This window comes from Dama dama, chromosome 6, assembly GCF_033118175.1.
Source record: "Dama dama isolate Ldn47 chromosome 6, ASM3311817v1, whole genome shotgun sequence".
NCBI classification, from domain to species: Eukaryota; Metazoa; Chordata; class Mammalia; order Artiodactyla; family Cervidae; genus Dama; species Dama dama.
The window spans coordinates 27,322,913-27,395,001 of record NC_083686.1 but is presented as its reverse complement, the minus strand read 5'-3'; the positions used below and the strand labels follow the sequence as shown (position 1 = coordinate 27,395,001).

Sequence of the window (72,089 nt, the reverse complement as noted above, 5' to 3'; positions counted from 1 at the left end):
GAGGCACTTTGACCTTGCATTGTCAAACCGAAGAGATAGACTCCCAGTCAGTAATCCACAAAATGATTTCCCACTCATTTACAGTTCCCTGTTTGAGAAATGGGTGGACCCAACGGGCACCAAAAGAGATTAGAGCTTTATATAGACCCACCCCATACAGCCACTAAACTCCATATGATCACACTTACAGCAAAAACATACTTCAAAACTTCATATGATAGATAGCCGTAATCATGTAGCTTAATCATTTATTAAACTCCACCTTATACCAGGCAGGATGCTAAGTGCTTAAGTTCTACTTAAGGCAAGAACTACATGATATATAAAGTATTAGTTCTTAAATATTTATTATAGTAAGAAGGTCTTATTTTACCTGCAAAGAGTTTTCACTCATTTTTTTAGAACAAAAAGTTAGAGAAATTTTTTGTGTGTGCACAGTGTATATAACATAAAATTTACCAATGTAACCATTTTTAAGTGTAAAGTTCAGTGGCATTAGTACATTCACACTATGGTGAAGCTATCACCTCTATCCATCTCCAGAATGCTTTTATCATCACAAACTGAAGCTTTGTATCAATCAAACAGCAACTCACCATTTCATTCAGTCCCTGGAGATGCCATTCACTTTCTGTCTCTATGAACTTGATTAATCTAGATACCTAGATTAAGTGGAATTATATTATTTTTGTCCTTTTGTGACTGCCTGATTTCACTTAGCATAGTGTCTTCAAGTTTTACCCGTGTTGTGACATGTGTCAGCATGCTACAGCACCACGGAGCATGTTTCACCACCCTAAAACATCCCCTGTATTTCACCTATTGAAACCACTCACCTTCCCCACAGAAAGCCCTGGCAAACACTGATCTTTTTACTTTGTGTTTATTTTTCCTCTTCCAGAATGTCACAAAAATAGAAATAATACAGTATTATTTCAGATTGACTTCTTTCACTTTGCAACACGGATGTAAAATTCATCCATGTCCTTGTGTGGCTCATTCTTTCTATCACTGAATAGTATTCTATCAAACGGATTCATTAGTTTATTTATGCACTTGCCTATTAAAGGTTTCTTGTTTGTTTCCATTTCTGGCAAGTATATATAAAACTGCTATAAACCTTCTTGTTCAAGTCTTTTTTTTGTAGACATAGGTTTTCAATCAGTTGAGTGAATACCTCAGAGTGTGATGGCTGGATAATATGGTAAGACGATGTTTAGCCTTGTAAGGAACTAGCAAGCTGTAATCCAAAGTGCTGTATCATTTTTTTGCATTCCCACCAGCAATGAATGAGAATTCCTCTTGTTCTGTATCTTTGCCAGTGTTTTGGGTTTTAGCCATTCTAATAGGTGTATAGTGGTATTCATTGTTGTTTTAATTTGCAATGGATGGCATCACTGACTCAATGGACATGAGTTTGAGCAGTCTCTGGGAGATGGTGAAGGACAAGGAAGCCTGGTGTGCTGCAATCCATGAGGTCACAAAGAGTTAGACATGACTTAGCGACTGAACAACAATAGTAATAACAATGATCTATCATGTGGAGCATCTTTTCTTATGGTTATTTGTCATCTTTATATCTTCTACATTAGAATGTCTGTTCAGATTTTTTTGCCCATTTTTTTAAATTGGGTTACTTGTTTTCTTATTGATGAGTTTTAAGAGCTCTTAGTGTATTTGGAATATAAGTCATAAAAGCCTCATGAAAGTCACTCAGTTGTGTCCAACTCTTTGCGACCCCAAGAACTATACACTCCATGGAATTCTCCAGTCAGAATATTGGAGTGGGTAGTTTTTCCCTTCTCCAGGGGATCATCCTAACCCAGGGATTGAACCTAGGTCTTCCATATTACAGGATGATTTTTTGCCAGCTGAACCACAAGGGAAGTCCTAAAAAGCCTCATAATTAGTCTTTAATTAATTCAAATCTAGATATAGAGGGCAACTACAATTTAAGAATTCATGGTGCAAGTTTTTTAGAATACAAAGATGAAACAGAGCTCTTTTTTCATAAGGGTCTTATACTAAAGACCACATAGGAGGAATAAGAAAAAATAGAAATAGCTCTTTAAGGGAGAATATACTACTACTACATGATAAAGTAGCCAAAAAATTATACTAGAGTTCACAGGAAAACAAGAGGGCTAAAGGGAGTTTGATATCTAGTATCAACAGGAAGAGAAGCTAAGACAGAGGAATAAAAAAACAACTATTTTGAAGGTGGCAGAAATAGGGAAAAAAATAATGGTTAAATGATCCTACTTCAGAGCTGAGAGAAGAGGAAATGTGTTGTGATCAGAGGAAAACTGGGACTTTACCATCTGAGTGGTTTCCTGTTTTTCTGTACAAATGACAAATAAATGTAATTTGGAAAGTAAAAACACACATTAATCATAAAAAAATTATGCAGTTGAGTTTAATTAAGTATAATGATACTGGTACGCCTAACAGTAGAACAGAAAGCTTACTAAGACACTAAGCAGTATAGTTGAAGTTTCAAAGCATTGAACCCAAACCGGGCTAGGTTTCCTCTAGCATAGGCACTGCGAATTTTCTATGAGCAGGATTGTTGCAATTTTAGACTGTGACTGGAAAGTACCTTTTTCCTCCCTCAAATTCCCCATCTACTCCCTTATGCCTGAGATTCTTTAGTGGGGTAGCTGCCCTTTACTCCATTAGACAACTGGATTAAAATGCCAAAAACAGTATTTCTGTCACCCAACCAGACATAAACTTTTAGAGGAAGATGTGTGTGACTGAGATAAGGCCTCTTTTTTTCAGAGGAAAAGTATTTTGATAAAAGGAACGTGTTAGAAGGAAAACGGAGAGAGCTGGAGAAGACGGTTTGAAGAGGAAGACAAAGTCGCCTCCTTACAGTTTGATCTTAAATATCCTTGGCTATAAACTTCTGTGGCCACCCACTACTTTGGTTTCATTGTAATGCTTCATATTTTTACTTAAGAACATACGGCTAGTTATCTATAGACCTATATAGTATCAGACAAAGTCATCAGAATTTCAAAAGACAAACAAACATTAATTATCCTGTGTAAAACAAGAGGTAAGCAGAATACATAGGTGTGGCTTTACATTATATTTTATACCGACTAAACTTACAGGAAATAGGTTCCTTAAGTAATGATGTCTTCCTTTAGGGTAATTCCCAGTATAGAGTTCTGGGAAATATTGCTCTTGTAGAAGTCACTTAATTTTCTCTATGATCCTAAAACAGGGGCAAATAATTGATATTCCTAAAAGTTCATTTCTGGTGCTTTTGGCTGTCTCTCTTTTCCATATATTCCATTGCTATTAAGGTAGAGAATCTTATTTTTATAGGACCTTAGAAGGAAGTGGAAACCTACTATGGAAATACCTAAACATTTTTATATACTGCTTATTCATCTGTGTTTTTAAAGAGAACTCCAAATAGTATATTTTCTTTGATGTTAAGACAATTTTGTTGCATGATCAAGATGGCAAAATGATTATGAAAAACTGAGGAAAATTGTGAGATGTGAGCCAGACAGTAGGGAAAGATCATTGTGTACCAGGATGCCAGACTTGCTATAGGAACTCCCATTTTTGTGTGTTCCTTTATTTATTTTCCACTGTACAGTTTTCTATTGTTTAAAAAAAATACAGAATTATTTTTTAAAACAGATACATGTACATCTGTACCATTCTGTGCATTCTGGTGGTAAGACCATTCATCTGATTATTCAGAAGAGTCAGTTGCATTTGCTATCTGAAAGAGACAGTAAAGATCTTTATCAGTACTCCCAGCCCCCAGTATGTCTAATCTCACATTAGGTATGGCTATGCCCCTGATGTATCTTTTGTGTTTTGAGAATGGATTGAGAATGGAGATTGTGGGGGTGGTTTTGTTTACGCTGATGGTTGCCATAACGACCAACAATAACACATAGGGTCACTTCTCTGCTGCTGAATACTTCGGTATCCTTCAGGGAATTCTCAACCTCAAAAGAAAGCAGTTTCAGGAAGAACAGAAAGGACAGAATACACTTTAGCCTACGCCAATAGAAGTTAGAAAACTCATTTTTCTACTAGAAAGAACCAGTCTCCAAAGCTTCTAAGCCATTGAATAAAGCCCACAAAGGGCTTGTTATCTACAGATGCAGTAGTGAGTTATCCTGTTTATGCAGCTTATAAATGACTGAGGCTTCCACCCCTCTCGCTGACTTTGGATTTTTTTCTCCCATTCACCTTGTATTGATTCACTCGACTTTAATTTTGGAAGAGTCTGCGATGCAGATGACCTATTCAAGGGGCATAACTCAGCATAAATTGGCTTGTCAGGTAGCCCCCAAAGCGTCCCTGAGCCATCGTCTTACATTGTGCATTATGGGTTGAAAGCCTTTAGTGATCCCCTAGGAACAGGTCAATAAAGTGGGCTAGGTTTACAGTTTGAGTCAACCTTCTAAGACGGTTCAGGCTTCCCGGGTGGCTCAGCTGGTAAAGAATCTGCCTGCAATGAGGGAGACCTGAGTTTGATCCCTGGGTTGGGAAGATCCCCTGGAGAAGGCAACGGCTACCCACTCCAGTACTCTGTCCGGGAGAATTCCATGGACTGTATAGTCCATGAGGTCGCAAAGAATTGGACATGACTGAATGACTTTTACCTTCACTTTCTAAGATGGTTCAGTTTCTAGTCTTTCCCATATCAACTGGTCCACCACTAAGTTGTGCTTTCAACTTGGTGAGGCCAAATACATGGAAACTGAGAATGTACTACTAATTTTTCAGTTTCTCTTGTCCTGTGGCTCACAGATTCCTGCCTTCCTAGCAGAAGGGATACACCTCATGACGTGAGTGAAGTGAAATGAAGTGGAGTCGCTCAGTCGTGTCCAACTCTTTGCGACCCCATGTACTGTAGCCTACTAGGCTCCTCAGTCCATGGGATTTTCCAGGCAAGAGTACTGGAGTGGGTTGCCATTTCCTACACCTCGTGAGAGGCTAAGAAAGCATCATGGAAGAAGTGACATTTAAACTGAATCTCAAGGGGTAAGTAGGAGTTTGTGATGTGAGTGTATTGATGATAGAAGGGATCAACAGTGTCATGGCAGAACATACAACATCTTCGGCTCAGTTCAGTTCATTTCAGTCACTCAGTTGTGTCTGACTCTTTGTGACCCCATGAACCGCAGCATGCCAGGCCTCCCTGTCCATCACCAACTCCCAGAGTTTACCCAAACTCATGTCCATCGAGTCGGTGATGCCATCCAGCCATCTCATCTTCTGTCATCCCCTTCTCCTCCTGCCCCCAATCCCTCCCAGCATAAGGGTCTTTTCCAATGAGTCAACTCTTCGCACAAGGTGGCCAAAGTATTGGAGTTTCAGCTTCAACATCAGTCCTTCCAATGAACACCCAGGACTGATCTCCTTTAGGATGGACTGGTTGAATCTCCTTGCAGTCCACGGGACTCTCCAGAGTTTTCTCCAACACCACAGTTCAAACATCTTAGGAACTGTTTAAAAAAAAAAAATTGCTGTGGCTAGGGTATTAGCAGGGACAGTGGAGAAAACTAAGAGAAGAAGGTTCAGATTTTGAAGGACTTTGTATGCTAAGCTATAGGTTTTCAAACTTTTTTTTTCCTGCCTCAATTAATACATGATGCTCATATGTATAGGATACACTCATGCATATAAGGAAAGCTATCTATGAGCTCTAGTACTTTGACTATACATTCTTCTTGTTCTCTTCCAGTTAAGGTAGTATTTTGTTGTTGTTCAGTCGCTAAGTTGTGTTTGACTCTGCAGCCCATGGAATGCAGCATGCCAGGCTCCCTTGTCCTTCACTATCTCCTGGAGTTTGCTCAAATTCATGTCCATTGAGTTGGTGATGCTATCTAACCATCTCATCTTCTGCTGGCCTCTTCTCCTTTTACCTTCCATCTTTCCCAGCATCAGGGTCTTCTTCAATGACTTGGCTCTTCACATCAGGTGGCCCAAGTATCACAGTTTCAGCTTCAGCATCAACCTTCCAATGAATATTCAGGATTAATTTCCTTTAGGATTGACTAGTTTGATCTCCTTGCTGTCCAAGGGACTCTCAAGAGTCTTTTCCAGCACCACTTCAAAAGCATTAGTTCTTCTGCACTCAGACTTCTTTATGGTAGTATATTAGAATGCAAATAAGGGAGTTATTTTTTTAATAAAATTATCATCTTGACATCTATTTTTTGAGATATATTTTTAATTGAAAAGTAAAAGGGCAAAAAGAGAGAAAACTAAATATTTTATCAGTATTAGATATTTTATTGGTAACAAATTACTTTGCCTCATCTCACCAATGATCACAATTGACACCTTGATCTAATGGTAGGGTAGAAAGCTGTTTAATCTTGTGGGTTTCAATACAAGGTTTTAAAAAGGAAGTAAGATGATCACATTTAGTTCTCTAATTTTAACTCGTGATGGTAGTCAGCTGTACTCAAGGGAGGAGAGGTGATTGCAAGAAAATCATGTGTAGAAAACTGTAGAAATATTTGGGGAGGGATGATAGAATCCTGAATGGCAGTGGAAGTGGAAATATGCAGGAGAGAAGATGTTAAAAGCATACGTTGGTGTCTGTTTCTTCTGAGAGGTCAATAAAAACTAAACGAGAGAGACTAAAAGGAAATGTTTTGGTTCCTTTTTAAGGCTATTGGTAATGTTAACCATAGCAATTTTAATAAAGACAGAAGTCATATTGTCATAAAATTAGGAGCAAATGAAAGAGAAATTAATAGAGAAAAAAAGCATTTATAAATCTGGTTATGAGGGAAGGAGCAAGACTGGCTGAGGACCTAAAGGAGTTGCAAAGTCAAGAGGAGTTTTGGTAAAGATGGAACTTTGAATAGATTTATGTGAGAAAACCAAGGAGTAAATAAATTGGAGAAGTAAGATAACTGATGAAGTAAAGCCCCAGAGAAATTAAAGAACAGGATTCAAGTTGATGATTACCCACATGGATGGTGTCTCAGATGCCAAAGTCCTGCTATGACAGGAAATAAAGTAAAGATAGGGGCTAGTATAGCTAGATGGAGAGATGAGGAAAGGGAAGTTAACTGTATGGTCTCTTGAGGTAAAAATGAAGATCATTTGCTGAAAATGAGAGGGAGGAGTCATGGTAGGTGGGGTGCTAAATGGTTGCTATTGCCTTTATTCACTTTCCTTCTGGTACCCAGACCTTGATTTCCTTCTAAGAAACCACTTCAACCCCCCTCCAACTCCCATTCTCAGTCCATGTACTTTATTAAAGCTGAATCTACTCTAAGCATGTGACTCAGGTCTGGTCAATCAGAATTCACGTTCTTCTGCACAGAATGATTGACTCAGGGACAGATTTGAACCTTGATGGAGTAAAAAGGGAAATTTTGCTGGGAAATACACTGGATGAAATTAGGAAGATAGAGGAACTGAAATCACCTGGCCATCAACTTGCAAGTACATGGAACCCAAGAATGGAGCCAGCACCAGGAAGGTGGAGCCAAGAAACCAGGCTTGGTGACTGACAGTGGTTGGGTCCTGGGTTCGTCTAGACTTGACACTAACTCTTAACTGAAATATTTAGTTAAACAGCAAATAAATTCCCTTTTCTCAGGAAGCTAGTTTGGTTGAATTTTCTGATACATAAAACAGATAAATTATAACTGAGTAGGAAGGCTGGAAACAGTGATTATAGAGGTGTGCAAAAGAGATGCCAAGGGGAAGAATAAAGTATTCTCAGGCGGAAATAAGGCACCCATTCATTATGCCTGATGTTATCTTTAAATTTTCCATAAAATCCCAAAGTAAAACAAACAAACAAAAATCTTAACTGCAGTTCTCAGGAAGACTTGGGTTTCTAAATCTCCTCTTAAGAAACAATGTAATCAACAAGATCAGATTTTCTGAGCTTCCCATTTCACTTTATACTTGTAAATGAAGGTGTTTCATTGTTTATTTAAACATTTAAAAAATAAATAAACATTATAGGATGCATTATGATTTTCATGTATGAGATCAACAAGCCCACAGAATTTGCTTTGGCAGTTAGTTATGGTCATACTATAAAGTGTGATGGTTCCGGCTGCAGTTCAGTTCACTTCAGTTGCTCAGTCGTGTCTGACCCTTTGCGACACCATGAATGGCAGCACGCCAGGTCTCCCTGTCCATCACCAACTCCCGTAATCTACCCAAACTCATGTCCATTGAGTCAGTGATGCCATCCAATCATCTCATCCTCTGTTGTCCCCTTCTCCTCCTGCCCTCAATCTTTCCCAGCATCAGGGCCTTTTCCAATGAGTCAACTCTTTGCATGAGGTGGCCAAAGTATTGGAGTTTCAGCTTCAGCATCAGTCCTTCCAATGAACACCCAGGACTGATCTCCTTTAGGATGGACTGGTTGGATCTCCTTGCAGTCCAAGGGACTCTCAAGAGTCTTCTCCAACACCACAGTTCAAAAGCATCAATTCTTTGGTACTCAGCTTTCTTTATAGTCCAACTCTCACATCCATCCATAACCACTGGAAAAGCCATAGCCTTGACTAGATGGACCTTTGTTGGCAAAGTAATGTCTCTGCTTTTTAATATGCTATCTAGGTTGGTCATAACTTTCCTTCCAAGGAGTAAGCATCTTTTAATTTCACAGCTGCAATCACCATCCGTAGTGATTTTGGAGCCCAAAAAACTAAAGTCTGACACTGTTTCCCCATCCATTTCCCATGAAGTGATAGGACCAGATGCCATGATCTTAGTTTTCTGAATGTTGAGCTTTAAGCCAACTTTTTCACTCTCCTCTTTCACTTTTATCAAGAGGCTTTTTAGTTCCTCTTCACTTTCTTCCATAAAGGTGGTGTCATCTGCATATCTGAGGTTATTGATATTTCTCCCTGCAATCTTGATCCCAGCTTGTGCTTCTTCCAGCCCAGCATTTCTCATGATGTACTCTGCATATAAGTTAAATAAGCAGGGTGACAATATGCAGCCTTGACATACTCCTTTTCCTATTTGGAACCAGTCTGTTTTTCCATGTCCAGTTCTAACTGTTGCTTCCTGACCTGCATACAGGTTTCTCAAGAGGCAGGTCAGGTGGTCTGGTATTCCCATCTCTTTAAGAATTTTCCACAGTTTATTGTGATCCCACAGTCAAAGGCTTTGGCATAGTCAATAAAGCAGAAATAGATGTTTTTCTGGAACTCACTTGTTTTTTCGATGATCCAGCAGATGTTGGCAATTTGATCTCTGGTTCCTCTGCCTTTTCTAAAATCAGCTTGAACATCTGGAAGTTCACAGTTCATGTATTGCTGAAGCCAAGCCAGGTTGCGACTTACCCCACTCCTAAAATCAATTCCCACATCTGTCTTCTTTTCTCCCTCCTTCCCACAAATGTGCTTTGATTGCTTATATAAGGGCTAGCCATTTGATCAAAGACAATGGATAAAATGAAATGCAAGCTGACACAGTGTTCCAAGACACTTTGGGACTTGGAACACAGTCATGAGACTTACATTTTGTCAGTCAGTAAACTAGTAATAAAGCCCCCCAAAAAAGATTGCAGCCATGAAATTAAAAGACGCTTACTCCTTGGAAGGGAAGCTATGACCAACCTAGACAGCATATTAAAAAACAGAGATATTACTTTGTCAACAAAGGTCCATCTAGTCAAGGCTATGGTTTTTCCAGTGGTCATGTATGGATGAGAGAGTTGGACTATAAAGAAAGCTGAGTGCCAAAGAATTGATGCTTTTGAACTGTGGTGTTGGAGAAGACTCTTGAGAGTCCCTTGGACTGCAAGGAGATCCAACCAGTCCATCCTAAAGGAGGTCAGTCCTGGATGTTCATTGGAAGGACTGATGTTGAAGCTGAAACTCCATTTATTTATTTTTGTTTGTTTGTTTTGAAGCTGAAACTCCAATACTTTGGCCACGTGGTGCAAAGGGCTGACTCATTTGAAAAGGCCCTGATGCTGGGAAAGATTGAGGACAGGAGGAGAAGGGGAAGACAGAGGATGAAATGATTGGATGGCATCACTGACTCAATGGACACGAGTTTGGGTAAACTCCAGGAGTTGGTGATGGACAGGGAGGCCTGGCGTGCTGTGGTTCATGGCGTTGCAAAGATTTGGACATGACTGAGCGACTGAACTGAACTGAGGCTAGTAATAACACACACAACATATTGCAACTGTTACTGTATTGTAAGGAAAATGCATCTTCTTCTGCGTGTGCACAGAAACAAAAGTTTATAAGACAATACTGATCCTTACCATGTGCAACCCACTCTGACATTTTTGTTCCCATTCTATTTCCTTTTTTAAAAAAAATGCTGATTGTAATTTTCTATGTTGACTTCATAACCTGCTACCAGGGGAGATTTGGCTTGGTGAGAAAAGTCAGAGAAGTCTCACCCAAGGAAATGATGATTGAGCTGAGGTCAACAGATGAGTAAGCGTTAGTTAGGTTAAAGAAGGGAGAAAAGAGTCATCAGAGGATTCAGCAAGTGTAAAACCAAGGGGCAAGAGGAAGTGGATGTGTACTTGGGACTGAGGAGAGCCAGTGTTTGGTTGCAGTGCCTTGTGAAAGGGGGTGGGAGGTGGGGAAGCGATGCCTTATGATGTGGAAAGACAGATGGCCAACACCAGAAAGGGTCTTTCAAGTCATGCTATGGACTGTTGCCTTCGAGAATAATATGATGGCTTTGAAGACTTATTCTTTGAAAAGATTGTATGAGCTAACTGTGCAAAAAATGGGTAGAACACTTAAGGTGAGGGAAAACCATAGCTTACATTTGAGTAGATGGCAGTTTATATGGAGGGAAGTATTTTTTTTAGCATTAAAAAGTAATTCCTAATGTAACATAAGAAGATGCTTATAGTTCTAATCCGAAAATACCTAGGGAAGTTTATTGATAATGTAGATTCCTGGGTTCTACTTGCAAAAATCTTGATTTGATGAGTTTATGTTAGGACTCTGGTATGTGTATATATTTTAAAGTCCCATGGAATTTCTGATGTGCAGTGAAGACATATTAATAGAACTATTAAGGGGGTGCCTCTCTTCTTTATTCTATACTCATTTCCATGGGTGACCCAACCCAGTTCTTTAACTGTAAATGCTATCCTGTGATAATCACTCCCAAATTTATATAATTTAAGCCAAACTTCTCTATTGAACTACATATGACCATATGCAGCTGTTCAATACTTTACATCTTTACTTGGATGATCAAACTGGAATTTCTAACCTTAGAAATATCAACATAAAACTTTAAATCCCAAGCCACTTCCCACCCAGTCTTCTCCCTGAGTTTCCCTGTCTCCGTGATGGTAACTCCATACTTCCATTTGCTCAACCTAATCTCAGAGCCATACTTAGTACATCATGTATTTCTTGCCACACAGTCAATTCACTAGCAAGTCCTGTCAGCTCTACCTTTCAAAGACACCTTTACCTAATGACTTCTCACCAGCTTCAAGGCTTCCACTACAAATTGAAACATCTTTATCTTGTGCCTGAAATGTTGTAAAATCCTGTGCACTGGTATCTTTTCATCTTTGTTTGTTCTATTTCACACTGTGCATGGTATACCCTGAAAAATTTAACTCTTCTGTTCAGGTAATTTAACTCTTCTGTTGAAGAATCTTCCAAATGGCTTTATAATTCAGCTAGAGGAAATTCAAAGTTCTCATACCCTGCAAGGCACAAACCTTTCAACCTCACCATCTCAAACTGCTTTTACTAGTAATTGCAGCCATACTGATCCTTAAATATGTCATAGAACTCCTGTGTTAGGATCTTCACACCTGATAGTTTCTCTGCCTGGAGAACTATTTCTCCTAGAACTAGCAAAATTTGTCTGTCGCTTCCTTCAGTGTTTTGCTGAAATATAGTTATGATAGAGTCCTTCTTAGATCACTCTATATAATTTGTATATGTACACACTATGTATATTGTTTGTGTATATATATAAACTTGTAACTTATGTATTATGTATATGTTAATATATTAATATATATGTATATATACATATATTTAATTTGTCAACTGTCACTCTCAATAGTGACTGTTCCTTAAGAGAGAAACTTTGGCCTATTGCTGTATCTTCAGTAATAGGAGAATTTCTTGGTAGAATCTCAATAAACATTTGAGGAATGAATGAATGGCATAGAAAAAGAAGAGATGGTGAGACAGACATGGAGAAGTGGATGGGGATTGGTTTCGAGAGCATGAAATGTTCACAGTGGCATCTCTGGCACACCTGCCTGCCATTGGAAATGGTCAACTCCCATCCTCCTTGGCAGGTAAGGTTGTGTATATGCAAACTGAACCTTAGGAGAGACAAGGAAGATTGTCAGGCAATGTTACCTGTATTGACTCTGCTGTTAGACAGTCGGATTTTGAACTCCAGTTCTACCACATTCCTGTGTGACTTTAGTCAAGTCACCCAACCTCTCCAAACTTGTAGACACTTACCCCTAAAGGAACTAAATGAATTCTTGAGGAGAGGATTAAATGAAGATAATTCATACATTGTACTGGCACAAAGAAGCTATCATCAAATATTAACTGTTGTTCATTATCATATAGTAAAAGGGTAGAATGGGACTAGTTAGTGGTGGGATAATGAAAGAAAGAGCAAAGAGGATCAGAAGATCCAAGACATTGGGCTTACTCTGCAGCAGATATTTAGATAACAAAGGTCTTCCTCATCTGTTAAAATGCTTATTTAGAGTAAGAGGTTTTGAATAGAACACCAGTTGTCACAATCTTTCTAGTATTGACCTAGTGAGAACTTTAGATTTCATGAATAGAGGTAAGGAAGGCATAATCAGGTCAAACGTCAGATGAAAAGAGGAAGGTAGTTGAGAAAAACAAAAAAACTGATTTAGCAGAGGATTTAGTGCGTCATGTTACACCACATCCTGTTATTTTTGTAGGCTGTTAACCAGTATCATGTATCCCAGCAGCACAAGGATAGTTAAGACTAATTTAACTCGACATCAGCAACCATTGCCAGGGACAAACACCTTCTGCTTTAGCCAATATGGCCATCAAAAGAACTATAAAAATACAAGCAAGGAATCTCTTTATAACCAACTTTCAGAGAAATGATAGATAAATTATAGCATCATGTAGATATAGAACTTTATTTCTACATTCAATCACAATAATAAAAAGATAAAAATAATAGGAGTTTTGCATGTTCAGTCTCTCAGACTCTTTGCGACCCCATGGAGTGTAACCTGTCAGGTTCCTCCATTCATATAATTTTCAAGGCAAGAACACTGGAGTGGGTTGCCATTTCCTACTCCAAATCAGGAGTTTTACAAATCTATTAAAGGTGCATAGTATATTGGGGAAACGAGAAAAGATAGACATAGCAGAGTTAGTATATAAAAACATCTTACAAAATTCTGAATGGAGGAACCTGACAGGTTACACTCCATGGGGTCACAAAGAGTCTGAGAGAATGAACATGCAAAACTCCTATTAGCTCATATCCAGTGGTATCATTTAAGGTTTCCATGATTCAAAAGAATGCTTGAATAGATTTGGAGTCAATTCACAATTTTAATATGTACCAAAACATTAAATGCTAAAATATATATCACAGGTATCAATATGATCAAGGCAATCAGACTGGTGAAAACTCTCTCAGAAATGACTGATCAGAGACACAGAAATGTGCAATTGGGCATTCGTGTTGTTTTTAATTGGGGCTCTATGATTTGGCACTGCAACATCTCAGACTACAAAGTCAACAGACAGGTCATTCTTAAGTGTCAGGGGTTTTCTACAAACCCCAATACTGGATATGTTGATGAGTAACAAACAAATGAATGCTTAAGTCAGACACTGAAGCCAAAAATACTCATCGTTGGACATGAAACAATTTTTTCATTGTAAAATTCAACATTTAAATCACATCAGCTATGGGACTCCAGGGAAATGTCTCCCCTCTGAAGATGGCTGGAATGAAGTTCATGGAAAGTCTCCTTCTAAGCGTGTCCATCATAGAGGAAGAGGGCTTTTACAACCCCTCTTGAGATGGGCCACTGTAGTTTACGGGAAAGAGCCATCAACCAACAGGCGCTGGGCCAGGATGAAGTCTGGTACCAGCCTTAGAGCTAAGTGGACCAGCACCTCAGGAAGGTCTTTCTGAGATAAGAAGGGACAAAGAAAGAAGTGAATGAGGCTGTCTTAATGATAAATAAGGAGGAAATCTTCTGGTGCCTTTTGACTCCTTGCCCAAGGCAAACTGTTGGCCTAGACATTGAGGAAAACCAAGACAAAAGGTGAGCATGAACCACACTGCCACCACACATTATCTTTATACAGTGCTGTTCTGAGTCCTTTTAAATCAAATAGAGCCAGGGTAGCTTCTCAACCACCTGGAGACAAACACACCTGAAAATGGTTTAGGGGTGAAGGATGATGTAAATTCATCAGTCATTTCTAGGGAATAGCAGATTTTGTAACTTAATAGCAACTAACACACCAAATGTCTACGTAACTTATTATAGCCTTGATGCTTATGTTTAGGGTTTTCAACATTGTGTATTACAGGGGCCCACATGATGTCTCAGGCATAAGAGAGGAGTTGCTTTTCCCCATCTCAGATATTACTATGTTGGTAGCATTAGTGGGAGCATCCTTCCGATGGCTGCCACACCGTGACATAAGAGGTTCTATGAACTGAGAGAAGCAAAAAGGTCATATAGACCCATCCTGTATCTGCTGGTCTTGACCGTACCACCTAGAGATGATGGGGCAGCTCTTAAACCGCCTTTCTTCCTGCATCAGAGCCCTTAGAGGAATATATATATATTTGATTTTTTTTTTTTTATTAGTTGGAGGCTAATTACTTCACAACATTTCAGTGGGTTTTGTCATACATTGATATGAATCAGCCATAGATTTACACGTATTCCCCATCCCGATCCCCCCTCCCACCTCCCTCTCCACCCGATTCCTCTGGGTCTTCCCAGTGCACCAGGCCCGAGCACTTGTCTCATGCATCCCACCTGGGCTGGTGATCTGTTTCACCATAGATAGTATACATGCTGTTCTTTTGAAACATCCCACCCTCACCTTCTCCCACAGAGTTCTGTATTTCTGTGTCTCTTTTTCTGTTTTGCATATAGGGTTATCATTACCATCTTTCTAAATTCCATATATATGTGTTAGTATGCTGTAATGTCCTTTATCTTTCTGGCTTACTTCACTCTGTATAAGGGGCCCCAGTTTCATCCATCTCATTAGGACTGGTTCAAATGAATTCTTTTTAACGGCTGAGTAATATTCCATGGTGTATATGTACCACAGCTTCCTTATCCATTCATCTGCTGATGGGCATCTAGGTTGCTTCCATGTCCTGGCTATTATAAACAGTGCTGCGATGAACATTGGGGTGCACGTGTCTCTTTCAGATCTGGTTTCCTCAGTGTGTATGCCCAGAAGTGGGATTGCTGGATCATATGGCAGTTCTATTTCCAGTTTTTTAAGAAATCTCCACACTGTTTTCCATAGCGGTTGTACTAGTTTGCATTCCCACCAACAGTGTAAGAGGGTTCCCTTTTCTCCACACCCTCTCCAGCATTTATTGCTTGTAGACTTTTGGATAGCAGCCATCCTGACTGGCGTGTAATGGTACCTCATTGTGATTTTGATTTGCATTTCTCTAATAATGAGTGATGTTGAGCATCTTTTCATGTGTTTGTTAGCCATCTGTATGTCTTCTGTGGAGAAATGTCTGTTTAGTTCTTTGGCCCATTTTTTGATTGGGTCATTTATTTTTTTGGAATTGAGCTGTAGGAGTTGCTTGTATATTTTTGAGATTAATCCTTTGTCTGTTGCTTCATTTGGTATTATTTTCTCCCAATCTGAGGGCTGTCTTTTCACCTTACTTATAGTTTCCTTTGTTGTGCAAAAGCTTTTAAGTTTCATTAGGTCCCATTTGTTTAGTTTTGCTTTTATTTCCGATATTCTGGGAGGTGGATCATAGAGGATCTTGCTGTGATTTATGTCGGAGAGTGTTTTGCCTATGTTCTCCTCTAGGAGTTTTATAGTTTCTGGTCTCACATTTAGATCTTTAATCCATTTTGAGTTTATTTTTGTGTATGGTGTTAGACAGTGTTCTAGTTTCATTCTTTTACAAGTGGTTGACCAGTTTTCCCAGCACCACTTGTTAAAGAGGTTGTCTTTTTTCCATTGTATATCCTTGCCTCCTTTGTCAAAGATAAGGTGTCCATAGGTTCGTGGATTTATCTCTGGGCTTTCTATTCTGTTCCATTGATCTATATTTCTGTCTTTGTGCCAGTACCATACTGTCTTGATGACTGTGGCTTTGTAGTAGAGTCTGAAGTCAGGCAGGTTGATTCCTCCAGTTCCATTCTTCTTTCTCAAGATTACTTTGGCTATTTGAGGTTTTTTGAGAGAAGACTAGGCTTTGTGGGAACTGTCCAACATGTCAGAGGAGGCAGATCCCTAGGCTAACCTATAAGTCAGGACCAGTGATCACCAAATCTTAAAAACAAACACAAAAGAGGAAATTTTTCTCTAGCTAGAAGCCTCAGTTTTTCTTAGCTTTTAGGTAGGCTTCTATGAAGTTTGGGCCATAGTTCAGGCTCGGTGATTCGATAATTCTTAACATTCATGGCAGAATTGCTGAAGTATAAAAAATGGTGCTTGTAGTTACAGAATTATATCTTTGTGGTAGGGGCTCAATCTTCCCTGGTAGCTTAGATGGTAAAGCGTCTGATTGTAATGTGGGAGACCTGCGGTCGATCCCTGGGTCGGGAAGATCCCCTGGAGAAGGAAATGGCAATCCACTCCAGTACTCTTGCCTGGAAAATTCCATGCATGGAGAAGCCTGGTAGGCTACAGACAGTGGGGTCGCAAAGAGTCAGACAAAGAGTCAGACATGACTGAGCAACTTCACTGGTTCAGTCATCCTAGAGAAATACAGGCAGACTAATAAAACAAGAAGGATACTGATGCAAATCTGTTGAAAATGCCCTCCTATAGAAGTTGTTCAGTGACTGAAGATTTTCTGGCGTGCTGCTGTCCATGGGGTTGCAAAGAGTCCGACATGACTGAGTGACTGAACTGACAGAAGTTTTTCAGTGATCAAAGATTATCTCTGAGACTCTGGCCTGTGTATTAAAGATTAATGAATGGATATTTAGAATTTGGAGAAGAGAAGGAAAGAAAATGGAAGGGAAAGAAAGTGAACAAAAGAAGGGATATGGATATTTAATTCTTAAAGTACCCACCGAATGGCAGGGAGAAATAGAAACCTCTTAGGAGTGGATGTTGAAAAAGCTATTTCTGAGGATAGTGGAGAGAGGAGCAACAAAGAAGATTCTGGTAGATAAAGTTCACTAAGAAAATATGAGATCAGATGTTAGCAGCAGCTAAGTGCTTCTGTGGAGACATACATGAATTGAGAATGTGAGTGACCATCCCATCACTCTGTTCTTCGGTCGGAGTAATTAGAATTTGGGAGAAGCAAGAGAGGGAAGTAGTAATAGACCCTTAAAATAGGGACTAAAGAAGACCACGAAGTCAGTCCTGGATCTCAGCTCATATCTTGGTTATAGGTTCTGCGGTCATGACAGCATGTTGAAGGCATGCCTTCCACATTAAAAGCTTTGAGGGTTGTGGGTAGCCAGGGTTCCTTCCCCAAGTGGAGTCTACATATACTCAGTCCTTGAAAGACCAAAATCCAGCGGCATACCTGTGTCTCTGCTAACTCCACAAAGCAACTTAGTTATCTATCTAAGGAACCACTGTTTAGCCCTAAGAACATGGCCTCTCAGAAACAGTTAGAAAGATGCCATAGGGATAGAAAAGGTTTAGTCTCCTAATGACAAACTAGACTCTTAACTACTAAAGTCTTTTCTCTAACTGATATGCCTCTTATCACTGAAAAAACAAAACAGAGGCTAGAAGGACCTTTCCTGATTTTGCCCCTCCTATCATTAAAATTATGAGGGAACAGTCTTACTTCTCATACAAAGATAGCAATCAAAATGTTTGTATAATAAATGTATTAATAAATTAGCAACAATAGACCTTTGTGGTTTGAGTTCTGGTGTTTTTCAATGGAGGTTACATTATAGAGAGACTGTAATTCTTTGAAGAAATTGTAAAATTGTAACATCAAAGGAAGAGATGGCCATGGGTACCTCATTGCAAGGGCATTCAACCTGAACTGTAATGACATTGACAAGACTATTTTTATCTTCTCTAAGGTCCTGATACCATATTACCAGAGTAGTCTAAGGAAAAATTAATCACATTGGCTGCTAGAAGTTAGAGGTGAGGAGAAGGGAAAAGTATTAATAACTCCATTTTATTTTGAGTATCTTTATAGAAGGCCCCTCAAATTGAGTCTAAACAGTTTTTAATTAAGGAAGCTTCATTACCTGTGGATAGTAGGGTATATTGAAGGGAAATTCACGACAAAGGTTACTGTACTTTCAGGACATGAAATGAATGTTGGCTATTCACAAGGCAAATAAGACATCAAAATGTTAAATGACTCATGGAAGTGTTAATAGAAATCTTGGATAGCTGCTTAGTTAGAGATGAATGATTTAAAACATCTGGTAAAAAGTTGCTGGCTAACAGTTGCCTGGCTGCCGTGGCTATTGAGTTTCTAAGTCGTGTCTGACTCTTTGCGACCCTATGGACTGTAGCCCATCAGGCAGCTAGAAGAGTTATGAGATCCCACGATCCCAATGCCTCACTAACTGAAAAAGAAGTCTGGAAAAAGGCACATGGATGTCTGTTGAGTATGATCCTCTTCTTAAAAATGTTTATTTATTTAACTGCCCCTGGCCTTAGTTGTGACACAGGTGATCTTCAATCTTTGTTGTGGGTATGTGGGTGTGTGCATGCTCAGTTGCTTCCATCGCGCCTGACTCTTTGCAACCCTATGGACTGTAACCCACCAGGCTCCTCTGTCCATGGGATTCTCCAGGCAAGAATACTGGAGTGGGTTTCCATGCCCTCTTCCAGGGGATCTTCCCAACCCAGGGATCAAACTCAAACTCGTGTATCTTATGTCTCTTGCATTGGCAGGCAGTTTCTTTGCCACTAGCACCACCTGGGAAGCTCATGGCATGTAGGATTTTTTTTTTTCAGGTGTTCTGTGGGAACTGTTAGTTGTGGCATGTGGGACCTAGTTCCCTGAGTAGATTTCAAACATGGGCCCCCTACATTGGGAGAGTGGAGGCTTAGCCATTGGACCACTAGGGAAGTTTGAGTCTGACTCTCTTAAATGTCTATCTAAGGCTGAGTAGAAAGCTGTCCCCCATGTCAAGCAAGACAAGTTTTTTGGCTTGCTACAAAATTAATGTTCATACTAATACTATTACCATGCATGTACCAACAGGTGATAAGAAACAGGGGAAACCCACTTTGTCTTCTCAATGGAATTTCTTTGGCATTTAAATAGATGCTTCAGGAAATGTTATCAGAAGTCCTCAGTAGGTTTCAGCACCTCATGAACTAGGTGCTTTGTGGTGAAATCCAGCTAGAGGAGTCACTGTAACCCAAGTAACACGTAGGGGCAGTGAAAGCAGACATATCTTGCTTTAGTTGCAGCAGTTTTCATAAAAGCATCCACTGCTCAGCATGGCAAGTGGGTGGCAGCGATAAAACCTATGGTATCTGTGACCAGAGAGGAAGCTTGGGTTGCCTTCATCAGCCCCAAGCTGCTGTGTGTTTGACATATTCTTCTTGATGAACATCTTCTGATCCTGCTAGAAATTTTGTTACCTCCCAGTATCTTTTTAACACATTTATTTTTTGCTTATATGTGATTTATTCTTTGTAACTAATGACATTATTATCTTCAGCAATAGTTAGGATCACTCTGGGATTTTTTTTTTTTTTTTGCCTTCTATGCATACAGAGAATAGTAGCATTTGTTTTGCAGGATATTATAAAAATTACTTTAAAAGTGATATGAACTAATGTGCCAGATCCCAGAGAAGATGAGAAAGGTTGGGTAATGCAGAAAGAAGGAAACGACTTAAACATGAGGATAAGGGAATTCCCTGGTGGTCCAGCATTTAGGACACCATGCTTTCACTGCCAAGGGGCCCAGGTTCGATCCCTGGTCAGGGGACTAAAAATCCTACAAACCAGGTGGTGCAGCCAAAAATAAATAAATAAAAAGTGTTTAAAGTTAAAAAACAAAACAAAAAACATGAAGATAAATCCAGTACTTTGACACCAGAGACCACTGTATATTGGGGCCCTCAAGGCACTGTTCTAGTCCATGATTTCTTTCCACATCTCTCACCAGATAGATTCCATATGTAGTTCTCTCTGCTGATGTCTCCCACACAATAGATACAGCACAGACAGCTTCCCCAAGTTCCACACTGATATACAGCTACCTCCTTGACAATTCTACTTGGATATTTCACAGGTATTTCAATTTTTTTCTGCTTAAGAGAGAATTCTTAATTCTACTACCATCTAAACATGTTCCTTCCCCAGTCTTTTCATATCAACAAATGGCATACACTCAATTATTTTCATTAAACAACTAGGAATAATTCTTGAATTTTTGTTTGTTCATTCACTAAGTCATGTTTAACTCTTTGTGACCCCATGGACTGCAGAATGCCAGGCTTCCCTGTCCTTCACTATCTCCCTGAGTTTGCTCAAACTCATGTTCATTGACTCAGTGGTGCCACTCAACTGTCTCATCTTCTCTTGCCCTCTTCTCCTTTCCCAGCATCAGGGGCTTTTCCAATGAGTCATCTCTTTGCATCAGGTGGCCACAGTATTGGAGCTTCAGCTTCAACATCAGTCCTTCCAATGAACACCCAGGACTGATCTCCTTTGGGATGGATTGGTTGGATCTCCTTGCAGTCCAAGGGACCCTCAAGAGTCTTTTCCATTGCCACAATTTATAAGCATCGATTCTTCAGCCCTCAGCCATCTTTATGACCCAATTCTCACATTCATACATGAGTTGTGGAAAAACCATAGCTTCGACTAAGACCTTTGTAGGCAAAGTGATGTCTCTGTTTTTTAATACACTGTCTAGGTTTGTCATAGCTGTTCTTCCAAGGAGCAAGCATCTTTTAATTTCATGACTGAAGTCACGATCTGCATTGATTTTAAAGCCCAAGAGAATAAAGTCTAATTCTGTTTTCACGTTTTCCCCATCTATTTGCCATGAAGTGATAGGACCAGATGCTATGATCTTCGTTTTTTGAATGTTGAGTTTTAAAACAGTTTTTTCACTCTCCTCTTTCACCTTTATCAAGAGGTTCTTTAGTTCTTCTTCACTTTAGTTGGCTGTATCCAATTCATGAAGTATATACATGAGGCATATATTCATTGTCTTCTGATGTGTCTACATCTCCACTGATAACGTCCTAGTCTACCCATCAAGATTGCTCACCTAGACCAGGCATTGACAAACTTTTTCTATAAAGCACAAAGTAGTACATATTTTTGCTTTGCAGGTTATAATTATTCAAATATTGCCATTGTAGTTGAAAAATGGATGTAGATAATATGCAAAAAGTCACTGTTGACTGTGTTTCAACAAAACTTTATTTAAAAAAATAGGAGACAGGCCCATGGATGATAATTTGCCTACCTTTTACATAAACTGTTATAATTGCCTTCAAACTGTGTTCTGTGTCCAAATTTTAGGCTACTATGGTTCCATGCAGGAACCAAAAGTTTGTAAAAACATAAAGCAGATCATATCTTCTTGCCACATAAAATCCTTCAGAGCAAGTAAAATAAAATATAAACTCTTTACCTTGGCCTAGAAATTCCTGCATGACCTGACTCTTGTTTATCTATCTGACCTCACTCATAGTGATCTTCCCCTTTATAACTAAACTCCAGCCATCACCAACCTTTTTTAAAATTTTTATTTACTTATTTTAATTGGAGGATAATTACTTTATAGTATTGTGATGGTTTTTGCCATACATCAACATGAGTCGGCCATAGACATACATGCGTCTCCTTTTTTTAAAAAAGAAAGCAAGGTCTTTCTTACCTCTGACCTTATTGCTCTTTCTGCTTGGAGTCCTCTTCTCTTGATTGGTTGCAGGACTGTGTCACTCTTATGCTTTTGGTGTCAGCTTGAATGTTAACACTTTGACGCCCACTATTCTAATGGACGTATTCCCAGTCCATACTCTTTTTATCAAGTTATGAAATTTACTCTACCTTCTTCACAGCATCTATCACAAACTCTATCTTGTTTCTTTGCCTGTTTTATTTTAACCTCTCCTACTAGATTATAAACTGACCAGCCCTATTCATCACTATATGTTAAATTCCTAGTACAGTGAAGGTTTGCAACAAATACAAATTCAGTATATGGATGGATGAATTGGAAGTAAACAAAGTCAGCTACAAATGTAAGTATCTGAAAGCAGGGAGCTCTGAATTGAGAAAATTTCTACCAGGGAGAAAAAGAAAGAACACTCAAAGAGACCAAACCAAGGAAATTTCAAACTATTGGTGAAGGGAGCAGGAGAAAGAACTGACCAAAAATAAATAAATAAATAAACAAATAAAAGCTTTTACTGGCATTTAGTCATTTAGTCAGCAGAAAGAACTTGGAGAATGTGGGGTGCTGCCATCTGAATGGCTATATGATTTTTTAAATCTGCATAGCACATATGGTGTGCGTGTGTGCTTAGTCAGTCGTGTCCAACTCTTTGTGACCCTTTGCACTGTAGCTCACCACGCTCCTCTGTCCATGGAATTCTCCAGGCAAGAAAACTGGAGTGGGTTGCCATTTCCTCCTCTGGGGGATCTTCTTGAGAATTGAACCTTTGTCTGCTACGTCTCCTGCACTGCAGACGATTCTTTACCCACTGAGCCGTCAAGAAAACCATCAGCACGTATAGTAGCCATTACTTATTATTCTTGACTGATACTTTATTATTACGAAACTCTATGAAGAGCTCTATTCTCTGCATCCTTGGTGAAAGAAGCCAGAAAGACCATTCCAAACACGAGTCAGCTAGAGTCTCTTTTTTGTTATCTGGTATTTTAAAAAAGTACTTTTTAAACAGTGTGCAGAGAAATCTTCTGGAGAGTTTGTTAAATACAGATTTGTAGCAACTCCTTCTCCCATCACGTGCCCCATTTTGATTTAATAGTTCTAGGGCAGGGCCCGAGAATTTTTTTGCTTAATATTTCATTGGGATATACTTCAGAAAATTCTTGTGCTATAAAATTCATCCATTTAAAGTGTACATTTTGATGGTTTTTAATATGTTCACAAAGTTGTGCAACCATCATCACTAATTCCAAAATATTTTCATTACCTCCGAAAGAAACTCCATCCACACTTGCAGTCACTCTTTCTTTCTCCCTTTGCCTAGTCCCTGGAAACCACTAGTATTTCTGTCTTTTGGATTTGCCTATTCTGGATTTAGAAAAGGCAGAGGAACCAGAGATCAAATTGCCAACATCTGTTGTATTATAGAAAAAGCAAGAGAATTCCAGAAAAACATCTACTTCTGCTTCATTGACTATGCCAAAGGATTTGACTGTGTGGATCGCAACAAACTGTTGAAAATTCTTAAAGAGATGGGAATATCAGACCACCTGACCTGCCTCCTGAGAAATCTATACGCAGGTCAAGAAGCAGCAGTTAGAACTGTACATAGAACAACAGACTGGTTCCAGATTGGGGAAGGAGTATGTCAAGGCTATATCTTGCCACCCTGCTTATTTAACTTCTATGCAGAGTACATCATGAAAAATGCTGGACTGGATGAAGCACAAGCTGGAATCAAGATTGCCGGGAGAAAGATCAACAACCTCAGATATGCAGATGACACCATTCTTATGGCAGAAAGTGAAGAGGAAATGAAGAGCCTCTTGATGAAAGTGAGAGAGCAGAGTGAAAAAGCTGGCTTAAAACTCAACATTCAAAAAACGAAGACCATGGCATCTGGTCCTGTCACTTCATGGCAAATAGATGAGGAAAGAATAGAAAGAGTGAGAGACTTTATTTTTCGGGGTTCCAAAATCACTGCAGATGATGACAGCAGCCAAGAAATTAAAAGACGCTTGCTCCTTGGAAGGAAAGTTATGACCAATCTAGACAGCATATTAAAAAGCAGGGACTTTACTTTGCCGATAAACATCTGTCTAGTCAAGGCTATGGTTTTTCCAGTAGTCATGTATGGATGTGAGAGTTGGACCATAAAGAAAGCTGAGTGCTGAAGAATTGATGCTTTTGAACTGTGATATTGGAGAAGACTCTTGAGAGTCCCTTGGACTGCAAGGAGACCAAACCAGTCAGTCCTAAAGGAAATCAGTCCTGAATATTCATTGGAAAGGCTGATGCTGAAGTTGAAGGTCCTTTACTTTAGCACACGATGTGAAGAACTGACTCATTTGAAAAGACCCTGATGCTGGGAAAGATTGAAGGCAGAAGAAGGGGGCGAGAGGATGAGATGGTTGGATGGCATCACCGACTTAATGGACTTGAGTTTGAGCAAACTCCAGGAGTTGGTGATGGACAGGGAAGCCTAGAATGCCACAGTCCATGGGGTCACAAAAATTCAGACCAGACTGAGCAACTGAACTGACTGATTGTAGTTTTTAGTTTGCATTTTCTTAAAGCAATAATAATGTTGAACATTTTTTCATGTGCTTATTGGCCATTTGTATATCTTCTTTAAAGAAATGTGTTTTTGAATACTTTGTCCATTTTTAAATGGATTGTCTCTTTATCATTAAGTTGTAAGAGCTATTTGAATATTCTGTATACTAGATGCTTATCATATATACAATTTGCAAATATTTTCTCCCATTATGTAGATAGTCTTTTCATTTTATTTATTAATATATCCCTTGAAACACAAAAGGCTTTCATTTTAATGAAGTCCAGTTTGTCTACTTTCTTTGGCTAGTTAGTCCTTTTGGTGTCTTATCTAAGGAGCCATTGCCTAATCCAAAAACATAAAGACTAACACCTTGGGAATCTCAGTTTTCTTCTAGAATTATACAGTTTTAGCACTTATCTTTAGGTCCTTAGTTTATTCAGTCCTGTATTATTGTTGTTCTGCTTGAATCCAATTTTTCTATCAGTTCACAAAATCCTTACCCAGTTCAGCTTTATGATCTTAAAGTTATCAGGGAGACTGTACTTGTCAAAGTTAACATTATATTAAGACATATCAGATTCTCCAGGAATTTTACATAATTTCTGGAGCACTTATAAACCCATACAAGACATCAGAATGCTTAGTATGACTTCTTATTTGACAATACTTCTCAGGTAATTTCTTGAATCAGTCTAATTGGTTTAATATCTCCATTTGTATAAGGAAAAATTGATTATAGGAATTTTGTCAAAAATATCAAGACATCTGGTCATATAGGATCATAAGTCACTGTACAAATAACACCTTGTCATTCATTTAACCAAAATGACAATGAAGACTTTGTATGCAAATATGGACACTTACATAATTGTAAGACCTAGCCTGTTTAAGTAATCAAAGACTTAAATATGAAACATAGGAAATTAGGCCGCTCACCTTCTGAGATGACCAGTATCTGTCTGTGTTTTTCCCAGGGCCATTCTCACCTTTTGAAATGGACCACACTCTGCGTATAAAATGGATGTCTCTCTAAAGGAATCCATTTCTTACCTTTAAAAAAATAAACACAGAAAATTATTTTGACAAGGCACAAAATCTTTGTTTTCTAGGCAAATTACTTGAAGGGTTAAAAAAAAAAACAACTTTGTTTACAATGTTTTATTAAAAGTGGATTAATATTCTAAGGTTTGAGTCAATAGAGAATTCTATAGTACATTTGTTTAGATTCAAATATGCTATATCAAAGTTTTATATCCCAAACAGCTTCTGTGATTATTTATGAGGCTAGCATAACAAATACTCAGAGATGCAATACAGAAGAAAAAGTTAACAACTTGGCCCTGAATTCTTTTCCATAGGATACTCTTCCACAAAGAAGACTTTTGTTTTTATGTATAAACCTGCCCTATAACTAGTCTTGGATCACAGAGAGTGTTAAGGACAGCTTAAGAAATCTAGACATTTTTTATTCTATTATCACCATAGACCAAAAAATCACTCTCCAAGTGGATGTTCAGGTTAGATGGAGATGTCTTTGAAAAATTTTACTGATAATCAAACTTTTAAATCACTGAATTCTCAAATTTTTATTACTGCTTTTTCACTTAGAGATTGCCTTTAAACTTAGAGATTATCTCTTTCCAACTTCCTTTCAGAAATGTATTTTTATCCTTTTCTTGTAACTGTCTGCTTTTCTACATCCCCACATTTACAAGGCGATCCACTGTGGTTTTGTTTCTTAAGACCTACAGATGGTTCCAACAGAATCCACCACTGTTACAAAATGAACAGCAATTTTTCTTTCCTCAGTAAAACTCAATATTTGTACCCTGGACAGTTATAGAGTTCAGGGCATAAAAGAGCTGACTATGGGAAAACTTCACCCTTAGTCATGACATGGTGTGGCATATTATCAATATACAATGTGCAAGGAGAAAAAAATGAAATGAGCATAATTATACATATAATGAAAATCTCTTGCCACTGACAGAAGTAAAGTTAACAAGTTTTAAGTTAAGGAAATGAGACAGTCCTCCTAGAATCTGGCAAACAGATTTGAGAGATAAAAAGGCTGAAAGGTACAGAGAGAAAAAAATAGTTAATAGGTACACTCCCAGATGAATGAACATATTAACTTTCTGAACCCATGAAGTTACCCTGGAAGACTCTTCCTTAAATATTATTTTATGTAACTTTACTAACACAAAGTAATCTTAGAGATAATAGTTTACACTACTTAGCTCTTTATAAAAAGCTTTCCAGGTTTTCCTTTCCTAGCCATGATGGAGTGACTCTTCTGCCAAAAACAGTTAAAAACGAAACACAATTTATTATATTTAAAATATCCAGGGAACTCATACAACTTAATAGCAAAAAAATAAATAATTTGATGTTAAAATGGGCAGGGAACTTGAATAAATATTTTTTTTTTTCCAAAGAAGAGATACAAATGGCCAAAATATGCATGAAAAGATGGTCAACAACACTTATCATCAAGGAAATGCAAATCAGAACCACAAGGAGCTATCACTTCACACCTGCTATAATGGTTATTACAAAAAGACAAAAGATAACAGGTATTAGTGAGGATCTGGGAAAATGGAACTCTTTTGTACTATTAGTGGGAATGTAAATTGATGCAGCCACTATGTAAAACTGTTTGGAGCCTCCTCAAAAAGTTAAAAATACAACTACCATATGATCCAGCTACCCTAGTTCTGCCAAAGGAGGTGGAATCACTATCTCAAAGAAATATCTGCATAACCCCTGTATATTGCAACATTATTCATAATAACCAAGATACAGAAACAGCCTAAGTTTGTGTTCACTGACAGAAGAATGGATAAAAAATGTGATATATAATGTGATACATATGTACATATACACAGACACTGCAGTATTATTCAGCCATAAGAAAGGAAGGAAATTCTGCCATTTGTGACGTAGAAGGACTTGAGAACATTATGCTAAGTGGAATAAGTCAGCCAAAAAAAGGCAAATACTGTATGATATCACTTATCCTACGGAATCTACAAAAAGCCAAACTCACAGAAACGGAGAGAAGAATGGTGGTTGTCATGGTTTCAGTGGGTGGGTGGAGGAAGTGGGGAGATGTTGGTAAAGGGTACAAATTTCCAGTTACAAGATAAATATGAGAGACCTAATATACAGAAAAAAGAAAAGAAAAAAGAGAAATAGAAAACTACAAAATTTACCAGAACTAATGAGTGAATTCAGTAAGATTTCAGGATACAAAGTCAATGTATTTAAATATATTTTTCTGTATTCCAGTAGCAAATAATTATAAATTTAAAATTTAAATATCATTTATAATAAAATATTTAATAAATTTACCAATATATATATGTAAGAATTCTGTAATGTAAATTATAAAACATAGAAGAAAAGATCTAAAAAGTGAAAAGATGTCAATATTATGTTCACAGATTTGGAGACTAAATGTTGTGGACATAAAAATTATCCCAAAATTGACACATATATTCAATGTAATATCAAACAAGAATTTTGACAAGCTCTTTATTGAAAAAATGACATATCCTTTATAATATTTATGTAGGTAAGTAAAGGAATTTTAACTATCCATACAATTATGAAAAAGAAGAACAGAGTTGAAGGAATCACACTATTTGATTTCAAGACTTACACAGGTACATTAATGAGGGCACTTGGATTGGTATAAGGAAAGAAGAGTAGGTCCATGAAATCAAATAAATACAAAAATAAACACAAATACATACCATTAACTGAATTTTTAAAAAGGTTCCTGGGAAATTCAAGGGGAAAAAAATTCAAAAACTTTTGCTGAAATAACTGGATATCTACATGGGAGCAAAACTGAAGCAATAATTTCAACCACTACTATGAACAGTTCATAAAAATTTAATTTGACTTGGTCTATATACATAAACATAAAAACTCACAAGAAAGAATGAGAAAATGCCATTTTCAGCAACATGGATGGGCCATGAGATGGTCGTACTGAGTGAAGTAAATCAGACAGAAAAGGACAAATATCTTATGATATCATTTACAGGTGGAATTAAAAGACACTTACTCCTTGGAAGGAAAGTTATGACCAACTTAGACAGCATGTTAAAAAGCATAGACATTACTTTATCAACAAAGGTCCTTCTAGTCAAAGCTACGGTTTTTCTAGTAGTCATGTGTGGATGTCAGAGTTGGACTATAAAGAAAGCTGAGTGCTGAAGAATTGATGCTTTTGAACTGTGGTGTTGGAGAAGACTCTTGAGAGTCCCTTGGACTGCAAGGAGATCCAATCAGTCCATCCTAAAGGAGATCAGTCCTGGGTGTTCATTGGAAGGACTGATGCTGAAGCTGAAACTCCAATACTTTGGCCACCTGATACGAAGAGCTGACTCATTTGAAAAGACCCTGATGCTGGGAAAGATTGAGGGCAGGAGGAGAAGGGGATGACAGAGGATGAGATGGTTGGATGACATCATTGACTCAATGGACATGAGTTTGGGTGGACTCCGGGAGCTGGTGATGGACAGGGAGGCCTGGCGTGCTGTGGTTCATGATGTCACAAAAAGTCAGACACGGCTGAGCAACTGAACTGAACTGATAGGTGGAATGTTTAAAAAATAGTACAATGAACTGATTTACAAAATAGAAATAGAGTAACAGATGTAGGAAACAATCTTATGGTTACCAAGATGGAAAGGAGGGAGGGAAAACTGGGAGATTGGGATTGACATATACACATGAATATATATAGAATAGATAACTAATAAGGACCTATTGTATAGCATAGGGAACTCTACTCAATACTCTGTAATTACCTATACTGGAAAAGAATCTTAAGAAAGAGTGGATATATGCATATGCATAATTGATTCACTTTGTACAGCAGAAAATAACACAACGTTATAAATCAGTTATACTCAAAAAAATGCTAAAAGGGTAAAGCTTCCAGAAGAAAACACAGGAGAATATATTTCAACCTTGGAGTGACAATGATTTCTTAGAGAAGTCATACAAAGAATTATTAATCATTGAAGAAAAATGGTGGCGCAGTGGTAAAGAATCCACCTGCAACTGAGAGGCAGGAAACATGGGTTCAATTACTGGGTGGGGAAAATCCCCTGGGGAAGGGCATGGCAACCCACTCCAGTTCTTTGGCCTGGAAAATCCATGGACAGAGGACCCTGGTGGGCTACAGTCATGGGGTCACAAAGAATCAGACATGACTGAGCAGGCAAACACAAAGAAAAATGTGGTTAAATTGAATTTCATCAGAATTTAAAATTTCTGTCCTTCAAAGACATTCTTAAGAAAATAAAAACTTAAACTGTAGACTGGGTGAAATTGTCAGATTATATTGATCTATCAATCAAAGGACTTGTACTAGAATATATAATTCATTTTACAAGTCAATAATAAAAAGACACACTAATTTAAAACAAAATAGTCAAAATATTTGAAAATATATTGCACAAATGAAAAGTTACAAGCAGCAAGGCACCTGGAAAAGTGTTTGCCATCACTAATAATCATGAAATAGTAATTAACAGTACAATGATTTTCCATTAAATGTCTCTCCCAGGAAATTCCCTGGCAGTCCAGTGGTTGGGATTTCGTGCTTTCACTTTCAAGGGCACAGGTTTAATCCCTGATCGGGAAATTAGGATCTTACAAGCCTTGTGGCACCGTCAAAATACTTTTTCACTAAAAATAAAAATCAATTAATTAATGTCTCCACCAGAAGCTAAAATTTAAAAAAATATATATGGATGTGGAATAACCAGAACACTCTTACTTTACTGGTGGGAATATAAAAACAATTTAGAAGTTTTTTATGAAGCTGACTGCATACATATCTAGAGACTTAGCAATCCACTCCTAGATACTAATCCAAAAAATAAAAATATTTATTTTATTCATCTGTTCCTGTGTTTAAAAAAAAAAAAATCTCAAAATCTAATGACTTCAAACAATAACTGCTTTTTGTCTCAGGATTATCTGAGCTGATTGAACTCATTCAGGTGGTTCTTTGCTCCATATGGCTGGATTTGCAGTCTTTTGAAACTTGATTGTGCTGAAATGCACAAGATAATCATGTACATGGATGTCAACTGGTGCTTGTTTTAGCTGGAAACTCAACTGGGGACATCAGCTGGAGCGCCTAGATTCTTTTCCCTGTGGTCTCTGCACATAGTTTGAGCCTCTCACAGCAGGGTGGTTGTGCTCCTAGAGGGAACATTCCAGAAGACGATGGTGGACACAGCAGATAAACACTCACAAGTTACACAGCAGCACTTCTGCCAAATTATATTGATCCAAAGCATTCACAGAAACAGTTCAGATTCAAGGGCATGAAAAATAGGTGCCATATTAAAATGAGAGAAGCAGCAATAATTTATGGCCATCTTTATTCTGAGAACACACAAAAATATTTATACAATGCTTATGGACACTTTACTCATAAAGCCAAATTGTTAACTCCAAGCTGAAAATGACCCAGGTGTCCATTCACAGATGAATGTGTGAACAAATTTTGGTATATTTGTACACCTTAATCTCATTTGAATTATTTAAGGAATATTCAACTGAATGAAAAGGAATAAACTACTAATATTGACAATAACACAGATGTATATCACAAACATTAAGTTGAGCAAAAGAAACAAGGCACAAAAGAATACATACTGAGTGATTTTATTCATGTGATTTTATTCATGTGAAATTCAAGTACAGCCAAACTAAAAATAAGAGTAATGGTTTCCTCTGGAGAAGAGAGACTGAATGGAAAAGAGCACAGATTTTCTGAGGTGATGAAATGTTCTATATCTTGATTACTTGTCTGCATATTTCAAAACTCACTGAACTGCACACTTAAGATGTATGCATTTCACATGTAAATTTTATCTCAATTTGCAACATAAAAAATAAAAAGTTCATAGCTATCCTCTTTCTTCTTCTCAACAGTCATATGAAGAAGAAGATGGTCTTGGTATTTTCACTTAAAGAAGTAATAAGTTAAGATGTCACAGAAAGTTAGTGGCATTAATATATAAGTAGAATCTAGATAGGGCAACAATCATGGTTAAAAAACACTTTTTTTCTGTTCAAAATTTTTTTCTAATTAAAAAAAAGCTTATTTTTTTAATAGTTTCAGGTTCACAGAAAACTGAGAGAAAAATATAGAAATTTCCCCTTCTACACAACATAGCTTTCCCCATTAACAAATTCTCCCACCAGAGTGGTGCATTTTTTACAATTGATGAACCTACATTGGCACATCATTATCACTCAGAATCCTTGGTCTACAATAAAATTCACTCTTGGTATTATACATTTTATGGTACAGACTAATGCATAATGGCAAGTATCCATCACTACAATGTCAAGCAGAGTATTGCCCTGAAAATCCTCTATGCTATACCTGTTTATCCCTACCCAGCCCCTCAACCTCTGCCAACCACTGGTCTTTTTACTGTCTCCATAGTTATGTCTTTTCCAGAATGTAATATTGTTGTTGTTCAGTTGCTAAGTCATGTCTGATTCTTTGCAACCCCATGGACTGCAGCATGCCAGGCTTCCCTGTCCATTACCATCTCCCAGAGTTTTCTCAAACCCACATCCATTGAGTTGGTGATGCCATCTGACCATCTCATCTTCTGTTGCCCCTGCTCTTCCTGCCCTCAATCTTTCCAAGCATCAGGGTCTTTTCCAATGAACTGGCTCTTCGCATCAGGTGGCCAAAGTAATGGAGTTTCAGATTCAGCATCAATCTTTCCAATGAACATTCAGGGTTAATTTTCTTTAGGTTTGACTGGTTGATCTCCTTGCAGTCCAAGGGACTCTCAAGAGTCTTCTCCAGCACTACAATTTGAAAGCATCAGTTCTTCAGCCTCAGCCTTCTTTATGGTCCAGCTCTCACAGCCATACGTGACTACTGGAAAAACAATAGTTTTGACTATTATGGACCTTTGCTGGTAAAGTGATGTCTCTGATTTTTAATATGCTGTCTAGGTTTGTCATACCTTTCCTTCCAAGGAGCAAATATCTTTCAATTTCATTGCTGCAGTCACCATTCACAGTGATTTAAAAGCTGCAGAGCCCAAGAAAATAAAATCTGTCACTATTTCCACTTCCCCCATCAATTTACCATGAAAATATTGTGGAAAATTCTTAGAGATGGGAATACTAGACCATCTTACCTGCCTCCTGCAAACCTGTATGCAAGTCAAGAAGCAACAGTTAGAACCGGATATGGAACAATAGACTGGTTCCAAACTGGGAAAGGAATACATCAAGACTGTGTGTTGTCACCCTGCTTATTTAACTTATATGCAGAGTAGATCATGAGAAACGCTGGGCTGGATGAATCACAAGCTGAAATCAAGATTGCCAGGAGAAATATCAATAACCTCAGATATGCAGATGACACCACCCTTATGACAAGGCAAAGATCCTCTTGATGAAGGTGAAAGTGGAGAGTGAAAAAGCTGGCTTAAAACTCAACATCCAAAAAATGAAGATCTGGCATCCAGTCCCAACACTTCATGGCAAATAAATGGGGAAACAATGGAAATAGTGATAGACTTAATTTTCTTTGGCTCCAAAATCACTGCAGATGGTGACTGCAGCCATGAAATTAAAAGATGCTTGCTTCTTGGAAGAACAGCTATGACAAACCTAGACAACATATTAAAAAGCAGAGACATTAATAAAAAGCATTGCCAACAAAGGTCCATATAGTCAAAGCTGTGGTTTCTCCAGTAGTCATGTATGGATATGAGATCTGGACAACAGAAAAGACTGAGTGCTGAAGAATCAACGCCTTTGAACTGTGGTGCTGGAGAAGACTCTTGAGAGTTCCTTGGACTGCAAGGAGATCAAACAAGTCAATCCTCAAGGAAATCAACCCCTTGGAGGGGATGATGCTGAAGCTGAAGCTCCACTACTTTGGCCACCTGATGCAAAGAGCCAACTCATTGGAAAAGACCCTTACACTAAGAAAGATTGAGGAAAGGAGGAGAAGGGGGTGAAAGAAGATGAGATGGTTGGGTGGCACCACCAACTTAATGGACATGAGTTTGAGCAAATTCTGGGAGATGGTGAAGGACAGGGAAGCCTGGTGTGCTTCAGTCCATGGGGTCACAAAGAGTCAGACACAACTGAGCAACTGAACAACAATAGCAATTTGCCATGAAGTGATGGTTTGCCTTCTCCAGTGAGAACGTCTTATAGTTGGAATATACAGTATGTATGGTTTTTCAGATTAGCTTCTTTCACGTAATAGGCATTTAAGTTTCCTTATTTTTGTAGGTTGATAGATCATTTCCTTTAAGCACTGAATAATATTCCATTTTCTTTATATATCATACTTTATATATCCATTTGCCTATTGAAGGACATCTTGGTTGGCTCCAAGTTTTGGCAATCACAAATAAAGCCGCTGTATATACATGTGTGCAAGTTTTTGTGTAGACATAGTTTTTGACTTCTTTAGGTAATGGAAAATGATTGAGAGATTGTAAACAGAAGATTTGTTTTGTCAGAACCTGCCAAATTATCTTCCAAGCCAGTTATGCCATTTTGCATTCCCAAGCCCAATGAGCAGGTATTCGTATTACTTAACATCCTCTCCAGCATTTGGTGGTGTCAGTGTCTGGATCTTGACCATTTTAATAGATGTGCAGTGGTATTTCACTGTTGTTGTCTTAATTTGTATTTCCTTGATGATATATAATACAGAATATCTTTTAATAATATTTAGTATCATATTATTTGCTATCTGTATCTCTTCTTTGGTAAAGTTTTTCTAAAATCTTTTTTTCCTATTTTTCAATCATGCTATTTGTGTTCTTATTTTTGAGTTTCAAGAATTCTTTGGGTATTTTTGACAATTGTCTTTAATCAGATAGGCTTTTCATAAATATTTTCTCCTAGTCTGTGGTCTGACTTTTCATTCTCTTGGTAGTGTCTTTTGCAGAAAGAAAGTTTTCATTTTAATGAAGTCCAGATTGTCAATTCTTCCCTTCATTAACTGTATTTCCTCAATCTAAATTATGATTTTATTTTCAAACCATCATGGAAAGCTAACTGAATATACTTCATATAAAACTTTCAAAACTTTCATTTATTATTTAAAAGAATTACTTGTGCATAATCATATTGTGAGCAAAACTAGCTTTAGTCTATTTCTAGTATCTTAGCCACTATTATTTTTTCTTTTCTATGACATAGTCCTTGGTCATAACATTCACCAGTTTAGTTCTCAAATTTAAACTAGGGAAAAATGAAAGTTGTTCCCAAGGAACATTCTGTTCCAAAGAAAATTACTTCTGTCTGATTTACTAAAACTGAAAAATTTTTTTTAAACCAAAATGATTCAAAGCAAAACATTTTATTAATGGTCTGGTCAGTTTACTCTCCAGAGGAAGCCATGCTTTAAAATCCCAACAGGTTAGTAAGCTACTCATAATCCATCATTAGCCAGAATTTCTAGGATTTTGTGACTTTTGGCTTGGCATTGCAACACCTCTTATGTCACTGGGCTCAATTTCTCAATTCCCAATTTTTATGAAAATAATATTTCAAAAATGCATAAAAGTGGTTATTCATAATTAGGTTTGTGGAAAATTTTGTGGGAAACATCACTATAAATTCCATTCCTATTTTTCTGTTTTGAATTTTGTTTTGTTGGTGTTGCTACTGTTTGTTTTAGTCCCTTTGGCCTGTTATAACAAAGTCCCATAGAGCAGGTAGCTCATAAACAACAGAAATTTATTGCTTACAGCTATGGACATTGGGAAGTCAGGATCCAGGTCCTGAAAGATTTAGCGTCTGGTGAGATCTTGCTTTCTGGTTCATAGATGGTGCCTTCTCATTGTGTTATCTCACGATGAAAAGGAGTAAGGAAGTTGTGTGGAGCCTCTCTTATAATCCCATTCATGATAGATCAGCCCTCCTCACCTTCCAAAGGCCTGACTTCCTAATACCATCATATTCAGGATTAGGATTTCAATGTATGAATTTTGGAGGAGACACAAACCTTCAGATCATAGCCTTGTTGTCTTTGGCAGTGGTGGTGGTGTTCGTGTGTTTGATTTTTAAGTTTATGAACATTGTCATCAGTTCAGTTCAGTTCAGCTGCTCAGTCATGTCCAACTCTTTGGGACCCCATGGACTGCAGCACGCCCAGGCTTCCCTGTCCATCACCAACTCCTGGAGCTTACTCAAACTCATGTCCTTTGAGTCAGTGATGCCATCCAACCACCTCATCCTCTGTAATCTTCTTCTCCTCCTGCCTTCAATCTTGCCCAGCTTCAGGGTCTTTTCAAATGAGTCAGTTCTTCTCATCAGGTGGCCAAAGTATTACTTGTCAAATGTTGAGTCTTTCACTATTTGTTCAAGTAGTGACAAGGGAGGCCAAGAGAGAGTTGTGATTCTCTAGGAAGTACATAAATTACACACACATTAAGTGCATCACAATTATTCTTATTAAAACAGCAATCAATTATGTTCTAATATATATTAAATAAGAATGAATGATATTGTAAGTTCATGCAGAAGTGGATATTCTCCTTAAAAATGTTATAAAGATAATGGTGGTCAAAAACAGTATAGTAAATGACCATTATTAAGTGCAATCTTAGAAGTCTAACTTCTACAAAGGATCTCTTGTAGTATGAGAAAAATGAAATTATTTAAACTAGCTGATCCCCTCTAAGATTTTCTTTTCTTGCTGAGCCCAGACCAAGTTTCTGAAAACTTCCCATTTCTGAGAAGCCCAAAGCTTTTGACAACATTTACAGTTTTAATGCTTATCTTTTCTTTATTTTCTGTGTAGTCATCTCTTGTCAAAAAAATTTCTGGCAGGCCAGGATTGCAAGGCTGAACAAAAGTAACTAGCTACCTCATATGCCCAGGAGGTGGCAAGAAAAAGCCTACCTATAGTTATTTGGAGCCTTACTTAGTCTAGACTCAATCAAAATTCAGTTCTAATTTACTCCTTTCTCAAGCAGATTTAATTGTAAATGGGTAGCAGGAAAATTATATAATGAACGAAAGTGGGGGAAACATTCTTGACATATAGTAATTCTGGGGCAACTTTGAAGCCAAGTTAATCCCTAAATGATGCTCCTTTTTCACTGGTCTGTCAAGCCCAATGTGGAAGGAGACAAACTGCATTGATGTTGCCAAGTTAACCCCAAAGTCACTGGCCTTTTCCTTTTCTTCTGTTACTTGCATGCAAACAAGTAACTCTATTTTCCACTTCAGCTCTTACTGATTGATAAACTGATATCTTTGATGTGCTTAACTTGATAATGATATGTCTACATCTTTTCTTACTGTAATATATACCATTTCTTAAAGGTAATATAAAGAGTAGTAGATGTTAAAAAACAGAAATTTAGAAAAATATGTGAAACGGCCTGTCACAAACTAAATGGCCTAAGTCATATGCTAAATCATTAAAGGCCTCTCTGATTTGTTGGAAGAGATCAATTTAGAATAACATTCCCACACTGTTAACATTCAACACAGTATAACCTAGTCAGAATCTTCCCTGATCACTTATCTCCAACAATCACTAAGTTACATAAAATATTTTGTTACATAAAGTTACATAAAGTATTTCAGTCAATACTTTCATTGAGTATATTTTTCCTTTTAATATCAAATATCCTGCTGATTTCTGAACATTCTTTTGAATAGTTCAGAGTCCAAAAACTGAAAATATCATCTGGACAGTCCCTAAGCAGAAACACTTTCCAACATTGAGAAAAGCCAATTCAAAATAGATAAGTTCAAATGATTAATGACAGTAAATTACCCTATTCTTTCCTCATTAACTTTAAGATCTATTTGTAACTTAACACTATAAAATTTAAAAGTTATCAATATGTGCTATCAAACGTTCATAGAACGCTTGCTACTGAACTTGAAACTTATGGGAGGTCATGGGAGAAATGTAAAACATCAGGGCTGATTTTAAAGTTTATGGTTAACTTGGGAGAGACAAGAGAAAAATTATAGAATAATTAATAATTAACTCTGTCTCAGGAGATAGGTTTACAAGTACATTAATTGTTCAAAGATCAAAAGTGGAAGGAATACATTTCCATTGGCTTTGTCATATAAACCTTCTCTGAGAAGCTAAGACTTTGAACTGGTCATGAAGAAAGAAAAAGACTTAGAAAGCAGGCGGCAGTTTTTGACTGGTTGGCCTGAAAGCCTCTTGGATGTTTGACATCATTGTGACCTCAGGAGTAGATAAACTGGATTTCAACAGTTTAAAATATGATTATTGGGCAATAAAGAGGTTAACCAGATGTGGAGAGCCACAGAGTGTTTGCCAGTACTATGAAGAAAGTGCTTCGTAATCTGGAAACTATTAAAGTGTTCGTGAGGTGGATTCTCTAGTACTTGACTTCCAATCTTAAATTTTCTACTTCTTAACTCTGGCCTTTCTATCCCAAATTGAAAAATGATGGGAAAATATTTCTTACCTGCCTCTGAGAAGCAATATGAGGCTCGAAAGAGTATGAACATGTTTTGAGAGCTGCAAACCATCAAGAATGTTTTAATTCCTCTTACATTTCTCTGTGGTATTATGACTAAAGGTTGCTCTTGGCAAGCAGTCAACCTCTCAGGCTATCAGGATGTCATTCTGTGGATCGTTTTGTTATACCTTGAGAGAAAAGTACCACAGTGTCTTTCTCTACTACCTGCATGCGGGTACAGGCAGGCCAAAATGGCTTCCCTTTAGACTTGCAATAAAGAAGCAATTACTTTTGAAGAGCTCCATCTCCTGTGGTACTGGATGTCATTGTCAACTGTATGGAGTCTTCAGACCAGCCACATTCCTATCTGTCTTTGCACAAGGTCTACATTGGAAATGCCTAGACAGGAGCCAGAATGGGAAATGCACCTGAATGATTTCAGTGAGAACTTAGATTAAGTTACAAGCTGTTTCTTGGCAACCCAACAGCCAATTTCTAGTAAGGACTTCCTATTACCTGCCTTCTAGCTATAGAAATATTTGTTTTTACCTTATATTCTGTAAGCAACCCAAGGTAAGTTGATTCAGGGTGCAAACCAGGTGAAGCATACAATCTGTAAGAGTGTTCAGAGGAAATGGAAATTATATCTCATGACCCTCCTATGATCTTACCATTTGATGCCAAAACTAATTCATATGTTCCTTTATACCTAAAACAGCTTATTTGGATCTGAAACACACACACACACACACACACACACACACACACACACACACACAAGCACATTTATAAAAACTCAATAACCTATTTGAGTCATTAAACAATTTCCTCCCACAAAATCTTATACCATCTGTGTTTTTCTCCCCCTGTGGTTAAGTTGAATTTAATTGCCCACGATTTTTATTTACATTTTTGAAGTTTAATCTGATCCACATCAGTGAAGCTTTTGTCTTTAGATACAGTCTAATGTCTAAAAAGGGCTTCCCCGGTAGCTCAGATGGTAAAGAAACTGCCCATGATGCAGGAGACCAGGTTCAATCCCTGAGTGGGGAAGATCCCCTGGAGAAGGGAATGACAACCCACTCCAGTATTCTTGCCTGGAGAATTCCATGGACAGAGGAGCCTGGCAGGCTACAGTCCATGAGGTCACAAGGAATCGGACAAAACAGTGACTAACGCGCGCACACACACACACACACACACACACACACAATATCTAAAAAGGTCTAAAAAGGCAGTATAATAAGTCTGAAGCTATTTTCCCAGATCACCACTCCCTAGAAGGATGAAGGATTGCATTAGTTGAGTCAGGTATGATACTGATGGGATCAGGAAGCTACGCAGGATAGAGAACTTCTCATTTAATTTCCCACAAAATGAGGTCAAACCTCTCAGCCCTCCTTAACTAGGGAATTTCCTAGGTTTTCTTCTAGACTAAAAATTCTACAGGTCTGTGACACCTCCTCCCTACTCACCGATGGAAGTGATAGCCTACCAAGGAAGATGTGTGGAGGTGTTAAGAAAATTTTCCAGGGTCATGGCAGACAAGGAAAAGACTTGTCTTGTCCCATGACTGGTTTCTGATTGTCATCATGCTCACTGATTGGCTTGTGAGGACACAAGTCTTGAGAACAATCCAGAATAGGATCTAGTGAGATTTTCATGAAAGAAAGCCTACACGCCATTCCAATATCGTTGCCATGCCTGCCATGAAACTGGACATGTGAAAGACCCAGTCGTTAAAACTCTGGACTTCCCTGGCAGTCTAGTGGTTAAGACCACACTTTCAATGCAGTGGATGTGAATTTAATCCCTGGTCAGGGAACTAAGATCCCACATGCCACATGGTGCGGCCAAAACCAAAAACAAGCAAAAAAGCTAGCTGCTTCCACAGAGGAGATAAAAAGCTACCTCACCCACAGCTTCAGGGAGCAGCTGTAGGCTCACTGGGACTAGAGCAGGATTGTGGAAACAGGCTTGGTTACACCACTGATTATGAAGCTGGATGGTTCCAGAAGCCTGTGGTGTGAGTCATCCTCCCATCCCGTGAAGTTGGTTGAATGAAGTGAGTGGGGTGCCTTCTTGCTGCCAAACTGATTCAGATCCCTAGAACCAAACTTCCAGATGAGCCCCTTAAACTCATCAGACTCCAGGGCTTCTCCAAACTGGGTCAATTACACATCTGGAGCCATCCCAAGAGGATGGGCTCTGGGGCATTGCTGTAGTCTGCACTCATCCCACCCTCAACCAAGACCATAGTCTTCCAATTCCATAGTGTACTGAACTGTTGAAAGCAAGGCATTTTTTCCCAGGGCAATTCGGTGGGTGATTTTTTGATGATTTTTGTTAAACCACCTTGACACGCATGTTTGCAAAACGATGAATAGAATTCCCAGAAAGTGGACTTGCTTTTTGCAGCCTGTTCCTTCCACTGACTTCAAGTGGGAGTACAGATACTTTCATCATCTTATCTTGGCTTCTAACTGCTGGCTGAAGTTCAGAGAATTATATACTAATCTGAGGAAGCTAGAATGGTTTGCCGGCAAGCAGGAGTGAAAAGTTTTTCAGTTTGGTGTAGTTGGAGTCACAGCTTACATTTACTGAATAGTAATAATTGTTACAGTTATAATAATAATTAGAAAAGAGTTCAGAAAAGTTTCTAAAATCTAACCTCCCAGCTAGGGACTTCCCTGCAGGCTCAGTGGTTAAGACTCTATGCTCCCAATGCAGGGTTGCGATTGGATCCCTGGTCGGGGAACAGAGATACCACATGTCCGTCCCCCCACCCTCCTGGCCCGGGACAGAGCCAAATTAATAAAAAAAAAAGAAAGAAACAAAGAAAGAAAAACAAAACAAAACAAAAACAACCCCTCTCTCTCCCCACCAAAGAACCCTTCCAGCGGCTTACTTTGCGCCTAGTCTTTCTATCAAGATGAAGACGAGGGGCATCTCTGAAAAGACACCTGTCACCCAGGAGAAGCTGGCTTTCGCTAGCCCTGGCTGGCCCGGGTGGACAAAATCTCCGCAGGATTGATTCCTACTTCCAGCGAAAGCAGCATCCACTCAGGCCAGCGCTGGGCGACCTCACAGATCCACGGCGAGCTGCTCCTCCCAACCAGCCTCCTCAAACCCCGCTCCTCCAGCCCCCCTCCACCCGGCCCCCTCTCCCCGCCCCCCCTTAGATCAGGGAATTTCCCAAGCATCCTAAAGATTGAGTTTCCTGCCTGGGGGAAGGGGCCAGGGCAGATAAAAGGGATGCTGAAGACCCGAGGCAGTCACCAGCGCTCTGGAGCTTCGAATCCCGCGCCTTCTGCCTCCGTCGGAACCCTCTGCAGGCCTCCCTTCGCCGCTATGAGACTGCTCTCCAGCCGCGCCGCCCGCCTTCCCGGCCCGTCGGGCGCCTTGTGCGCGCTGCTCGCGCTGCTGCTGCTGACGCCGCCCGGGCCCCTCGCCAGCGGTGAGAGCGCCAGACCAGCCGAGCGCGCCCGGCGGGTGGAGCGGAGCGGCGTCCCGGGCGGGCGGGCTGGGGAAGCGCTCCCCCAGCAACCTGCCCTATAACGGTGTCTCTTCTACCCCAGCCGGTCCTGTCGCGGCCGTTGTGAGAGAGCTGCGTTGTGTGTGTTTAACCACCACACCGGGAATTCATCCCAAAATGGTCAGTGATCTGCAGGTGATGGCCGCGGGACCGCAGTGCTCCAAGGTGGAAGTGGTGTAAGTCCTGGGGCGCGGCGCTGTCCACCCTGGCCTTGGCAAGAGGGAAGGTTTCCCCCCACCCCACCCCCCGCCTTAGTCTTCAGCCCCCACGTTCATGGGCGCATCCTCGTTTTCTCTCTGCAGAGCCACCTTGAAGAATGGAAGGGAAGTCTGTCTGGACCCAGAAGCTCCTTTGATTAAGAAGATCGTCCAGAAAATATTGGACAGGTATCTGTCACTTTGCTCTTTCTGGTTTCTTAATCTCTTGGAGTGTGGATTTCTCAAAGTCCTTATACTCTTCTGAGATTTGGCGACCACATTCCAGACCATGTTTAAAGTAAAAAGGATGTTCCGGAGAAGAAGGGAAAGTTGTTCTCAAAAGTCCTGCGAAAACTCTTATCATGCATCTCAACATGAATTGCCTAGGAGGTTGCACAGAACTCATTACTGAGATGGATTTTGTTTGTTAAGGACTCTACCCTCTGCTTTTTTATTGATCCTAAACCCTGTTTTGAAAACAAGTTGGGGTAGACAGGTGTGTGGAAATTTGGTTAAACTGATATAATTCTTTTTTCAACAGTGGAAAGAACAATTAAAAGAACCATGCATTGGAAAAATCGCCCAGTTCTTCAGCAGAATATTCTGGGGACCTCTGAACCTACTGAAGAAGACAAGGAGCAAGGGCTCATTTTCTCCAATGAGTTAGGTTTCTGTACAAATTCCCCACTGTGAAAGAGAGGAAGGAAGAGGGAATCTATGCTTGTCCTTGCAACTTTCTGCTCAGTTTATGTCCTGTTTAGCATAGTATTTCCTGCTCCTTTTTGCTGTTATTTTAACTGCTATGCTATTGAAATCTTTAAGAGTGACTAAATTGTGAATCAAGGAATCACTGATTGTTAATCCTTTCAAGGTGACAACTGTTATTTCTAGACTGTAGTTCTTATACTTCCATGGGAAAAGCTGTGTGAGAGTGAATGGAATTTCATTGGAATGCTGTGTATGGAGATAAACTGTTATCCTCACTCTCTTATGAAATAGGAACTACTTTAGTATTGTTTTTTGGGGAATATGTTAGAGAATTTTCTTACTCTTGACCCTTGGAAGATATTTAAGTTATACTGCATTAGAAATCTGAGTGTTATACAGTTATCTGTGTAGAATATATTTCCTTATTTAGAATTTCTAAATATATGAGTTCTATAAGGATTAATATATTCTTTTTCTATAAATTTAGACATTTGATGTCTTCCTAGTATGGCATAATGTCATGACTGACTCATTAAACCTTTGATTTTATATGGTATTTATTAGCTATTTTTTTAGGAGTATTATATTTCTAGCCACTAAGTATGTATTTTGGATTAATAAAGAAGCTAGGAACTAGGTAAATTCCTTATTTCTAGTTTTTATAGAAATACATCCCTTTAGTTTTTTAAGAGTAAAGGCAATCTTAACAATGATCTATACATTGAAAGTTCTGAAAGCATATTCAAGATCTTTGAATATAAACTCATTATGTAGTTTTTAAAAAATGCACAGTCTTGCTAAAATTTGCAGACACATATACTGTATCTTTTTAAGTGTTTGACTATTTTGTTACAGAGAATTACATATGCATCACAATTACTATGTTAAAATTGTACTTTTTAAATGTATCTCAATGGTTTATAGTGCTTCTTTTGTTCTTTGGAAAAAAAATAAAAGATTTATAAAATTTACTGAAGTTCATAGTTTATTGTACTGTTACAAAAATGTCATTTCTCCTTAATCTACATTGCATATGTGCTTGCTAAGTCACTTCAGTCATGTCTGACTTTTTGAGACCCTTTGGACTATAGCCTGCCAGGCTCCTCTGTCCATGGGATTCTCCAGGCAAGAATATTGGAGTGGTTGCCATGCTCTCCTCCAAGGGTTGTCCCAACCCAGGGATCAAACCTGCATCTCCTGTGTCTCCTGCCTTGCAGGTGGATTCTTTACCTGCTAAGCCACTGGGGAAGTTCCCAGTTCTACATTACCAAATTGTAAAAATTAACTATGCTCCTCTCTAACTAGCAGACAGGATCCTCATTTCCCAATGTCCTTGGGTTAGTTCAACCTATCTCCAAGCTCACTTCCCTTCCAGTTCCTTCTTCATAGCACCAACAACTTTTGGGCTCTTTAGAAAACACAAATATGTAAGACTTCCTTACCTTAAATCCATTACTGACTCCCTATTTCCTAAACATGAAATACAAGTTCAAAGCATGACAAATCAGGTTCTGTCTTATGACTCCTGATTACTACTTCAAAGTCATTTTTCCATAGCATAATTGCAGTCAAGAATTTAGTTTAGTTTCCCTATTGGGCATGTTCCTTCCAGGTCTATGACTTTGGTAGGACCTCTATCTGGAAAGGCCTTCATATTTCTCTGTCTATGGAAGGAAGCTTATTCACCCTTCAAAGCTCTATTCAAACAATACTTCCTTCATGAAGTTTTCCTTGGTACTACCAGCAGAATTTATGGTTTCCATTTTGATGTTCCCATAGTGTCTTCTAAGTATTTGAATTCACGGGAATAGTCAATATTGCATTGCTTTTAGTAGCTTAAAAGGATTTTTACCCTACTCTACTAGAGTTCTCCCAGAGCATCTGCCACATTTCATTCATCTCTATATCTTCAATACCTGATACAGATTGACTTAATTAAGTTATCTTGAAACTCAGGTTGTAGATAGTATTCTAAAATCAATCACCTGGCTCATTGTAAATGCTGAATAAATTATAATTCCTTTACCCTTTTTCCTTTCTTGTCTACATATAATCCAACAAGAGATTTGGTAAGCATAGTCCCTGCAACCTATAACACAGAACCCTCCCTTTCACCTGACGAACTCCCATCCTTCTTCCAAACGCAGTTTACCTGTCACTTATAGCCTCTCTGACCCTTCTCTCTCACTAGATTATATCCTGTCATATGACTGTTCTTTTCCTTCATAACATTTTGCCACCAACATGACTGTAGAGCCTATGGAGACTATGCACATGTGGTCATTTATTTAGTGTCTATTCCAACTTCACTGTAAACTTCATAAGGGGAGGACTATATTTATCGTATTCGCTTCTGTTCTTAAGACAGTGATTAACACATAGTAACACATAGGGCTTAAACAGGTTAGTGACCTAAGCAAATCCCACTGTCTCGCTGGTATTGAAATAGCAATTTAACGTAAATAGCTCATTCTGGGGAAAAGCAAGAAAACAAAAGGAGAGCAACTGATCCAATTAGTATACATACACACAAACTCCAATTGGATTAATTTGTCATATATGCTTACATTAATATGTATGTACATTTAATAGTGTATACTAATATATTATTAACATACCCATATTTCACCTAAGTAATTCTATATCTTTTCATCTCTTTCCACATATATACAATATCAATTAGATTAACAGATGTTCTATGATTACATATGAATGTATCTATATAATAGAGTGTCTGTAAGAGACACGCAGAGATACAAAGATATGATAGCACCTAGAGTAGATTCAAAGAAATGAGTTTGCTGACATTTTTTTTCAGCAATATAAAAAAGTACAAGATACCTCAAATAAAAAAAAAATTAAACTTCTGTAGTATTTTATTGCTCTCTCAAATAGCATTTTTTTCCTTTGAACCCATGAATTATATTGTTATCCTAAGGAAAGGCTAAAAACTCAAACCAAGTTACTATAAAAGTTTGAATTATAAATTTCAGCGTTTTAAACAATCCCTCATTTATTATATCAGCTCCAAAATACTCATTAGGTGCTTGATAATGGCCAATGAAAGTGTTTTAAATGCCTTTTGAATGGATAAAACACAAGCTATGTGAAGAAATAAACATTACTAATTACTTCTTTATCACAATTCAAGATCTTTTTTCCCCAGAAGCAAGATTTAAAAGTTTAGTTTGCTTTATAGATCATAGACTAACACCTCATTGCAATATTCTTAAAGGTGTATTTGTTATGGGCATGCCATAACTGGCCGTTCTACAAATAAAATTGATCACAGTGTATTACCAAAGTATAATCTACACAAGAACCTCAGTGACAGCTGCTACTCATCAAACCTGCTGCTACTATTGATCCTGCCACCAGCAAAATCAAAGACTAAGACAATCAAAGACACTAACAAAATCAAAAACAACATGTGCACATGCTAAGTCGCTTAGTCGCGTCCGACTCTTTGCAATCCTGTGGACTAGAGCCCTCCAGGCTCCTCTGTCCATTGGATTCTCCAGGCAAGAATACTGGAACAGATCCAGGGGAAATTAATCTCATATATGTCTTCCAAGGATATACCTTATATTTTCCTCCAAGTCTCTACATAGTGTGTTCACTCTGTTATCCCTCTGAAATTCACTTTCATATATGAAATCACTGGGAATTGAACAAATGCTCAGCTAAAATGTACTGTATGTTACTCCCCCAATCCAGACAATTTTCAGTGTACCATCAATGCTCTTCATTCTACCAGATTTTCTTGTTTGCCTCTGGGTGTGTCACATTCACATAATCCTTCAATTCCTGAAGATATGACAAGATCTATGATAAAATATGACTAGTAGTTTAGTTTTTCTATCATAGTTTTAATTCTTGCATAAGGAAAAGAGTTGTTGTGGTTAATTCTCATGTTGTTCATAACTTCTAACTCTTTCCTGGATGTTACAAACTGAGAAATTTACCAGGCAGCAGAAACATCTGGGGATTTCAACTTGCTTCACTGACTAAGTCACGGAAGACAAGCAGCACTCATGTGATTCTGATTTTGACTGATGGTCCTTCGTGGCTTTTAGTCAGCAAAATTAATAATATATCCCTGAGAAGGATTGCTCATACTTCAAATATGTAGAGTGAAATAATGACACATAAAAAGAGTTTAGTTTCAAAACTTTGCTTCTACAAAGCCTATAGATTCCAATTTCTTAAATATTGAGAAACTGGAAGAACATCCCCCACCCTCTGAAAAATCCATTTTCTTAGTGGATGTGTTTCCACTACCACAGAAATGTATGATGATTATTTCTGACCCACTTCTCAGGTTTGACAAAGAGAAAAATAATTGATTTGATTCACTCCCAGTAAAAGAGACCAGTGATATTTCTTTGTAGTTTGTGATGAAGAGCAAAGTCAAAACAATTACATCTCAAGTCTAGTTTGTATTTTTAGCTATGTGACTTTGGCAATTTATTTAACCTCTGCATCCCTCAGTCTTCTCACCTGTAAAATCAGTACAATAATATCTATCTCTCAGGCAATAAAGACTAACCTGGAACAAAGTAGTTTTTTTGATAAATGTTAGTTCCTTTCTCAAGTCTCCTAATTCAAATTCCTCTTTAAATGAGAAAACTGAAAGCTCAATTTTTAATTTTTTTTCATATTTATTGCTATTCTTTCTACCTGTGTGTGAATTATTAATTTTTAGTGCTTCTAAGAATTTTTTTTCCCCACCAGTCTTTCTCAGAAAGCCTCTGAAAACAATGCTACATATTTTCTGTCAATGATGTGACAACATTAAAAAAATGTATGATGTATTTCCCTTCTATAAGCATTCATCCATAGTGAATGTTTATCCATGTTTATCATTGATAAATCAATGAAACATCAGTATTGACATTTATTTATAATCTTGTTTCATACCAGACCTTGTACGGGATCCTTATGATACCAGGATTACGAAGATGAGAAACTCTCAAACTTAGTTAAAGTCCTTTGGCAGCAAAAATCCTCAGTTTTCTCTGACAAAGCTTCTCTTGAAAGTTGCATGAAAAGGAACTAGATTTTTTTAAAGAGAAAAGTAGCATCTTAGATGGCATTGCCTAGAATCAAACTCGGAGGGGAGATCTGCCTGCAGGAAATGTATTGAGGACTGCTCTAAAAATTAACATATCTCAGGAAGTAAGGAAGCAGCAGTGGGTAGATGGAGAACTGCTGCTGTAACAGAAGATTCAGGGGGGGGCTTACGAGAAGTTCTGGAGCTGGGATGGCCTTGTAGAGTTATTCTGAATTGTGGCAGGAAGACAGACTGCTGAATCCCCCCATTGGCCAGGCATTTGGTGTGGGCTACCTGCGGGGAGTGGGCATAGCTTTAGGCAAGACAATGCACTCAGGTGGTGAGATGAACCCGGAGACGATGTTTGTTCAGTGCTATCTGGAGCCACCACAGATATGGAAAAAAGTCATGGTGCACCATTCAGAGGATCCTGAAAAGGCATGCTGGAGGTACTTTATGAGGAAGGAGCAGGAGGAGGAGGAGAAAGGAGAGGGAATGTGAAGGGGAGAAGAGTGGAAGGCTCTTGTCCTTTTTCTTTGTTTTTTTGGCTGTGATGGGTCTTCCCTGAGGTGCATTGGCTTCTCTTGTTGAAACACACGGGCTCAGTAGTTCCAGCATGTGGGCTTAGTTATCCCTTGGCATTTGGGCTCCTAACTCCTCCATCAGGAATTGAACTCAAGTTCCCTGCATTGGAAGGTGGATTCCTAATCACTGCACCACCAAGGAAGTTGCATTCTTGTCTTTTATTTCCTTGTCCCTCCTTCGTCTCCCTTTCCTACTCTTCTCTTCCCTCCTTTCTCTCTCCTGCCCCCTTCCCTCCTTCTTCCTTCATTTCTTCCTGAGAAATATCATGATGCTACTTATAGGAGGAGGAACAGGAAGACCCAGGTGCCGAAGCAGAAATGTCAGTCAGTCGCCAGGACAAATCACCTCCCAGGTGAATGAGGCCATTTTGGACTTTTCAGCCCTTCCGGTTGCTCTCTGACCACCCCCACTCAAGTGTACTCAGGCAAGATGAAAGCAGAAGTACTTCTCATTGTTGTTGTTCAGTCCCTAGGTCATGTCAGACTCTGGATCCCATGGACTGAAGCGTTCCAGGTTTTGCTGTCCTCCACTAATCTCCTGGACTTCGCTCAAGTTCACGTCCATCGAGTTGGTGTAGCATGCATGCATGCGCCATCGTGTCAGGCTCTGCAATGCTATGGACTGTAGCTTGCCAGGTTCCTCTGTCCATTGGATTTTTCAGGTAAAAATACTGGATTGGGTTGCCATCTTCCTCCAGGGGATCTTCCCAACCAAGGGACTGAACCCACATCTCTGTGTCTCCTGCACTGAGCAGGCAGAGTCTTTACCAACTGCACCACCTGGGAAGCCATTGAGTTAGTGATGCTATCTAACCATCTTATCCTCTACCACCCCCTTCTTCTTTTGTCTTTCCCAGCATCTTTTGTCTTTCTCTCTTTCTTCCACAGTCGTTTCCAGCAGCAAGTTCTTTTCCAATGAGTTAGCTCTTTGACCTCTCATTAGCACACAGCATTATCAGAAATGCCCGACTTGTGGTAAGCCACTAAGTTTGCGAATGGCTGGTTATGCAGCATAAGAGGATTGGAAAATGATCATCATGCATCTAATGTTCAATAAATGGCAGCAATCAACATCATTAAAAATCCACATGCCCCCAGAACTTTGCAATGTTCTTGTGTAATAGCACCCAGGAAGATATTCTGCCCCCAACTTCTTCACCCTCCCCTCCTACCCCATGCCTCACCACCTCTGGGTAGGATATAGCCTCAATTAAACTAGTGCCAGAATATTTGAAGTCAAGGCTTCCCTGGTGGTTCAGTGGTAAAAAAAAAATCCACCTGCCAGTGTAGGAGATGTGGGTTTGATCCCTAGGCTAGGAAGATCCCCTGGAGAAGGAAATGGCAACCCACTGTAGTATTCTTGCCTGGAAAATCCCATGGACAGAGGAGCCGTTAAGCTATAGTCCATGCGGTTGCAAAAGAGTTGGACCTAACTTAGTTGACTAAAACAACGACATTTGAAGTCTGGATCACTTTTGTCCACTTAAAGTTATACAGAAAACATATTAGATTTCAGCACTTATAGGAAATATTTTGTTGGCTAGTATTTCAACTTATTGATTAAAGTGCTTTAACAGACTGACTCTCCATTTTATCATTTCTAGGATCTTCTGTATCAATTGTTTGATTACTAATTTGTAGGCGATAGCTTATTCCCTTCATACTTGGGAGATGTCAGTTTAAAACAGTCTACATAAAGCAGAATTGACATACATCTTAATTTTAAAGGCTAATGTTCCTCCAGTGTCTTTAGATACTTTCTTTTAAAATAGCTAACAGATAAGTTCTGTTTTGAGTCCTAGAAAGCTTGCTAATTTCCTGAATGACACTGCTATTTATAATGCAATGACTTAAAGGAAAAAGAGATAAAGTAAGTTTACCACACACACACACACAAAAAAAAAAAAACCAGGGTGACAATGTAAGTTTCATAAAAAGCTGTCAAGTTATTTTTAAACACAAGAACCTCTGACACTAATTTTCTGGCATTCTTTTAAATTGCAACTTTGTATAAGCTAATTTCTTTTGCTTAAACAACTGATTTAAAATATTTTTTTACCCATTTCTGTACAGTCCACTTATTAGTGTCAGTATTATGTTTCTCTTCATGGAAATCAAAAAAGTTATGCACATGACAGTAAGGACAGTTAGCAATAATAGCAGTAGGAGTGTATAGTAGTAGTAGTAAATTAGTATTTACATCCCATTGCTTTGCACAAATATTTGAGATCTCATTTTTTGCCTGGCACATAGCAGATACTTAATATTTACTGAGTAAATGAAAACTAGCAAAGAGCATTTTACCTCAAACACTGACTAATACCCTTGTGAAATATTAGTGACTCAAGAAATATGTTCATCCTGCCTCACAAACCTTGCTGACGATGTGTCTTTTGTGACAAAATACACTTGTTGATTACAACAATGAGTTGATGATCCTCTGCTACGTGCTACCTCTTTCCTGGTGTCAACTAACTTAAGCCGCATTGTTAGCTCAGAAGACATTCCATATAGTTTCCCCCAAAGGATTAGGAACTTGTGACTAATCGAAGTGAACCAGGAAGGAAATGTGGTTAGTATCTGTAAGAGGGGGAAAAGAAAAAAAGAAAATGAAGTCGCTCAGTTGTGTCTGACTCTTTGCGACCCCAGGAACCATAGCCCACCAGGCTCCTCCATCCATGGGATTCTCCAGGCAAGAATACTGGAGTGAGTTGCCATTTCCTCCTCTAGGGGATCTTCCCTACCCAGGGATCAAATCCAGATATCCCGTACTTCAGGCAGACTCTACCCTCTGAGCCAACAGGGAAACACTAAAGCTAATAAGAAGAGTAAACAGCATGTGTTGTAGAGGGAAGAGGTGAGAAGGACAGAAAAAGAAAGAGATTATGAATAATGCCAAAACCTTTTATGTCTTACTCTGGAAATGGTTTTGAATTTACATTTGAATACAGATAGATCTGATTTGTGAGTCAGTGCAGACACATTGATGCATGCGCCTCTCTTGACTGTACTATAGAAATACATTGTTAAGTAATTCATTGAAAACATACTTCCTTGCTGGTGCTTTAACAGTTTAGATCGGATAATGAATCCTCTTAGAAGCATTATACTCTGTGTTCTCTGTTGCTTTGTGTTTATTTTTAATTCACAGTATTTGTGGATATTGCAACATTTTAATCACAATAATGGGGAAAGGTTATACAGTCATCACTCAGGAAGAATTAGAAGGAAATTCATTCCCCTGGTCCTGTTTCCTGTTGAAACTCTCTGTAATTCCTTCACATGGTCTCTCTTAGAAGAATACTCATTTTCAGTTTAAGATTTTCCTTGAGTTTACCTGCTAGACTATGAATTTTGGGGTTGGAAGAGGGGGGAAATCATGTTAATTTAATATGTTCTACTGCTAGACTGCAAGTTATAAGAAGAAAACTATTAGGGTGGAGAAAAATAAGGAATACATTGTAAAGCAGGAACTAAGAACTTTAAGTAGACATAGTCAGGAACTGATAAACAGGAAAAAATGACTTAAAATTTTTTTAAAGTTGGAAAAATTATTTACACAGTCATTCTTATGATAAAAGGTAATTTTATACACTTAACATTTTAAGAGTTTCTTCTAGAATTTTGAAAGTATAAATAAATAAGCAAAAAGGAAAATAGGAAGCTTGAATATTGTGTAAGATTTCTACAAAGCTGTAAGAGGAAGATGACCTGTGTCTGGGGGCCCATCCTTTCTTCCCAGCCTCCCAAATCACTTTTTTATACCACTTGCACTTTGGGTTCATGTGAAGTCTAGTTTGAGAATTGTGAATGATTAGAAAGGAAAGAGAAACTTTCCTTTAATGAGAATAGTTGATTTATTCACTACCGCTGTTTAGCTATGACCTACTGTACATTGCATTATCCTACACACTACAGGCAGGATACATGAGGCATTCAAAGAAATCTTCCACATGCCTCTGCATTCAAAAGTGGATAGAGAAGTGTCAGCCAGTGCTCACGAGTCACACACATTCAGATTATGTAATCACTGTTCTACTTGTGCGTTTTAGTTAATGCTGCTGTGAATTAAAAAATAAGTAAGCCCTAATGCCCAAAGCATATTAAAAGCAGAGGTAGTAAAATAACCCCTTAACTGATACCTTTTCCTTAGTTTCTAGGAAGGACTGTGTTTTCTGGGAGTGAAAGTGAAAGCCACTCAGTCATGTCTGACTCTTTGTAACCCCATGGACTATACAGTCCATGGAATTCTCCAGGTCAGAATACAGAAGTGGATAGCCATGCCCTTCTCCAGGGGATCTTCCTGACCCAGGAATTGAACCAGGGTCTCCTGCACTGCAGGCAAATTCTTTACCAGCTGAGTTACCAGGGAAGCCCAAGTTTTCTGGGAGTGTCTCTGTTAATCACCTCTTGGAGCTAGATGTAGTGCTGTCCCCCAGAATGCTGGAGGAGGGGTAAGAGAAAAGGTGAAGGGAAGGGCTCCTGGCTAACGTTTCCGTATCTTGAAGACAGTTTTAGGTTGTAACCGTAGATTTATATGTTCATTTTTGTAAAGTACCTATGTTTATTGTGGACAAGGTTCATTATTTTGCAACAACTAAGATTTTTAGATGTCCTGAGGTGACAGTGTATGATAAAAAGTAGAGCTAATGAATTAACCAATTTGTAAATATCTTTGTTTCTTGCCTGTAGAATTACCATGGACAGAGGAGCCTGGTGGGCTGCAGTCCATGTGGTCACAGAGTCAGACACAACTCAGCGACTAAACAACAAAATATATATGTATATATATTTATATATATTAAATATATAATGTATATTATATATAATGTATAATTATATATATAATGTATATTATATATACATATATATAGGCTTCCCTGGTAGCTCAGCTGGTAAAGAATCACCTGCAATGCAGAAGACCTGGGTTTGATCCCAAGGTGGGAAAGATCCCCTGAAGGAGGGAATGGCTTCCCACCCCAGTATTCTGGCCTGGAGAATTTCATGGACTGTATAGTTCATGGGATCACAAAGAATCAGACATGACTGAGTGACTTTCACTTTCACATATATATATATTTATGTGTGTATATATATATATACACACACACATGTTAAGTTGCTTTAGTCATGTCCGACTCTGTTGGACCCCCATAGACTGTAGCCTGCCAGGCTCCACTGCCTATGGTGAATCTCCAGGAAAGAATACTGGAGTGGGTTGCCATGCTCTCCTCCAGGGGATCTTCCTGACCCAGGGATTGAACCCCTGTCTGTTACACCTCCTGCATTGGCAGGCAGATTCTTTACCACTAGCGCCACCCGGGAAGCCCACATATATATACATATATATACATATAAATATAAATATAAATATATATATATTTGGGATGCCATGAGGCATGCAAGATCTTCCTTGACCAGGGATTGAACCCTTGGCCCCTATGTTTGGAGAACAGAATCTTAACCTCTGGGCCACCAGGGAAGTCCAAATACTGTTGCTATAATTGATAGAAATAAATCATCTTGGATATGGAATGGTTAAACCATCTCTGAGAAATATACGTCAGGACTTGTTCATTAGGTTGGCAGCAGATGAGCATTAGGAAGTATAAAAGGAGGGATGTATATGGGTGTGTCATACTTGTATTTAGATGATAACCACTGATGCATGTACATATCTAGGCTGTATCACAGGAACATTTTGTTAAGAAATTCAATGGAAACATACTTCCTCGCTAATACTTTAATAGTTTAGCTTGGATAATGAATCCTCTTAGAAGCATTATACTTCGTGTACTCTGTTGCTCTACATCCCATTTTTAATCGAGCACTAAGGTAATGTAGTGTTTTAATCATAATGCTACCAATATCTTTATCTAGAGAGCTGTTGCCATTTTTGTCTCTTATGAAATATTTGTTGCCAAGGCAGGATTACATTATTTTTTCTTGCATTGAGCTGGTATAGTATATTCTTGGCTATCAAAATACTCATAGCTGTGGGATAGTGAAAGTGGGTAAGTATTCATGATGTGTGAGAAAGGATGATACATAACTGCATGATCTTATTTACATAAAAATGGATACTTAGTATCAAATGGTAAACTGCTTGTGATTATGGCTTGTGTTTTTCAGTTTCCTCTTATGCACCTGTTAACTTTTAAGAAATGTGTGGATCTAACAGAAGCAGAAGATATTAAGAAGAGGTGGCAAGAATACACAGAAGAACTATACAAAATAATCTTCATGACCCAGATAACCATGATGGAGTGATCACTCATCTAGAGCCAGGCATCCTGGAATGCAAAGTCAAGTGGGCCTCAGGAAGCATCACTATGAACAAAGCTAGTGGAGGTGATGGAATTCCAGTTGAGCTATTTTGAATCCTAAAAGACGATGCTGTGAAAGTGGTGCACTCAATGTGCCAGCAAATTTGGAAAACTCAGCAGTGGCCACAGGACTGGAAAAGGTCAGTTTTCATTCCAATCCCTAAGAAAGGCAATGCCAAAGAATGCTCAAACTACCACACAACTGCACTCATCTCACAGACTAGCAAAGTAATATTCAAAATTCTCCAAGCCAGGCTTCAGCAGTACGGGAACTGTGAACTTCCAGGTGTTCAAGCTGGATTTAGAAAAGGCAGAGGAAAAAGATCAAATTGCCAACATCTGTTGGATCATCAAAAAAGCAAGAGAGTTCCAGAAAAACATTTACTTCTGCTTCATTGACTACGCTAAAGACTTTGACTGTGTGGATCACAACAACCTGTAGAAAATTCTTAAAGAGATGGGAATACCAGACCACCTGACCTGCCTCCTGAGAAATCTATATGAAAGTCAAAAAGCAACAGTTAGAACTGTACATGGAACAACAGACTAGTTCCAAAACAGGAAAGGAGTACATCAAGACTGTATATTGTCACCCTGCTTATTTAACTTATATGCAGAGTACATCATGAGAAATGCTGGGCTGGATGAAGCCCAAGCTGGAGTCAAGATCAGCGGAAGAAATATCAATAACCTCAGATATGCAGATGACACCACCCTTATAGCAGAAAGTGAAGAAGAACTAAAGAGACTCTTAATGAAAGTAAAAGAGGAGAGTAAAAAAGCTGGCTTAAAACTCAACATTCAAAAAATGAAAATCACAGCATCCAGTCCCATCACTTCATAGCAAATAGATGGGGAAAGAATGGAAACAGTGAGAAACTTTATTTTCTTGGGCTCCAAAATCACTGCAGATAGTGCCTGCAGCAATGAAATTAAAAGACGCTTGCTCCTTGAAAGAAAAGCCATGACCAAATTAGACAGCATATTAAAAAGCAGAGACATTACTTTGCCGACGAAGGTCTGTCTAGTCAAAGCTGTGGTTTTTCCAGTAGTCATGTATGGATGTGAGAGTTGGGCCATAAAGAAAGCTCAGAGCCAAATAATTGAAGTTTTTTAACTGTGGTGTTGGAGAAGACTCCTGAGAGTCCCTTGGACAGCAAGGAGATCCAACCAGTCCATCCTAAAGGAAATCAGTCCTGAATATTCACTGGAAGGACTGATGCTGAAGCTGAAGCTGAAGCTCCAATACTTTGGCTATCTGATGGGAGGAACTGACTCTTTGGAAAAGACCCTGATGCTGGGAAAGATTGAAGGTGGGAGGAGAAGGGGACAACAGAGGATGAGATGGTTGGATGGCATCACCGATTGAATGGACATGAGTTTGAGTAAACTCCAGGAGTTGGTGATGGACAGGGAGGCCTTGCGTGCTACAATCTATGGGGTCGAAAAGAGTCAGGCACAACTGAGGGACTGAACTGAACTGAACTTTTAAGAAATGTCATTTTTTAAAATCTTGGAAAAAAAAAAAAACCCAAAACCAAAAGCCAGTATGTGATATGGGGGCCTCCCTCTGTACATCTGCCAGGCTTTGTCCATATCACGTGGGGTTTGAAATCAAGACCCTTAATTAGAGTTTGAGACTTTAATAAAGATCTTAGTGCAATCCATAAGTGCAAAACTGGAACACCTACAAGGTTGCCAGTAGGACAAGTTTGGATGACAATTGCCTATCTATAGGATATTATGCAGACATTGAAAAGAATGGAGAAAAATGACATTGAAGTAACATGAAAGGATGCTGAAGACATAGTTTTAAAGAAAAAAAGCTGTATAATAAGTCCACTTGTATAAAAAATGATCTATGTCTATCTCTCTTTATATATGTATATCTTTATGTATTATATATGTGGTTCTATGGATATGTGTATATATAAATGTAGATAGAATAGAAAACTAATGCCAAATTTTTACCAATCATTACCATTGGAGACCCAGAATGTGGAGCAATGATGAAGAGGAACTTGCATGTTTTATCTGCAGTTTATAAATCTTTTACAGTGAATTGTTTCATACATTTCTCTGTTAGATTAATAATAAAAGGAAAAATAAAACTATTGGGTCTTATTTTCTAAAGTGGACTCAGATGACAGAAAAAAGTAAAAAGTAGTTCATTTTATAATACAGAGGAGGATGAGTTTGCTTCTAGTTTCTGGATGAAATTGTAAAAGATAATACATTTGGAAGACAGAAAGGAGTCCATAAACTAATACATGAAGTTAAGTTTTGATGATAATTGGCTCCTATTTTATTCACATACTCCAAACGAATCCCAGCACTTATCAACAACCAAGATAGGAACATCTGCTTTCCTTGGCAACTGGAAAGGGAAGATAACTCTCTCTTCCAAGGGCCACACATTTATGCTTTCAGATACAGCTAAAATGTCTATAAGGCCTCTAAATTGCATTATAGGAAAGGCAGGGCATATTACATAATTATTCAAAGAAAATATATGTAATATTTCAGTCTAGTTCTTGCCTAAACATGTGAAAGGCAGATGGATATTGAGAAAGGGGGAGCGAGCATGTGCAGGGATGAAGCAAATGAAATTTAGCAGGAATTTGACTTGCCTTGCATTTATCTGGGTTGGGCACAAGTTGACCACTCTTACACTTGTGTTACCACACACCCTCACTTCCCCCATCCCTATCCTTCTTCTCCTTACTGGCCTTGAGGCAGGGTGTATAAAAGACAGCAGGCGACTGTGAAAACCACTTAGCTGTAGACTCCTGAGCAGCAGTTCACCCTCCTGGGAGCAGCTCTAACTCAAGTCTTTTCCACCATGAGCTTCAGACCTGACGCCACCTCCTCATATACCGCGCCCAGCCCACTTCCTGTCCTACAGGTGTTGCTACTGATGTCACTGCTTCTGACGATGCTGGTTCCCTCCACCACTGGAAAACGTAAGAGAAACTTTAGGGAGAGGTGAATAGTAGACTCTCTGCTTCTCCTAACCTGAGGCTGCTTCTGCTGCAGCTGTGTCTGGGGGAGAGACTGCCTTGGTGCCCCTGGGACTAGAGAAGGGCACTGTATGAATAATTACAAATGGAGACGCTGTACTTTGTGGGCACTTGACCTGTGCCAGGAATTCTGCTAGGTGCTTTAGTAAAGGGTGACAGGTCGATCGTATTCACAAATGGCCTTGTGAGGGAGGTACTCATCAATAGATAAGATCTAGGAGATAATCATGATCGCTAATAGAATCATATCTTCTGCCTTAGTTAGCGGTAGGGAGAGATTGCTACATATTGAACTTCGCTGCTTGTGTATGAAGACCACCTCTGGCATTCATCCCAGTAACATCCAAAGTTTGGAGGTCAACAGGGCAGGACCCCACTGCGCCAAAGTCGAAGTAATGTAAGTCTCTGCTTCTCTAGTATTGCCTCCCTAAGGAAGCCCTCCATCTCCATCCCTACCACCACTGCTGGATCCCTTCTGATGATGTGCCAGGATGCTCACAGATAATTCTACTCTCTCTTGCAGAGCCACGCTGAAGAATGGGAAGAAAACCTGCCTGGATCCGGAAGCCCCCAGAATCAAGAAAATAGTCCAGAAAATATTGGAAGATGGTGGGTCAGCTGCTTAATCTTTTTCATTTTCTGTCAAACCTTTTTATCTCCCAAGAAGAACAGAAGTTGAAATCTTGGCTTTCTAGAGTTCTTATTTATCCAGGATACCTAGTCATACTGTATTAAACTTTGGATATGTTTTCCATTCTGTCTCAAAAAGTCACAATTTGCTCTGAGATGGCTGGTTAATAGATGACAGGGAGAAGATAAAAGTAAGCATGGCTGTAAGACAGTCTCAAGGATGTATTGTATAACAGGAGGAATATAACCAATATTTTGTAATAACTGTAAATGGAAAGTAACCTTTTAAAATAGTGTAAACATTTTAAAAATTAATAAAAAAAAAAGAAAGTAACCAAGGCTTGTTTCAAAATACAATATATGATTTACTCCCTTACTCTTGGCTAAATGTGGTAATGTGTTTAGCATTTCTTTCTTTAAAAGTTTCTTTCCAAATACATTTGTCTTAACTTATTGTGCTCCACTATACTGATAGACTAGACATGACCACGAGGATTCCATAATGGTCAGTGATATCAGAAACCATACAGAGCCCAGCATGGAGCACTTGCTCAATAAATGTTTATTAATACATTTAGGGACTTAATAGATTTTTCACTGTGTTAGTCCTAGGATGTCTTGTTTCAAAACATCACCTGAAAGATTTTTCCTGTGTTTACTTTAGCCTTCAACCCTAATAATAATAAAATTGTAGGATGTGAGTCTTGTGAGCAGTGGTTATTTACTTTAAAGTAATTTAATACCATTTAATTTAAATACATTTAATACCAGTAGAGCAAACAATATGTGATGGCATATGGTATCATATATATCTTCAATGATACAGTATTTTTAATAATAACAACAGATTCTCCTTGGTGTTGAAGATTTTACCCTGACATGTTTGTACATTTTTGCTTACTTAATATCTACATGGTTACATTTTCTGTATTAGAATCAGCCTTGCAAATAAGGTCGAAAGAGAATTTAAACTTTACCAGACTACTAATTATTATTTTATAGTCAACAGAATTTCTTTCACTCTAATCCCTTAAAATATACCCATACTATTCTTACAGAAGTATTAACATAAAATCAAACTTATTATTGCTTTGTTGTCATATATTATTACTTTTAACAGAATTATTAGGGGAAAAGCCTTAATTATCTTTTTATTTCTTAGAAACTTTGGTATTTAACAATATGGACAACAAAATTCACTAGTTGATGATTTGTACTATTTTTAATGTACTATAGTAATAGCTAAACTTTATTAATAACTATTGATATTATTATGTTAATAACAATATTAATATACCAGAGAAAATGATTGTTCTGCATGCATTATAATTAAATAGTTGTAAAGAATTAAATTCTTACAAGATAGCTATGATGTGGTTAAGAGCACATCCTCTAAAGAGAGAATAAATGGGTAACTTAGTCCACCACTTACTAGCAGTGTAACTTTGGTCGGGTTGCATAAACTGTGCCTTATTTCTTCATTTCTAAAATGGCATAATAATATTGCTTATCTTATGGAGTTGATGTGAAAATTAAGAGCTAATAGATTCAAAGTGCTGAAAATAATCCATGTCACACAATAATCCGTAGGCCAATGTTAGTATTTATTATTATTATAATTAGCATCCCCAGTGCTACAAGGAGAAGGCAATGGCAACCCACTCTGGTACTCTTGCCTGGAAAATCCCATGGACGGAGGAGCCTGGTGGGCTGCAGGCCATGGGGTTGCTAAGAGTTGGACATGACTGAGCGACTTCACTTTCGTTTTTCACTTTCATGCATTGGAGAAGGAAATGGCAACCCACTCCAGTGTTCTTGCCTGGAGAATCCCAGGGACGGGGGAGCCTGGTGGGCTGCCGTCTGTGGGGTTGCACAGAGTCAGACACGACTGAAGTGACTTAGCAGCAGCAGCAACAGCAGTGCTACAGAGAAGAAAATCGAAGTTCAAAGAAATTAGGAAATTTGCCTCAGAATCAAATAACTAAGTAGGTGACAGAGGGACGATTTGAAACTGTGCTAGTAACCACAACATCTTATCACTTTGCTTGATTTTTCTTTCTCTAATGAAGAGATTATATTATGTTTCACATAATGTTATTGATACAGAAAATAAGACTTGATACATAAATAGCATACTAAACATCCTATGATGATTATAGAAGACATCAGTTCATCTACCCCAACCTGCACACAGTTTAAGGAGCACTCATGTATGACGCATTTAGTTCACAATCTATGCATTATTAGGTTTCTTTTTATTATGTTCTCATCATTATAGATTTAATGCCTTAAATGTTTTGTGTACAAAATAAACACATTTATTAAGTAATAAGTAATTAGTAATAAGTAAGTAACTTATTAAGTAATAGTTAACAAATAATACACATAAATAAACATTAATAAATAAAGCACTCAGGGTCATCAGTTTTTCACCAATAATTTAAAATAGCTCAGCATCTCATTCATCTCATTCATTTCTCTAGGATCTCCTACTGAAATCCAGGAAGGCCACCTCCTAAGACATGACATAGTTTTTACACTATGCTAATACCTCCTTCATTATGCATATGTCTTTTATTTTTGTGTGCACATATTAAATTATTCTATTTAGATGCAGAGAGAGAATGAATTAACTGCCACTACTCCAGGGGTGTCTTTACACTGCAAATATTGAAACCTGGGGGTCAGATTGTACAAATCCAGTATGTTGCCCACCCATACGCTAAACCACTCTTCTATCCATTCCCTCTGTGCTAACTCAAATGGGATCTCAAGTTGCAGTTCCATAAATACATGTGACTTACACCACACGCTGTACTGGCCATTGTCAAGATGCTGGGTAGTCAAAGACTATAAGTCATGGAGAATTGCCTTTGAAGAGATAACTGTCTGGTGGGAGATGCAGACAGGCTGACAAATAATTACAACCACATGTGAGTATAGAGGTATGCTCCTACTGCACAAAGAAACAGGCACTTGAACATGTCAAAGCCTCATCATTATCATTTTCAACATTCATCATCTTCACTAATGTAGTGCTTTATATTGAGTCCCTACCAGGGAGCTGGAGAAGCCAATGGCAACCCACTCTAGTATGCTTGCCTGGAGAATCCCATGGACAGAGGAGCCTGGTGGGCTACAGTCCAGGGGGTCTCAAAGAGTTTGACATGATTGAGCGACTAACACTTTACTTTTCCTTTGAGCAGGAAATTAGAATAGTGAGAGACAATACTATCTCACAGCTCATGGAGCTTTTCATTTAGAAAGAAAAACCATTTTAAATACATTAAAATATATATGCATGTCTTGTGTGAGTATCATGTGCGTGTGTTTATATGAGCTGTGGCAAACAGGAGAAGCAGTGGGTCTACATGACAACAAAAGGGAACATGAGTTGCTTTAGCTCTCAGGGAAGATGCCTAGGGGGAGGTAAGATTTCAGCTGACACCAGAAATATGAGTGGAACTTAGCTAGATGAAAGGACAGGTGGTGAGAGAGTAAGAAAGCACATTCCAGGTCTAGGAATTCAACCACACATCCCTGCAGAGGTCAGGTCCTGCCGAGCCTCAAGAGGTCAGCTTGGTCCATGCAGTGGGCTTCCAAGGCCCTTCACCACAGTTAATCAGTATGACAGAGAGCCTCTGGCTTTGAGATGAGGGTGTATTTTTCCCTAATCAAAGCCAAAGTCATTCTTTCTAAGGGAAGCGAAGATGGTCTTGAGGCAGGAGATAGAAGGGCCCCAGAGCAAAGAACTAGAGTCTGTTTTCTATGGCCTGATACCCCAAGACAGAAATAGCAAGAACACTGAAGGGAGGAGACTGGGCCCTGCCCACATAGAAGATGAGAGGCCACATATTTCTCATTCTCTAAGTCAGGAGCACTCTCTGAACTCAGTTCAGTTCAGTCGCTCAGTCATGTCTTTGCAGCCCCATGGACTGCAGCACACCAGGCTTCCCTGTCCATCACCAACTTCTGGAGCTTGCTTAAACTCACTGAGTCGGTGATGCCATCCAACCATCTCATCCTCTCTCGTCTCCTTCTCCTCTTGCCTTCAATCTTTCCCAGCATCAGGGTTTTTTCCAAAGAGTCAGTTCTTTGCATCAGGTGGCCAAAGTATTGGAGCTTCAGCTTCAGCCTCAGTCCTTCCAATGAATATTCATGACTGATTTCCTTTAGGATTAACTGGTTTGATCTCCTTGCTGTCAAATGGATTCTCAAGAGTCTTCTCCAACACCACAATTCAAAAGTATCAATTCTTTGGTGCTCAGCTTTCTTTATGGTCCAACTCTCACATCCATACATGACTACTGGAAAAACCATAGCTTTGACTAGACAGACCTTTGTTGGCAAAGTAATGTCTCTGCTTTTTAATATGCTGTCTAAGTTGGTCATAGCTTTTCTTCCAAGGAGCAAGCGTCTTTTAATTTCATGGCTGCAGGCACTATCTGCAGTGATTTTGGAGCCCAAGAAAATAAAGTCTCTCACTGTTTCCATTTTTTTCCCCATCTATTTGCCATGAAGTGATGGGACTGGATGCCATGATTTTCATTTTTTGAATGTTGAGTTTTAAGCCAGCTTTTTTACTCTCCTCTTTTATTTTCATCAAAAGGCCCTTTAGTTCCACTCCTCTTTCTGTCATAAGGGTAGTGTCATATGCATGTCTGAGATTATTGATATTTCTCCCGGCAATCTTGATCCCAGCTTGTGTTTCATCTAGTCTGGCATTTTGCATGATGTACTCTGCATATAAGTTAAATAAGCAGTGTGACAATATACAGCTTTGACGAACTCCTTCCCCAATTTGGAACCAGTCTGTTGTTCTATGTCCAGTTCTAACCATTGCTTCTTGACCTGTATATAGATGTCCCAAGCAGCAAGAAAGGTGGTCTGATATTCCCATCTCTTGAAGAATTTTCCACAGTTCGTTGTGATCCACACAGTCAAAGTCTTTAGCGTAGTCAATGAAGTAGAAATAGGTGTTTTTCTGGAATTCTCTTGCTTTTTCTATGATCCAATGGATATTGGCAATTTGATCTCTGGTTCCTCTGCCTTTTCTAAATCCAGCTTGTACATCTGGGAGTTTTCAGTTCTCATACTGTTGAAACCTCACTTGGAGAATTTTGAGCATTACTTTGCTAGCATGTGAAATGAGCTCAATTGTGCTGTAGTCTGAACATTCTTTGGGATTGCCTTGCTTTGGGATTGGAAAGAAAACTGACCTCTTCCAGTCCTGTGGCCCCTGCTGAGTTTTCCAAATTTCCTGGTGTACTGAGTACAGCAATCTCACAACATCATCTTCTAGGATTTGAAATAGCTCAACTGGAATTCCATCACCTCCACTAGCTTTGTTCGTATTGATGCTTCCTAAGGCCCACTTGACTTCACATTCCAGGATGTCTAGCTCTAGGTGAGTGGTCACAGCATCATGGCTCTCTGGGTCATGAAGATCTTATTTTGTATAATTCTATGTATTCTTGCTACCTCTTCTTAATATCTTCTGCTTTTGTTAGGTCCATACCGTTTCTGTCCTTTATTGTATCCATCTTTGCATGAAATGTCCCCTTGGTATCTCTAATTTTCATGAAAAGATCTCTAATCTTTCCCATTCTATTGTTTTCCTCTATCTCTTTGCGTTGTTCACTTAGGAAGTTTTTCTTATCTCTCCTTGCTGTTCTTTGGAACTCTGCATTCAGATGGATATATCTTTCCTTTTCTCTTTTGCCTTTCACTTCTCTTCTTTTCTCAGCTATTTGTAAGTCCTCCTCAAACAACTATTTTGCCTTTTTGCATTTCTCTTTCTTGAGGATGATTTTGATCACCGCCTCCTGGACAATGTTATGAACCTCCATCCATAGTTCTTCAGACACTGTGTCTAATCCCTTGAATCTATTTGTTACTTCCATTGTATAATCATAAGGGATTTGATTTAGGTCATACCTGAATGGTCTGGTGGTTTTCCCTACTTTCTTCAATTTCAGTCTGAATTTTGCAAGAAGGAGTTCATGATCTGAGCCACAGTCATATACAGAAAGGCTCCTTGGAAGTCAAAAAGGGAGGAGGTGCCCTTCCATATTAAGTGATGCTAACTACCCATAGACATCTTCAGCAGAATCCATCTTGGTTAAGTGATGCATGCATACACTTGGGAGGATTCTGAGATATACCAAATACAGACTCTGAACCAGGAAAATAAAAATGATTGGCCAAAAGAAAACTGGAAGAAATGCCCTGTGTAAGTGATTTAAACTACCATGAGAGCAAGACTCTCTCATTGAGTCCATCTGTGTGTCTATCCACACATTCTCTACTCTTTTTTTTCCTCCTAAAAAACACTTCACTTGTTTCACTACTTTTCTTCTTTGTGGAAATTTTTTTGTGCAAAGCTGAAAAGCCAGTGCCTTGTCACTGACTACCAGCCTAGTGGCTAATATTTGGTGCTCTCCCCACCACCACCAGACCTTAATCTCTGGCCGGGAACTGAAACCCTACTTCTGAGGCCAGCAGAGATCAGTCCACATTGATCCCTGAACGTTTTTGTGCAGGATTCTGGTGCATCTTTTCCACAGTCAGCTCCCAGATGTTCTGTGTCCTCCTGAGATCACCACTGTTCCCGCCAACGGTGCAGCCCACCTCACCCTGTCCCCTGGTAGCAGCAGGGGCTGGAAGACCTGATCGCTCTCCTTGGTCTCTCTTCCAGGGTGAGCAAAATGAAGAAATACCTGGGCAGTAAAGTTCTTACAGAAAGAATGCATCCAAATACTCATGTTACAATTCTTCTTAGAATGAGAGGACTTATGAGGACAACAGATTTTGCTTCCTAGGATGTGTTGGTTGATGGTTGATAGAGCTGGGGAGATCCCATTCAAGAGACTGAGGAAGCTTTCCGCATTCACCTAACTTCTGGAACCAAGTCCTCACCTAGAGACCCAAGTCAACTTTTTAGCAGCAGAACAAAACACACATCTTGAAGACACACAGCTGCCAGTTTCAACTCAATGGTCATCCACAAGAAACAGAAGTGAAGGAGCAGTTCTTGAGGCAGTGAGGAGGCAGTTGGGAGAAGGAAACAGAAACTCCTGCTCACAAATTGTGAAACAGTGACTGCAGAGTGAGTCTACTATTGCACATAACAAAGACAACAGACACTTTTAGGGACTTCCCTGGTGATCCAGCGGTTAAGAATCCACCTGCCAATGCAGGGGGCCACAGGTTCGACCCATGATCCAGGAAGATTCCACATGCTGCAGGGCAACTACGCACAATGCACTGCAACTACTCAAGCCCCTGTGTCTAGGGCTGGTGCTTTCCAACAAGAGAAGCCACTGAAATGAGAGGTTCCCCCAGCCCTGCAAAGAAGAGTAGCCCCTGCTTGCAATTGGCGAAAGCCCCTACATAGCAAGGGAAGATCTAGCACAGCCAATAAATAAATGAATAATAAAGACATTGTTATAATGTTGAAGTACTGTTTCTAACTGTACCAATGGATGTGAATTCAAGGTGGGGGTTGGATCCTGCCACCAGCTCCCACTCTGGGTTTTTTTCTTTTTTTCTCCCCTAATCTTGTCTGCCCAGAGCCCAGTTCTGCAGAAGTGTCCGTTTCCGCACCGCGGTTCCCCATCCTCCACCCCAAGCTTCCGAAGAAGCGGACAGACGCGGGGATAAAATGGGTCTGGAGAGGGTGGGGAACCACGAGTCTGCGGAGCCCCAGTCCTGCTGCCCGCGCGCTGGCTCTCGGCTCCGGCGGGCACTCCTGAGCGCGATGAACCCGGCAGTCGGACCCCGCGCCTCCCGCCCGCGGTCCAGCCCGGGGCTGCTTCTCCTGGGGCTGCTGCTCCTGCCGGCCATCGCCCTCGCCCAAGGTGAGCGCTGACGGAAGCAGGGCGGGGAGAGGTCGGGGCTGCAGAGAGGCCGGGAAGTCCCGGGAACGGAGTCCGTAATCTCCGGATCCCAGCTAGGATTTCCCGAGCGCTACGTGTGAAGGCGCGGTGCCACCTGCTGCCGGCTGCGCTTGATCACCTAGCCGGCAATGCTCTTTCAGAGGGATGTGGTTTGTGGATGAGGAAATGAAGGTCCAAGGCAGTGAGAAGATCCCCGAGGTCTCTCTGACTATTCACAGAGTCGTCATTCCCTGCCACCTTTGTCCCGCCCCTAGTGGACTCTGAAGGTGGAGAGGAGGATCTGCAATGCGTGTGCCTGAAGACCACTTCGGGGATTCACCCCAGGCACATCTCCAGCCTGGAAGTGATCGGGGCCGGGCTTCACTGCCCCAGCCCCCAACTGATGTGAGTCCTGGAATTTGCTGCTTTCGTGCCCACCCTCTGCTCCCCCCTTGCCCACCATCCTTCTAAGCCCCGCCGCCTCCCCGCCAGCCTAATTCTAAATCCAAACCCCGAGGACTGAAACGCACCCCTCTTCTTTCTCTGGCAGAGCTACGCTGAAGACGGGGAGGAAAATTTGCCTGGACCAACAGAATCCTCTGTATAAGAAAATCATCAAGAGGCTTTTGAAGAGTTAGCTGCCTAAATCTCTACTTTTGCTATAGAAAATGTTCTTCTTTTTTAAAAAATTGTCAATCTACTTTTGGAAAACAAATCCTCTGATGTTTTTATTATTCTTGAAACTCTACAAAAATAAAAGAAATGAAGTTTTGATAGTCAGTATGCCTCAATAAAGCAAAGAAATAACGTTGACATATCACAATTTCATATGAAGAAAAATCTCCAGAATTTTAAGCAAAAATATATTTTGAAAAGATTTGGTTTAATAAAAACTGGTTTTACTTAATATATGTTGGCTGATATAATTTGCATATTTCTGTGATTATATTTCTTAATAACTACTTATTTACTTATTAATGTCACATTAACTTTACCAATAAATATTAATTTCACTTAAACTTTCTGGGCTGCACGTCTAAAAAAAAATTAAATATTGTGGACTCTGCTTTTATCTCCTTAAAATTTATACTGCACCCGAGGATAGAAAATTGATAAAAATGAAACTAGAATTCTCTACTGCTTAATGGAAATGTATTCCAGAGCATGACATTAAAATATTTTACTTATTATTGGTCCTTTGATAATGTTGACATTTCACAAAAATGAAATGTTAAAAACAGTTCTTGGGGTCTTCCCTCAGAACCCAGTGGTTAAAACTCCACACTTCCAATGCAGAAGGCACTAGTTCAACCCTGGGTCAGGAAACTAAGATCCTACTTGTCGTGGGGCATGGCCCAAAAAAAGAAAATCAGTCCTTGTGCTCATGTTAATACTCGTAATAAATCCCACATTTGGCAAGCTTACAGAATTGGTTCTTATTACACTCCATTTAGATACCACGAGTTTTACTCTGAGCAGGAAATGTTTTTAATAGACATTTTCCTCAATATTCACAGGTTCAGCAAAACCTTACTTGCAGTTTGTCACTGGCCCATGAGTCATATTGGAGGTATTGAGGTTGTGTGTTAAACAGCTGTGGAAATTAAGAGAGATACAGATGGTATTTTCATTTATTCTTTGAGAAGACACTACTATACTAAGGGAAGAAAGGATGGTGTTGAAAGATGGGTGCATTACCTTGCTTCTGTAACAAAGTACCAAAAAGACTCTAGTTTAAACAACACGGATTTGTTATCATACAGTTCTAGATGTCACAAGCCAAAAATGGGGCTTACAGGCTAATGGGAAAGTGTCCTCAGAGCTGAATTCCTTCTGGAGGTTCTAGGCAATAATCCATTTCCTCGACTTTCTCAGCTTCAAGAAGACACCTACATTCCACAACTCCTGGCGCCTACTTCTGTCTTCAAACTACATCACTCGAACTTCTGCTTTTATTGTCACCTCTGACCCTTCTACTTACACCCTGCTCACCTCTTGAAAGGACCCTGTGAAATATTTTTTTTTTTGCTCTATAAGGTGACATGTTCACAAGGTTCTAGAGGTTAGGATATGGAAATCCTACCATAATGGGCAAGAAAGCAGCATTGGTTGAAGCAGGAGAAAGCTACAGACCTTTACCCATGACCTAACGCCATTTCAGCCTAAGGCGGCAGGCAGTGTTTGAGCTAAGAGGCAGGCTTAGACCGCTAAGAGAAAATGGAGAATGCCCCATTCAGTCTTCTTGAGGTGGGGGAAGTGAGGAGGCTTTGAAATATCAAACTCCTTAAACAGACCCTGGGCTTCCTAGGTGGCGCAAGGGGTAAAGAACCCACCTGCCAATTCAGGAGAAGCAAGAGACTTGGGTTCAATCCCTGGGTTGGGAAGATCCCCTGGAGGAGGGCATGGCAACCCACTCCATATTCTTGCCTGGAGAAGCCTATGGACAGAGGATCCTGGCAGGCTACCGGCTCGCAAAGAGTCAGACACGACTGAAGCAATTTAGCACAAATAGATACTATTTACAGAGGTTTATAAAGTATTTCAGAGTATCCTCTAAATTTCCATATCCACTTTGCATGCTAGGTAGTATTATTCCCATTGTAGAGTTGTGGTAACAGTCTCAGAAAGACTGAGTCTCTCAAGACGACTTTGCTGAAGGCTGAGCAGGTCAGACTTCCAACTCCGTGCTCTTGCTTTCTGGTGGGCTGCCTCTCACAGAAGCATATTTTTCGGAGAGGAACTGACCCCAAAACCAGCTCTTGGAGGTGGTATAGGTATTTGACAAGGGGAAAAAGGAAGAATGAAATGTCACAAGATGACAAAATAAAAAGACACATGACCATTAGGTCCTCAGCATGTTTATCATTCTGCAGAACTAGAGTTTCCACAGGGAGACTAGTTTCACTAGTCTCTTCCAACTAGTTTCACTCATTTGGTGCTGTTCACTTTTGGTCCACCTTGTACACCTTCACCCAAATTATCTTCAAGGTCCAAAGTCCTTAGCATGGTCCACAAGGATGTGCTATACTCATTTCCCCTCTATGCCTTAGTTTCCTCATTTATGAAATGGGGATGAATGTCTAATTCATAGATTATTGTAGGGACTAAATAGATGATGTATGTGAATACTTGGCATAACTCCTCTTTTATAGTCTGTACTTAAAAATTAGCAACTATTATAAATAACTATAATTATTTCTCTCAATATTGATCTTAACACACAATTCCAGTCAGCTTGGAGTGCTGAGTAAGGCATTTAACAGAGTGATTCTTGGTGATAATTATCAAAAACAACAAACAAAACAGTTGTAAGAGCAACATGTTTCTCCAGCTAAATGAACTTTGGGAGAAAATACACTGCAAATGAGGTGTTCATGGTAAAATACTTTTTTTTTTTTTGCCTGTTTTTCTTTTACTGCCTGCTTCAAAAAACATATATAGTTGGATTCAGTAATTCCTAAGTATGACGCAAAGGGCCAAAGGACCAAAACAAATTTTATAAAGGCCTCCAGTGCTGGGGCCTTGTAAATCCTCCCTTCAGAATTATCGTGGCTAACCAGCCTGAGAATACTTTCAAGCTGCCGCCTTTATCAGCAATGGTGCTGAGAGGGCTTTCTTGGCAGGAAGTCTCAATCAGGTAACAATTTACTGTAGCTGCCTGCTCTTCAAACATTCATGGAGTGATAAAGAGTGAATAGACTTGAACTCTTTTCTTTCTTTCTTTCTTTTTTTTCGGAAAGGAATTAGTCAGCAGAAAATGTCACAAACTAAGCACTTACTATAGTCATAGACCCTATCAACAAACAAAACCACCAAAGGGTATTTTGCTCTGGGATAGTCTTTTGTATTTTTTTTCCCTTTTAAGGCCTTTGTGGTGAAAAATACTTCCTTTTGAGTGCATGGAGTATTGAGGTCTCAGTTGGTTATAGAGATATCCTCATATTTTTTTATCATTATAAAAGGCAATGAATGCATGCCCACTGTAGATAACATAGAAATATAGAGGAAATAAAGAGAAAAAAATTTTTTTAATGTAATTTCACTACTCAAAGATGTTCTTTCTATTTTTCAAAATATTAGTTATTTGATATTGTTATGAGGTAAACTGCTAATTTTCAGTAAAATACTATTGTACACAATCATAAAAGGAACACAATAATTACTTCATCATGTTGAAATTTGTTAGGAAGTATTCTTATTTCAATTTGGGGTAATAAAATAAGTTTTTACATGGCCAGGGAAATAATAAACCTATGTGATCTGGCATCCATTTATATATAAGTGGGGCAACCCTTGTGGCTCAGACGATAGGTAAAGAGTCTGCCTGCAATGCGGGAGACCTGGGTTCCATCCCTGGGTCAGGGGGATCCCCAGATAAGAGAATGGCAACCCATTCCAATATTCTTGCCTGAAGTATTCCATGCACAGAGGATAGGGTTGCAGTCCATGAGTGTGCAAAGAGGAGGACACAACTAAGTGACTAGCACTTTCACTTTCACTATATATACATACATGCAGACTGTGTATGTATGTATTCAGTGTTAGACACATGTCCCTAAAATAAGTTTACATTACAATACTTATACTTGTTTTGTACAAGTATTGTATTTTGACGTTTTATTTTCTATCAGTTCAGTTCAGTTGCTCAGTCGTGTCCGACTCTTTGTGACCCCGTGAATCGCAGCATGTCAGGCCTCCCTGTCCATCACAAACTCCCGGAGTTTACTCAAACTCATGCCCATCGAGTCGGTGATGCCATCCAGCCATCTCATCCTCTGTCGTCCCCTTCTCCACTTGCCCCCAATCCCTCCCAGCATCAGGGTCTTTTCCAATGAGTCAACTCTTCGCATGAGGTGGCCTAAGTATTGGAGTTTCAGCTTCAGCATCAGTCCTTCCAATGAACACCCAGGACTTATCTCCTTTAGGATGGACTGATTGGATCTCCTTGCAGTCCAAGGGACTCTCAAGAGTCTTCTCCAACACCACAGTTCAAAAGCATCAATTTTTCGGTGCTCAGCTTTCTTCACAGTCCAACTCTCACATCCATACATGACCACTGGAAAAACCATAGCCTTGACCAGATGGGCCTTTGTTGGCAAAGTAATGTCTCTGTTTTTTATATATGCCATCTAGGTTGGTCATAACTTTCCTTCCAAGGAGTAATCGTCTTTTAATTTCATGGCTGCAGTCACCATCTACAGTGATTTTGGGGCCCCAAAAAATAAAGTCTGACACTGTTTCCACTGTCTCCCCATCTATTTCCCATGAGGTGATGGGACCAGATGCCAAGATCTTAATTTTCTGGATGTTGAGGTTTAAGCCAACTTTTTCACTCTCTTCTTTCACTTTCATCAAGAGGCTTTTTAGTTCCTCTTCACTTTCTGCCATAAGGGTGGTGTCATCTGCATATCTGAGGTTATTGATATTTCTCCCGACAATCTTGATTCCAGCTTGTGTTTCATCCAGTCCAGCGTTTCTCATGATGTACTCTGCATATAAGTTAAATAAGCAGGGTGACAACATACAGCCTTGAGTACTCCTTTCCTGATATGGAACCAGTCTGTTGTTCCATGTCCAGTTCTAACTGTTGCTTCCTGACCTGCATACAGGTACTTCTCACTAAATTCAGATTTGGCTGCTTACTGCTCACAAGCCAATATTTGAGAGTCAAGTGTTGGTTGGAAAAGGAAAGGTTGCTTCATTCAAGAGTCTGGCAACCTGCAGAGAAGGTGAACTTGTGTTCAAAACCCAGCTCTGAAGATTCTAAAGGGAGGAGGAATATCATTTGAGGAAGGGGGTCAAAGTCTTTATTATCTTCCCCTGTGTGCGGACTTTCTTCCCGTTGGTCAGTGGTGAGTTAGCATGGCGGTGTTCCAGGAATCTTGTGTTCAGTATGAAGTTACCATCCTTTGCCTGGGTGGGGGCCTTAGTTCCCGCAGAAGAACTGAAAGGTTATTTATATACATATATTACTTGAAGAGGAACAGGGACCCTCCCCCATGACTGCACTATTGTTTCTTGACTGCTCCTCCTTTGTTTCTGCATCCTCTCCC

The 72,089-nt window shown here is 39.1% G+C and overlaps 3 protein-coding genes and 1 long non-coding RNA gene across 5 annotated transcripts; 3 read left to right on the top strand and 1 right to left on the bottom strand.

The window, feature by feature from the left end:
• Window positions 1-34,999: 34,999 nt before the first annotated feature.
• Window positions 35,000-41,204, bottom strand: LOC133058813 (uncharacterized). Its single transcript, XR_009693390.1, has 3 exons — window positions 41,015-41,204; window positions 38,656-38,719; window positions 35,000-36,049 (listed from the first exon to the last, which is right to left on the bottom strand). It is a non-coding gene; the product is annotated as an uncharacterized LOC133058813 (long non-coding RNA).
• A 166-nt stretch (window positions 41,205-41,370) lies between these two features.
• On the top strand, window positions 41,371-43,517 carry CXCL6 (C-X-C motif chemokine ligand 6). Its single transcript, XM_061145793.1, has 4 exons — window positions 41,371-41,563; window positions 41,685-41,817; window positions 41,944-42,027; window positions 42,380-43,517. Exons 1-4 carry the CDS (start codon window positions 41,458-41,460, stop codon window positions 42,393-42,395), a joined length of 339 nt encoding a protein of 112 aa, XP_061001776.1. The 5' UTR covers window positions 41,371-41,457; the 3' UTR covers window positions 42,396-43,517.
• A 13,745-nt stretch (window positions 43,518-57,262) lies between these two features.
• LOC133058516 (platelet basic protein-like) lies at window positions 57,263-58,819 on the top strand. The gene is made up of 3 exons (XM_061145217.1): window positions 57,263-57,472; window positions 57,791-57,926; window positions 58,053-58,819. The coding sequence occupies exons 1-3, from the start codon at window positions 57,352-57,354 to the stop codon at window positions 58,153-58,155; spliced, it is 360 nt and encodes a 119-aa protein (XP_061001200.1). The 5' UTR covers window positions 57,263-57,351; the 3' UTR covers window positions 58,156-58,819.
• A 6,982-nt stretch (window positions 58,820-65,801) lies between these two features.
• Window positions 65,802-66,943, top strand: LOC133058515 (platelet factor 4-like). Of its 2 annotated transcripts, none has more exons than XM_061145215.1 (3): window positions 65,802-66,018; window positions 66,312-66,441; window positions 66,587-66,943. In XM_061145215.1, the coding sequence occupies exons 1-3, from the start codon at window positions 65,823-65,825 to the stop codon at window positions 66,672-66,674; spliced, it is 414 nt and encodes a 137-aa protein (XP_061001198.1). In that variant the 5' UTR covers window positions 65,802-65,822; the 3' UTR covers window positions 66,675-66,943. The 2 variants fall into 2 exon arrangements, with proteins under 2 accessions (XP_061001198.1, XP_061001197.1); XM_061145214.1 differs by having other exon boundaries at window positions 66,276-66,441.
• Window positions 66,944-72,089: the final 5,146 nt, after the last annotated feature.

Bases quoted from the DNA above. Each gene is read 5' to 3' on its own strand.
- LOC133058516 (XM_061145217.1), top strand. From the start codon at position 57,352: ATGAGCTTCAGACCTGACGCCACCTCCTCATATACCGCGCCCAGCCCA. The intron at 57,473-57,790 runs GTAAGAGAAACT...CTTCTGCCTTAG, and splicing joins TCCCTCCACCACTGGAAAAC to TTAGCGGTAGGGAGAGATTG. The intron at 57,927-58,052 runs GTAAGTCTCTGC...TCTCTCTTGCAG, and splicing joins TGCGCCAAAGTCGAAGTAAT to AGCCACGCTGAAGAATGGGA.
- LOC133058515 (XM_061145214.1), top strand. From the start codon at position 65,823: ATGGGTCTGGAGAGGGTGGGGAACCACGAGTCTGCGGAGCCCCAGTCC. The intron at 66,019-66,275 runs GTGAGCGCTGAC...GACTATTCACAG, and splicing joins GGCCATCGCCCTCGCCCAAG to AGTCGTCATTCCCTGCCACC. The intron at 66,442-66,586 runs GTGAGTCCTGGA...TTTCTCTGGCAG, and splicing joins TGCCCCAGCCCCCAACTGAT to AGCTACGCTGAAGACGGGGA.
- CXCL6 (XM_061145793.1), top strand. From the start codon at position 41,458: ATGAGACTGCTCTCCAGCCGCGCCGCCCGCCTTCCCGGCCCGTCGGGC. The intron at 41,564-41,684 runs GTGAGAGCGCCA...CTTCTACCCCAG, and splicing joins GCCCGGGCCCCTCGCCAGCG to CCGGTCCTGTCGCGGCCGTT. The intron at 41,818-41,943 runs GTAAGTCCTGGG...TTCTCTCTGCAG, and splicing joins TGCTCCAAGGTGGAAGTGGT to AGCCACCTTGAAGAATGGAA.